The sequence below is a fragment of the Aphelocoma coerulescens genome, chromosome 1, assembly GCF_041296385.1.
Source record: "Aphelocoma coerulescens isolate FSJ_1873_10779 chromosome 1, UR_Acoe_1.0, whole genome shotgun sequence".
Classification (NCBI taxonomy): Eukaryota; Metazoa; Chordata; class Aves; order Passeriformes; family Corvidae; genus Aphelocoma; species Aphelocoma coerulescens.
This window is the reverse complement of record NC_091013.1, coordinates 120,405,805-120,475,870: the sequence shown is the minus strand read 5'-3', so window position 1 is coordinate 120,475,870 and position 70,066 is coordinate 120,405,805. Positions and strand designations below refer to the sequence as shown.

General features: G+C 46.7%; 1 protein-coding gene and 3 long non-coding RNA genes across 8 annotated transcripts; 3 read left to right on the top strand and 1 right to left on the bottom strand.

Moving 5' to 3' along the window:
• Positions 1–5,533: 5,533 nt before the first annotated feature.
• Positions 5,534–9,776, top strand: LOC138120125 (zinc finger CCHC domain-containing protein 10-like). The gene is made up of 2 exons (XM_069032583.1): positions 5,534–5,968; positions 7,496–9,776. Exons 1-2 carry the CDS (start codon positions 5,877–5,879, stop codon positions 7,719–7,721), a joined length of 318 nt encoding a protein of 105 aa, XP_068888684.1. The 5' UTR covers positions 5,534–5,876; the 3' UTR covers positions 7,722–9,776.
• Positions 9,777–34,121: 24,345 nt separating this feature from the next.
• LOC138117220 (uncharacterized) lies at positions 34,122–53,107 on the top strand. Of its 3 annotated transcripts, XR_011154576.1 has the most exons (6): positions 34,122–35,560; positions 35,969–36,129; positions 44,575–44,637; positions 46,282–46,401; positions 47,865–47,973; positions 50,778–53,107. It is a non-coding gene; the product is annotated as an uncharacterized lncRNA (long non-coding RNA). The 3 variants fall into 3 exon arrangements; XR_011154580.1 differs by lacking the exons at positions 34,122–35,560; positions 35,969–36,129 and adding an exon at positions 37,343–37,986; XR_011154579.1 differs by lacking the exons at positions 34,122–35,560; positions 35,969–36,129 and adding an exon at positions 39,151–39,472.
• Positions 53,108–54,833: 1,726 nt separating this feature from the next.
• LOC138117213 (uncharacterized) lies at positions 54,834–60,568 on the top strand. Of its 2 annotated transcripts, none has more exons than XR_011154571.1 (3): positions 54,834–55,141; positions 57,545–57,667; positions 59,647–60,568. It is a non-coding gene; the product is annotated as an uncharacterized lncRNA (long non-coding RNA). The 2 variants fall into 2 exon arrangements; XR_011154569.1 differs by having other exon boundaries at positions 57,545–57,671.
• A 2,999-nt stretch (positions 60,569–63,567) lies between these two features.
• Positions 63,568–69,782, bottom strand: LOC138117206 (uncharacterized). Of its 2 annotated transcripts, none has more exons than XR_011154566.1 (3): positions 69,647–69,782; positions 64,867–68,791; positions 63,568–64,272 (listed from the first exon to the last, which is right to left on the bottom strand). It is a non-coding gene; the product is annotated as an uncharacterized lncRNA (long non-coding RNA). The 2 variants fall into 2 exon arrangements; XR_011154568.1 differs by lacking the exon at positions 69,647–69,782 and adding an exon at positions 68,907–68,985.
• Positions 69,783–70,066: the final 284 nt, after the last annotated feature.

Sequence of the window (70,066 nt, the reverse complement as noted above, 5' to 3'; positions counted from 1 at the left end):
GAGGTGAGATTGCTGTGTGAGTGGCAGGGAACAGGGAGCTCAGAATTGCAGGCACTGATGGAATAATTGTCTTAGGTCTATTTGGTTTGTGTTTGTGAAAACTGGGATTTGGGCTGGAGAGGTGCTCTTGGGAACAATGGATAGAGTACATTTGCTCTATGGATGTGTAAGGAAGGACAGGGAAGGGGAGTATTTATAAATTGTTATCAGTATTTCATGCAAATTTGGGGTGGAGCGTTGATGTAGGTGGGTGGGTTTGGCTTGGGCCTGTCAGGACTAACCACAAAGAATCCAACCAAGCCCCTGACCCCTCAAGGCATCTGTGAAACACTTCCACAGAAACCCAAGTCAGAAATCCAGTGATAATGGAGGTAAAATTATAGATAATTGCCTATGATCGGTGGGGAATTTCCTTTGGAATTATCAACCAAGGCAGAGCATATCTTTCAGCTCTTTTCCTGGTGTGCAGTTTCCTCTCTGGTTTAAATGAGTTTGTGTGCTCCTGTTAACAAGCAGTGTGTTTTCACCCTGAAATTTGGGGTGATAGTCTTTCTCTAGTGTTTTTCCCACAACTGACTCATCCTTTCCATGAATAGTCCATGTTGTTCTACACAGCTGCTTTGGCCCTGGGTCAGAGAGAGAGAAGGGAAATGACTTTTTAGGGCGTTGAAATTTCTCCCGGCAGGAGTGGGACGGTCTTGCCCCTCCCCAAAGCCCTGCAGGCGCATGGGAGTAGCTCAGTGCCGGCGCAGCTCTCTGAGCAATAACAACGCTTGGGAGGTTCGAGTGTTGATAACAACTCTCTTGTCTCTTGGTAGCAGTCCTAGGTGGAGGAGAGGAAAACAGGAACTTGTGTTATTCATGGAAAACCTTCTGCTGTTTCTTGTGCAGACTTTTAGATCTTTGTATGATTTACTATCCAGTGTCTGTAGGTAGAGAATGACTTATTTGAGGTAAAAATTGAGATAATCAGTAATGGATAGGTATGGAAAATGTTTGAAGTAAACTTGAGGTGACCTGTAGTGGAGAGCATGAAGATTTTGAAGTAAACTATAGCAATCAGTTGTGCACAGGTAGGGAAACTTCTGGGGGTAAAATACAAGGTCATCTCTAGGTGAGGGAATGAACACTTTTTGAGGTAAACTGAGTGAATCAGTTGTGGAAGTATTAGTAAATTCTGGGGCTGAAACTTGATGTAACCTCCATGGTAGAAAATAAATAAATGTTTTGAGGTAAAAAGGAAGTCATCAATGTTGGAGAGGCAGGGAGATTTTGAGAGTAAATTTGAGTCTGTAGTGCAGAGAATGAACATACTGAAGTTAAAGGGAGGTAGTAACTTGTAGACAGGGAAAAAATTTGGGGGTAAAGTCTGAGGTAATGTCTAGGAGAGACAACATTTTTGAGCTAAACTGAGGCAGTCACTAGGTGACAGGTTGGAAAAGTTTTGGGGGTAGAAATTAAAATGACCTGTTGGGCAGAGAATGGACATACGGAGGTGAAAATCAGGTAATAAGTAGTGGACAAGTAGCAATAATTTTGGAGGTGAAATCTGGGGGGATGTGTGGCAGGGAGAGCGTACATCGTGAGGTAAAGTGAGACAGTACTGGAAAGATAGTGAAATATTTCATAGTAAAACTTGATGAAATCTCCAGGGCAGAAAGAGAATATTTATAGGTCAAAAAGAGTAAATAGTTAGCGGGCAGGTAGGGAAAATACTGGGGGTAAAATCGGAGGTTATCTCTAGGGGAGAGAATGAACATACTGAGGTAAAAATCAGGCAATGAAGAGTGAATGTTAGGGAAATTTTGGGGGGTAAAACTGGAGATAATCTCCAGAGGTAGTGAATGAATACTTTCTTGTAAAAAAGAAGAAATCAGAAGTGGACAGACAGGGACAGCTCGGAAGGAAAATCTGAAGCAATCCCCAGGGAAGAGAATGAACATCATGAGGTAAACTGAGGCAGTCATTTGCAGAGACACAGTGAAAATTCTGGGGATAGACACTGAGACATTCTTGAGGATATAGAAAATTACTTTTTGGGGTAAAAATGAGGTGATGGGTAGGGCAAAGCTTGTGGGAAAAACTTGAAATAATCTGTAGGGCAGAGCATGAGCATTTTGATGGGAAAATGAGATATTTATTCTTTACTTCCTTTGGGCTAACTTAATCTCCACCCTTCCATGAGCAATTCCTTGGCTTCTCCTGGAGAAAACCCCATGGCAGAGGCAGTCTGCAAAGGAGCCCAGAGCTGTGCTTGGAGCAGAGAGTGCTGAGAGCTGCGGGTGCCTCTGCTGCCCCAGGCTGGCAATATCCCCATGGAACAGACTGGGCAAATAGGATTAGAGGGAGCACAGTCCCTTCAGGGAAGGGGTTTTCTCCTGTGCACATCAGGCACGGGGCAGGAAGGGAACTTTGGAAATCGGCTGCTTTCCCCCAGAAAGCATCACTCGCATCAAGAGCAAAGGTTGGTTTGGGTGTGAGCACTTGAAATAACTTGGAAAGAGAAGCAATCACCTTTTGCTGCTTCTTTCTTTCTTTCTTTCAGATGCTGGGATTGCCTCTGTGGACATGTGCTGAGCTCTCCCCGCAGGGAACTGTCAGCCCTGAATGCCTGTGCAATAACTGCAGCTGCCCAGGTAGGCACAGGAAACTATTCCACACATTAAATTGCCATGACCTGAGGCACTCCTGGAGAGAGTGTAGAGAGTTACAGCACTGATCCTGCTCCTTGCTTTCCCAGTAGTGCATGAACATGATTTCATCCTGATCCTGATCATTCCAAGGACAATAACCACTGAGGTGCCACTGACGATGCCACTTTTCTGACGGGCCTGGCCCAGAACTGTAGCCCGGCAGCATTCTGGGGGGGCAGTTCAGTTCCCCCTCCATTCCTAGACTCTGGGCCGTTCTAGGAGACATCTGATCCCTTTCCTAGGCTGCCACCACAGCCTAAGCTCCCACCCCCACTGGGCCGTGACGGCATCGGCGCACCCAAAGCCACCCGACGGCTCCGGCCCTGCCCATCAGGCCCGGCCAGGGGAGCTGAAATAAAGCCTGGAAATCTCAAGGGTAAACTGGCAGCACAACCACAACCCTCCCTCACTTGAGAGTAAAGAGGTGTCCCTGTATTTACACACATCCAGGAACAATACTCCTCTAGAGGAATCTTGGATTTACTTTTTTATCAGTTGAACTGGCACAGCTGCCACCTGATGCCATTAAATTCTCCATCCCCACAATCCCTGGTTACCCTTGGCTGTGGGGTTTTGCTGTCCCACAGTTAGGAGGGAGCTCTGGCCAGCCTGATTGCCCAAGAGCATTTGAAATCCTAATCCTCACTTCTTTGACTAATGAATCTCTTAAAAGCCACTCTGCATTGTGCAGAAAAGCGCCTTGGTCCCACTGGGAGCTGCACATCTATAACAGCTGTTCTCGGTTATTCCAAGTGAGTAAAATAATTATTAAGGAAAAGAGGAAACAGTTAAACCAAACAACTTTTGCCTGATGTTTTCATCAGGAATGAGTTGGGAGCTAAGCAGCAAGGCCCTCAGACAGGCACAGTGTCTGATATAAACTATATCTGTGCACACATAAAAAATGTTATATATAAATAGATATCTATGTGCCCTAATATATGACATATTTACATTACGGAGTTATGTAAGTCATAAATATCTGCCCTATCTATAACCACAATTTTTTTATCACAAACTACCTCTAATTTACCCCCCCACACCTGATTCTAGGAATGTAACATTTTTAGGGATCCTAAAATCAAACAGATGCAGGAAAATAAACCATGATTTTATCCCCTTAATTCCAAGATGTTTTCCTGGATGTGTACTGCTGGGTCTGTTTTTCTGTAAGATCTTGTGGCTTATCCCTGAAGTGCACTTGGCATTGTCAGGATCATGAAATCCATTTGGAATTTTACTGTCTCTGCAGTATCCAGTGAGGTGAGTTTTTCCAAAATTATTTCTCTCGGACCGAGCACATCTCCTCAAGTTCCTTCTCACTTTTTGCATCGTTGAAATGCAAAATGGGAAAAGATAAATGTGCAGCTCAACTGAAACCAGTAAAAAGCATCATTTCCCTTCTTTCTTGTTTTGTTCTTAGAGCCTGTTGGAGTGCTGGCCTGGATTTGGGAGGAGCCAAGTAGCCTGGAGCAGTGAGGTTTTTCCTGTCAGAAATCCATGCTGGGGATGTTTTCCCTGGCTGTCCCAAGGGGAAGGAACAGCTCTGGAGTTTTTGCAGCCACAGGCTGGGGATGCATCCCCTGAAAACCAGTTCAGGATCGTTCATCTGACTCTGTCCCTGACCTGTGGCTTCCAGGGAGCCTTCTGGTCTTCTGGATATTCCCAGGAGAGGATATTCCACCACCTGACTTTTAAGCCAGGAATTGCAAACCCAGTAAGTCAGTCACATTCTATGGGAGCTGCCCCAATGGTGGGATGGCAGAGGGCACAGCCCACGCTGCTGTTTGGGACATTCCCAGCTGGAACGGGAGCCAGCTGGGCATTTTGGAGCGCTGAGGCCACAAGGGCAGCCTTGAGTGGCATTCCCAGGCAATGCTGAGGCATCCCATGCCTGTGGCACGTGGCAACACATGCCTGATGTGGAGCAGAGAGAGGAAGGGAGAAATTCTGAGTTGATGGGAGGAATGGAATTGGGCTTTCCAGAATGGAATTGGTATAGGTGCTGATGGTATCATGGAATCATGGGGTGGCTTGGAAGGGACACAAAGACCCTCTGGGCTCTGTTTTCCCATCCCATGGCAAAGAACACATCCAAAACTGCCTCCTCACCCTCATGGAATGGCAATGGGTGTTGGGAGCTCTGGCAGGAGCACCTGGAGACCAGGTAAGAATAGCAATGGGATTGTTTTGGCTGCTGCTGGATGTGGTTTTCTCTTTTCAGGATGTTCCTCTGATCGATGTTTTCACAGTAGCTTGCTAGGCCTCATTTGAGGATAATTCCAAGAATTTGGAAGTAGTTGGAAAAGAGTGAGGACAAAAGGTGAACCTGATCCATTTCTAGTAATTCTGAACTTCTCTTGCAGCACCATTCTGGGGGAAAGCTGGTTAAAGGATAAAGATGCAGAGGAACAAGTGTTGTCAACCCCCCTGCCTCCCTGACAGAGCAAAGCTTTCTGCAATCCCAGTAAATCTCTTGGAGAAACTGTGGGATCACAAGGTTTCCTAGGAAAGGAAAACTAAGGACAGAGATGAGGAAAGAGGCTTCCAATTAATAATGATTTGATGGAGGTAGGAATGATTCTTGTATGTTTGATGCACCCCTTTTTATTCCTGGGATAATTTTAAATGATTTCTTTAAAAACTCATTTTGATTTGGGAATTCAAATTAGAGAGGAAGCGATGCAAAATAAATGCAGGGAGAGATCACAGAATCATCCTGGAATGGCAGAATAGTTTGGGTGGGAAGGGACCTTAAGGATCACCTCATTCCATCCACAGGGTGCTCCAAGCCCCAGCCAGCCTGGCCTCAAACACTTCCAGGGATGGGGCAGCCACGATTTCCCTGGGTTTCCGAGCACAAGAGGAAATTTCCAGCAGGAAGTGAGGGGTTTCCTTTGCTCTGCCTGGCCCTAGCAGGGCTTTGGGAGGCAGAGGGTGTGGGAACAGGAGCTTTGTCCACTGCCTTGGGGGAGTCTCTGATGTCCCAAAACCCAGCCGAGCAAGTGGTTGTGGTTTAACATCCCGTTCAAAGGAGATGCCAGGCCAGGAACGGGAATGGACTGCAGAGCAGGGATGGTGCCCAGCAGAGGGGTGACCGTCCAGGGGGTCCCAGCAGTCCATCCCTGCTGGCCAGGTTTGGGATGAGCAGGTTGGTGACTGTCCCTGTGCTTGCTCTGCAGGATGAGGAAGCCAGGCCTGCTGAGGAGGAAGATGAGGAGGTGTGGGAGGATGGAGACAGCGGCCACCAAAGGCTGCGGAAGGCACAGATCCAGGTAGGAGACGTTGCCTCCCGAGGAGAGGGACTTGTCTGTCCCATTGGAATTTGGGGCATGAGGCCAGTGGAACAAAGGGTTTGATTCCATTTTCTTACTTGGGTTTTCACGTGCCTTAAGAGAGCTTTGTGAAAATGTCATTATCCCTAATTGAATCTCTGAAAAACAGGGATTGAAGCTTTCAGAAGGGGCCCAACCCTGCCTGCACGTATCCAAGTGCAGCTCCAGCTCTTGCTTCCCTCTGGCAGAGGCAGCTTTAGGTGCAATATCCTGATGTTTCTGGGAGTGGGTTTTGGAATAAACCTACACACGGGCTGTGCATGGGTTGCTGCTATGGATTCTGTGAAAGGTGATCAGGAAAAGCAAGTTCAGAGTTACTCAGCGGATCCTCTGATTCCTGCCCATCTCATGGAGCTGGTCAGGGTGAAACTACTACTCCCATGCTTTTTATTTTCTCCTCTTAGTGCTGGTTTTTCCCCAGGTAAGTCAGTGTTGGAGCAGCCTTGTGGGTTTATCTGTAATGAGCAGTGGTTGTGTCTGCACACAGAGATAGCAGATCACAGCTGTAGTGTGCAAACGTTGGTGCTTTGTGCCTTAGTGCACACCCACATTTGTCAGCTGGCAGGGCTGATACGATGAGAAAACCTCGTACTCTTCAATAACCTGAGCACAGGCACTTCCTGAGTTGTTACATTTAACCAAAGCTCTGATAAAAAATACTACATTAATTTTTCTAATGGAGACCAGATTCCGCATGATCATAATTTACGTTTTGGGATACTCTTTGATTGACTCTGGTGGGAAGGGAGGTGAATCAGTATCGTGTACTTTAGGGAAAGATCTAGGGGAGAATTGAATTGTACTTCCTTGGAATTCACATCACCCCCCCTTACTCGGAGATGTTGATCTTGAGAACAACAAGCAGAGAACAGCCCAGGAAGGGCCGAACGTGAAAAAACCTCTTTGCTGTGTTCATCATTCTGTCTTAATCTTGGATTGTTTCCACCCTTCTCCTCCACCTGGAAGTCACAAGCATCCTGCAGTGGCAGGTACTCTGGGTTCTTCTGCCAGGAGTAGTCCAAGAACAGCTTTTGCTGGGAACAGCTCTGACCTTGCTGAAATCACTTCTGAAACCTCCCCTGACTCTTGCAGTGCCAGAATTTCATGGTGGCAGAGGTGAGGCAGGGACTGAGCCTGGTTCATTGTCCCCAGAGCTCGGGTAGTTTAGGACAGTCAGGCCAGTAAAGCCCCTGCTCAGGGCTGGGAACGAGATCCTGGCCAGCTTTCCCCTCTCTGCAGTCCTGCTGGGCTATGTCATGCCCTGGGGCCACTCTGCCATTGCTCAAATGGCCAAAATCCACTCATCCAGGAGGGGAAAAGGGAGGGAGGGCACAGGAATTCAGCTTAGGTGGTGAGGCCTGGAAAGTTTCAAGGCAACTAATTGATCTTTGGATTATTCCAGCAGAGCAGAGAACACGGTGCCATGGGCTCTGGCAGGGCTGTGCTCAGCTCTTTGTTCTCTCCCAGGTCCAAAAGTGTGACCAGTTCCAGCAGCAGCAGCGACAGCTCAGCCAGCGACTCCTCCTCTGGCAGCCAGGACTCCTCTACCTCCTCCGAGGACAGTGACAGTGAGGACAGCTCCTCCCCCTCCTCCAGCAGCTCTTCCTCCGACTTCGACTCGCATCCGAGCTCCTCCAGCAGCAGCAGCAGCGACAGCAGCTCTGAGGATGAGCCCCCAAAGAAGAAGAAATAGCTGGGGAGCTGCAGGACTGGTGTGGAGTGGGGGAGAAGCCCCTCCCAGGGGCTGGAGCACACGGCTGCCAAACATTCAATGGTCAACATTTCTACTGCTCACACTTTCCAAGTGTTTTGCCTAGTTGTTCCTAGGACATGGAAGGTATTAAATGGCTTCCTGAGACTTACTGAGAGAGTATTTTTGTGCTGTATCCTTTTATGGAAGATTTTACTTTTTTAGTTCCAAGAAAAATTCTAAAAAAATCTATCATCAGATTCGTTTCTATGAGCTGAAGTCCAGTAACCTGGATGTTTGCATGCTGGAAAGCAAAAGCTTTTTATTGCCGGTTATGCTGCGCATCGTGTGCTGTTCCTCTGTTAATGACACCTTCACCTCCATTGAGAAAATCCTCTCCAACTGGTAAAAGCAGAAGTTTTTCAGCGCTGCTGTGGAGCTGTGGCATTGTTGAAGCTGAATGCACAACGTGTCCCACACAGAGCCTCCCATCTCATTAGCTGGTGGCAAATGGATTCTGTGCTGCTGAGCTTGTGTTCCAATGGCTTTTCCTGATGCTTCCAGGTCCAGTCCTAAGTGCACCATGCAGTTGAGCTGTGTTGGTTTGTTCCTGATCAACGGAGTGCTTGTCCTGCCCGCAGGCTCTGGGCTTTTCACTGCCCTGTGGCCTTGGCTCGTGTATTGCAAGTGTCTGCTGAGACACAGAGTGTTGGTGTTGGGAAGCAGCAGCTCAGTGACTTGGGGCTGCTGCTGCTTTAGGAGTTTCATCTTTGTGCCTTTTTTTTTGTCAGTTCGGTGTGCCCCAGTGAGCCAAGGGCTGCCGTGGGTGTTCTGCAGAGCTCCAGCACAATATTGCCACGCAGCAAAAGCAGAGAAATAATAACAGCCACAACTGGGCACTGCTCTCACTGGATGCTCAGTAAAAAAGAGACTCCTTGAAATAAAGGGCTCAAAGCAAAGTGTTTCCCTTTGGCTGTGTGAAATGCAGGATTTCCGAGTGGCAGTCTGCAGAAATTCAGTCATTCTTTCTTTGTGGGAACTGCCCTGGAGAAGGAAGTGAGTGCAAAAGCCCCACAAGCCCTACAAACGCAGATGCAGACAGGCTCCAGCGCAGGGATTGCTGGATGCAGAGTGGGAATTCTTTGTTCTTCTGGTGCATTGAAGCAGTTGCCATTAGGATTTTATTTGGTGATGCAGTCTCCTGAATTTCTTCTTGTCGGAGTGCCCTTTGTGGGGAGGAGGCATCACTTGTGGAAGAATTCTCAAGTATCTTAGTTTAGGTAAAATACAGCAAGTAAAGTATTTTTTTTATAATTTTTATGGAAAAAGTAGTGCGTAGACTTCCTTTGGAATAAACTTAAACTTACTTAAATGTTTGGAAATCCCTATGTTCTGTGTGTGTGTGTGTCTGTGAGCACTCCTGTGTTTTACAGAACACACTGCAGAGTGTAAATAAAACTACCAGAAAGGTGTTTAAGTCTTGTGGACTGAATGTAGCATTTAATGGGAAAGTGAATAAATTATTAACCAGCAGTTGCTAAGTGGATGCTTCCTGCAAATATCCGAAATCTTTGTGGTGGTGTGTGCAGGTTGCAGCTGGCGTTGCCCTGGCATTGCCTCCCAGCGGGGCAGGATTGCGCCCCAGGAAGTTCTCCAGGCGGAAGTCCCTGGGTCTCCGGATTATTTTTTTTAAAAAGTTTAGTTTGTCTTGGCTTTTTCTTTTTTTTTCCTGCCCTTTCTGGTTCCTTTGTCTCTCCATGTTCTTATTTTACAGAGGATCCCCTCCCCAGCCCGGCCAGAGCCGCAGCCGCCTTCACGTGCTGCTGCCTCAGGCGCTGCTCCCGTGCTGGCTCAGGAATGTGATCAAAGCCCGGCTCAGCAGGAATTGTTGCGGGCCTGCTCTGTTTAATCGCTGCCGCTGCGAGCAAAGCTGCCCCTGCTCCTTGAGGGGAGCGCTCGCTGCAGCCCGGGAGGAAAAGAGCCGAGGAGAAGCTGCGCCCTTTGCAGGAGAAGCGCTGGGAGCAGAGGGGAGAGCGGGCAAAGGGAGCGAGAGCAGCGGGGCGGGCGGGGCGGCGTCAGCGGTGATCCCTCCGCGGTTGGGGCCGCATCACAAATAGTCCCTCGGGCGGATCACTCCGCGGTTGGGGCCGCATCACAAATAGTCCCTCGGGCGGATCACTCCGCGGTTGGGGGACGCATCACCGGTGCTTCCTCCGCGGGCAGGACCGCATCACAAGTAGTCCCTCCGGCGGATCCCTCCGCGGTGCGCATGCGCACTGATCAGCGGGGAAGCCCTTTGTCGTGTGGTCATTAAGGGAGCCATGGAAACAGTGCTGAGCATGCGCGGTGTTGTGGGAAGGGAAGCGCACGAGCAGCGCTGTACCTGGTTACGTCATGTGGTGTTGAAGGGCGGGGCGGAGCCGGGCAGCGCTGCGCATGCGCACTGGCTTTACCCTCCCGCTCCTGCTGCTCCGTGGGTACCGTCCGGCGGTGCCCGGGAGCGGCTTGGAAGCGCCAGGTTCGGTTCCCGGCTGCGGCAGCGGCGGGCGAGGGTTGTGGTGATAATGGAGGAGGGCGGCTGTTGCTGTGGCTGCAGCGAGGTGGAAAGTGAGCGGAGAACGGCGACGCGGCGTGTGCCGGGAAAAGACCCGACGGGGGGCGGCCCCGGAGCAGAGCCGGGCGGGAGCGGGCGGCGGGGGCTGCGCGGGGTGAAGGCGGTCCCGGCGCGGGCACGGAGCCGGGGAGGAGCTGCGGGGCTGGGGCCGGGACTTGCGGGCGGCACGGCGGGACCTCCCTGCAGAGCCTTTCCTGGGAAACAAAAGCGGGAGTTTGTCCCAGCTCGGCCCCGTGGCAAAGGGGCAGCGCAACCGAGGGGAGCAGCGCCTGAGCAGTGCGGCAGTTTAGGGGCGCAGGGAAGAGGCGGCTGGTGCTGGAGCGAGAACTTGCAGGTTTCTTACACTTAAATGAACGTGGAAAGCAGGGAGAGAGGTGGTATAAAAGCACTGGGTGCTCGGGCAGGTGAGACAGGACTCAGGGGAGGGAGTCGCTTTCCTGAGCTCCTGAAGTTCCACTTGCCTCTCTCACGAGCACTCGTGAGAAGTTTCCCATTTGGAGTTGGGCTCCAAAAGGAAGGAACTTGAAACTGCTTCTTCTGATAAATCCGTAAGTATGGGAGGCCCTACCAAGCCCACGGGTGTAAGCAGCCAATAACTCCCACGAGTATTTTAACCACTAAAAATAGCAACTTTTATTTCTTCTGCACACAGAGGACTTGGCTGTCCTGTGCAGGGTTCACTGATGCTGTGAATTGCAATCCAGGGCATCTTCAGGCTCCTGGTGCTTGGGACTGTGGTGTTTGGTGTGCAGAAAACATCCCAGGCTGTCCAGCTTGGGTGTGGCTGTGCATTTGCACAGTTCCTCAGAGTGGGAAAAGGCCAAGAGAGCGATGGGAAGGTCTTTCTTCCAGGCCCGGGCATCCTCAAGACACCTCAAGGATGGTTTTTAAATGTTTGTTGTCTTTTGTTTCCTAGCCCAGGAGCCGGAGAACGGGTGGAGACAGTGGCAAGCAGGAGTCCCATGTTTACATCTGCCCTTGGATTCCAGTTTCTCCCAGTGGGTCTGTGCTGCCCGAAGTACAAAGGAAGGAGGTGTTGGAGTACCTGTTTGTTCACCTGTTGAGCTTGGAAGAGATGCCGAGTGTGAAATTCCAGGAGTGCCGGCTCCTTGCGAGCTGTTGGTTGCTCAGGAGATGGGGTCGGGGAAAGGGGGGAAGAGTCCGAGCACAGCACAGTGGTAGGAGCTGGGTTTGCATCTCAATCTAAGGCATCTCAAAGCCTGATAAGCTGGAAAGAAGACTTTGCTGTGTTAATGCATAATTATATTTTTGTGCAATTTTTTGAAATTAGGGCTGGGATCAACCTGGGGAGGAGGTTGTCTGGCACAGTTCCCTGTGCCCTGCTTTGCCATGAGGAATGGATGCCTGACCTCTTTGCAGAGAGCTGCTGCTGATGTAGATTTCTCTGTTTCTATAGTGAATTTATCCCAGTACTTGGCTGCTATAAAGAAGTCTCCTCTTGCTGCAATTTCCCCCTATTACATTTAAGATCAGCTCCAGCTGAGTTAGAATTTAATCCCGACCTTTTCCCCCTTTTTTTTTTTCCAAGAGGCCTCAGCTATCTCACTATTTCTTTCCTCTCTCACCCTCCAGGTCCTGTTTTTCAGACTTTTCCTTATAAAACCCTTGATAACCCATTCCCCACTTAAGGCTTTGTTGTAGCCTTGTTTTGCTACCTTCTGGGTGCTGTGGATGAAGGTCTGGCTTTGAGGAGCACGCCCTGCTCCCTTTGCTCAAGGGATTGCAGTTATTCCAATCTCCTGCTGCTGAGGGCTTCCTTAGGCTCTTGCTGAAATGAAAAATGTCCAGGAAGCTTTTCCTTTTTTGAGATTAGACTGGTTGAGATATGATCATGATGGTTAAAAACCCACAGTGCAAATGAAGGTTTCCCCCTTCTTCCCCCCTGCTCCCCACTTGCTCCATGCTCGGTCCTCTCCCTGCACAGTTCATTCCTTTGTAATCACAACTGCTAAGGAAACCTTTCTAATCTTGTCAATTGGCAATGCAACTGCTTTTAACTTCTGTTTTAAAATAGGTTTTGAAGTCAGGCTCTGCCCTTGCTATTGATTTGAATTCTTGACTGAGCAAGTTATTGGTGCTTAAGAAGCCCTTTGTTGCTTTAAAGCCTTTCTCCAAGGGTCAGAGAATAACACTGACAGGGAGTGAAGGAGCGCTGCCCAGTAGTTTCTTAGAAACGGAATGTGTTAAACCAGGTTTCTTTAAAAGCAGTTTTGAGTAAGTGAAATTCAGGTACTTGAATTACTTTGGGAAATGGTCCATTTAGGATAGATCTACACTGACAGAAGCTGTTTATCTGAGGTCAGTCCATGCTTTGATCAGTGCAGGGCCTTCCCCTCAAGAAACGCATGAGCCAAGCCCAGCAAGGTAGAGGAAAAGACAGACACAAGTTCAGCTTAGAGAGCTGCACGGGTGAAATCCCATGAATATGCCTGGAGCATGGCCCTCCCCAGCAGCTTTTCTTACAGTTAAATTCTTAAAAAAGCTAGAAGCTGATGCTCAGTACTTTGGGATCTGGCTCAAAACTGCGGAGAGGATAAACTCCCTTACTGGAACTCGGGCAGTGGAGTGCCCACAAGCCAGCAGCCCGGTTGCTTCTTGTTCAGCTTCATTTCAACGTTGTTTTTTTGTTGTTTTGGTTGGTTGGCTGGTTTTAAAGTATTCTTAGAGATGCTACAAGTGGAAGAAGAGAACAGAAATAGAGTGGAGCACCACTGGCATATTACCTGATATTTTACTGTTCCTCTTTTTCTTTTAAAAATATATGTAGATAACATGAACTTTTAAACTCTGTGATTTGGGAGAAACACTCTTTTTTCTCCCTCTCTTTGGAAGAGATATGCAAGTCCTGAGCCGTTGGGCCAATGCTTGCTGCATTTTGTTTACGTTTTTACAATCAAACAAGGGGCTGATAAGATTGACAAGGAAGATACAACTCAGGAGCTCACTAGGCAGCAGCCTCCAGACTCTTTGGGTGATGCAGTAGGGTATGAAGACTGTTCTCCAGTGCGAGATTAATCCATAATAACATGCTCACTGACATAAAAGTCACTTCTTATAAGCCACTTCTTATTCCCTGAAGTGCAGGAGCTGAGGTGTTTGACAAAGCCTTGGCAGAATGATGAAGTAGATCCCTGTCAGATTTCTCCTTCTTGTGCTAGTGAGAGCAATCCATCTTCTTTAAGGGTTTTGTTCCTTTGGGATTGTGTGTAGTTTAGAGGGAGAACAGTACCCAGAAGCATTAATTATTTAATCTGCACTGCTTTTTTCCTCGACATGTGAGGCCTGAGTATTGTGCTGGGAAGCGGGGCCAATAAAATTTCTGGGAGTCAGACTTGGAGCTCGAAAGTTTTAGAATTAACGCTGGAGACTCAGCTCCCTCTATGGTCAGAAGAGGGGGAGACACCTTCCTTCAGGATGTCTCTCCAGGGAATGCTTTTGCAAAGTTTTCTCTCGTAACGGCTCAAGTCCTGCCTCTTCCTGAAATTGCGGTGTAGATCCCACTGGAGGCAGTAAATCTCTCAAATGTATGAGCTTGGGCCTACACACCTGCTAAGGTGTGACTAGAGGTGTGAGAACTTTTGCAAATGAATTTGGAATCATGAGAATCACAGAACCACTGAGGTTGGAAAAGCCCTCTAAGGTCATCGAGTCCAATGTGTGCCCAATCCCTACCTTGTCACCCAGCCCAGAGCACTGAGTGCCATGTCCAGGTGTTCCTCGGACACCTCCAGGAACGGGGGGACTCCAAACCTCCCTGGGCAGCCCCTGCCAAGGCCTGACCACCCTTTCCAGGAAGAAAGTCCTCTTGATGCCCAACCCTGGTGCGGCTTGAGGCCATTTCCTCTTGTCCTGTTACTGGTTGCCTGGGAGAAGCAGCCAGTCCTCACCTGGCTACACCCTCCTGTCAGGGAGTTGTAGAGAGCAAGGTCTTCTCTGGGCCTGCTCTTCTTAGGACTGGTATGGAATCACTATTTTGCATTAAAGGACAATAAGCAGATGTTTTGAAAAAATACTTTGAAATGTTTTTGCATTGTCCTGGAAATCTGCCAAGAATTGGAGTTGCTTACCAGGTTAGGTGTTCTTGCCTGCAACTTCCCAGGGGCTGCTGGAGGTGGGATGAGGCTATTGCAGAGGAATTACAAGTACGTGGTTTCTCACTCAGGAGACTCTGGGTTTACTATAGCTATGGAACTGGTTTTCCAGACTAGAGGAACCCCTTAAAGGACTGCAGAGGGAGGCGGAGATGGGATTTGGGGTTTGCATCCCCACCTTCTGAGCACACATGGGGTTAAAGGCCTCTTGGCAGAGCTGTAAGGTGTAATGTGGGCAGCAGCTCCTCCTCTCTTTGGGGGCCTAAATTGAAACGCTCAGGAGCCAAATCACCTCTGAGCTGCTCTCTTGTGAGCAGGAGAGGAAGGGACACCTCCAAAGGCCACATAGCTCACTCATAGTCTGAAAAATCCTACTGCTGAATCTGGAACCCCCCCAGGGACGCCTGGGACCCCCCGGGCCCCTCTGTGATCCTCGACAATGCACCCCTCCATCATCAGACCATGCAGTGTCCCCCAGTGTTTTGCCAGTGGGAGCACTGGAAGAGATACTGGGAACGCTGGGAGGGAACTGGGAGGAAACTTCCCACCACTCTCCAACGTGCAGCAGCCCCAAGTGCGACCAGTGAGGAGGAGGAAGTGCTCCCAGTGCCTCGCCCCCCCCCCCCCCCCAGAAAAAGGGGGGCGGGGGGAGTTACAAGAAGAAAAAGGATTTTAATTGAGGGGAAAACACTCCATTTCTTTAATTGTGCTTGAACTTAGGAGGATCCCACTTCATCTACTGTTTGGAGGGTCTCAATTGACACAACTTTTTCATGATTTTGTATCTCAGTTGGCTGGGAATCACTGTTTTGCATTATTTTCCTGTCTAATTGGAAGAAGAAAGCCTTTATGGTGCTGTTTGATGGATTTGAATTGAGGGAAACCGCCCCATTTTCATAATCTTAAGGTTAAAACTGAGGGCAAAACACCACCGTCCCTGGTTTTAAAGGGAAGCCCTTTATGTGCCATTATGAGAGTTCCATCGAGGGGGACCCTCATTTGAAGGGACCTTCATAGAGGAAAAACGTGTCCAAAAGCCCCCAAAATGGTGTTTCTTGAGGGAAAGTGAAGAGGACGCTGCATTTTCCCTCATTTTAGGAGGCTAATTTGAGCAAAAGTCCCCCTTGATTCACTTTTTCTTTGGGTTTATATTTAGGGGAGACCCTCCTTATGCATCAATTACGGGTCTAAATTGAGAGGGAAGCTCCGTTTTCCCCTTGTTTCAAGGCTTTGAAATGGTGACTAAAGGGAGTTTTCCCTTAATTCATTAAGAAATTGAAAAAGAAGCCCGGCATGGACCGGCGGGTCTGGACACATCCCCATTGAGGGGGGGCAGAGCCGCTGCTCGGGGGATCCTTTATCCCCCTCGTACAGCTGCGAGCTGCCGAGGAAAAAGTCCTCGTTCCTAGGCTTAAAGCCCTGCAGGTTTACCTCTCATTCTCTTGCTCTGATTTGTTTGACAATAAATTCAATTTATTCCCCCCAGTCGTGTCTCTTATTCCAGTGACCGGTGAGTGATCTCTCTGTGCCCTTCTCCCGATCCTCGGGCCTTTCCTGATGTGTTCTGTTCCCTGCCCAGGGTGAGGAGGAGAGGGACAGAGCGGTTTTGCTGGCACCAGGCACCTGGCCAGGCCCAGCCCACCCCAATAATCCCTGCGATCATTCACGCCACCATTACCCAGGCGCGCGGCGGGTCCGGCTCCGCGGGCAGGCGGCTCCAGTAGTTCAAAGTGGGCAAATTGGGACGGAGTGAGAGGAAGCAGGTGCTGCCGGTGGGTGAAATGTCTCTGCTGCGAGCTGCCTGGGAAAGGAGGAGGGAGAACCTAGTGCAAAGGAAAGGGGAGAGAAAGAGGGACAAGGCTGGAGCTGTGGAAGGAAGCGGAGATGGCCAAGGGGCAGCTGAGCATTTTGCTTTCCCACTCTGTGGGGGGAAAGAAAGCGCTGTCAAATCCATCCAGGAAAAGAGAGGAGAAATAGCAGGTGGTGGAAATCGCCGGCAATTTGGATGCAATTTGTCTGTCTGAAGTGCAGACGCCGACAGACACGGAGCACCGCCGGACGCCTGCTGGCGCTGCGCTGTGTCCTGCTCTGGCTGCAGCCCGCCTGGCGAGACCCCCAGCAGCAGCGGCCCGGGGGCGGCGGGTCGGGCAGCAGCCAATCGGAAGCGCCGCAGCGTGCGGCAGCCAATAGGAGCCCTGGCTACTCCGGCAGCCAATGGAAAGCGCCGTTCCCTGAGGGACCAGGCCCAGCTCGAAGCCCCTCACAGCGGCTTCGTTTTTTGGGACGTTTGTGGAAAGTTCGGAGTTCATTTTTTTTTTCTTTAGCGCACCTTTTCCAGGACAGGAGGGATTCCGGCGCCGCTTCGTGCCGGTAGGGAGCGGGAGAACGCGGCGGCGGGCGGCGGGTGGCGAGGGCCGTCGGCGAGACGGGGCTTGGGCCGCCTGCGGTGTGCGATCTCCCGAGAGCAGCGGGGAGCGGCGGCGGGCGGGGCGCTGTGGGAGCCGGCGCATGTCCCCGAATGAGCCGCCCGGCACAACGCCCGGCGAGGTGCCAATGAAATAAAATAGAACACGGTAAAGTGAAAAGCATCTTCTGCCAAATAATATATCAACAGACCATCTATCTAAGTGGCACAAGAACATAGTTTCATTGTGCTCTGGATGAATGTCATCTTTGTTATTGCAGAACTAAGTTAAGAATATTAAGTCTAATGATGCAATTTTATTTTTAGTCTATTTGATTTTATAAGTTACTAATCTGAGTCATGTATGCTTATAGTTTTCTCTCTTATTAACAAAGACAATTCAATATCCAGTTCATGATTATAGTATAGTTTTGAACCACTCAATAGTAATTTTTCTTTTGGAATATGTGTGATAATTTCAAGGTGAGACATCTACATAATGCATTGGACACGTATTTGTATATTTGCAGTTAAAGTAACATGCTTTAAATTTGTGTGCATGTATATAAAGTACATATACTTAAGGAAGAGATCATAAAGAGATAAGGTACCTTTCAATCAATTTGAATTGTAGGCGGGGTAATTTTTGTTTCTTCTTGTAGGTGATTAGTTTTAAATCTTTTAAAGCAGTATGTTTGTCTGACAGGCCACTCATGCTATTTTATTGATGTCTAGAAGGGACATCTTTTGCTGGCTTCTGACTCCATAGACAAAATAAAACCTCGAGATCATCTCAAACAAGGATAGATGAGGAAAAGAAAGAAAAACTCTAGCATCAGTGATAGTAAATTAGATATTGAGGCTACGTGGCCTAGGCAACTTACTCATTAAGTTTATAATGAATTTATAAGCTTATGATGACTGGGTTGCTCTAGATTTTCAGCTGTCACAATTTGCAGCATTGCTGTTAGGTTCACTAAAACTGAGCCGTAACTCTTTATTTGAATGTAAAATTCTGAATTTCAAAATGACCTCGGAAACCTAGTGTTGGAAACAGGTTTTAAATTATCCTCCAATTCCATAAAGGTTTTTATTTTACAGAACTAACCAAGAGTTACACGAATACAGTTTATAAAGCGTGTGTTTGCAGATGGGTCACAGTCCTTTCAGCTCTGGACTTCATGATGCCAGGAGAAGTCGGAAACTACACAGTATTTGTGAATGCAAGACTTTGCATTTAGATAGGTTTGAGCTGAACGATCTGAAAAAGCTCCCATAAGCACAGAACTCCTTACTGTCTGTGTGTTTGAGAAGGCTGAAGAGCTCTGTTTATTGCCACAAAGGGCCTGGAATAAATTATGTTTAGTAAATTGGCCCCAGGTTTTCTTGTTTCAGACAGTAGCTTCAGAGCAATCTGTTTTATAGGCTCCACTAAATCTGACCAATTGCAGGGAGGTGACACCTCATTTCAGAGACGTGGCATCCCACATGTGCCAGTCAGGTCCAGCCCCTCTCTCTGTCAGGATGGCCGGGCACCAGCAGTTCAGCTTTCTGTCTTTTGGCATTTAACCTACGGCCTGTTCCCAATTTATGGGCCCCGCAGGGAGGTCCTAGCAGGATGGAGCCAGGCTGCTCAGCCCCTCCTCAGCCTTGTGCCTCCCACCCCTACATGGGGCAAATAAAAGCTTCTTTATTCCATTGGAAATGCCCCTGTTTCAGCGAGGTGTATGCCTGGCTTCCTTCCCTGGTCGGTCTTGCAGGTGATAATGAACACAGTGCGGTGCTATTTCCTAGCTGAAGCCAAGGTGGGAAACCAGCTTTAGCCTCAGCATTTTTCATTTCAGACTCTTTTTCCTCAGTTATTTTGGATCTGTTCATGGTGAGGAGGTTTTACAATGTGTTGGTCCTTAGCTGAAGTATCGAAGAACTGAACAAACCAGTAATTTTTCCTTCTCTGACCAAATTCTTCTTACTTTTGAGGGGAGGAAGGAATGGGGGAGTCAAATTTGCGTTTAGGTTTTATGTTTTATTTCTGCCCGTGGAACTGTTTGCTACTGAGCTGCGTGACCGTGGGTCTTTTCAGCACAGGACACTGATTGACATTGCATGTGTTACAGAGAGGAAGGGCATTTCCTGATGATTAATGGCAAGTTAGTTGGCCTGAAGTTCATTAACCTGAGCTAGACTGTTGGAAGGACTCTGTGTGGAATTGTATTAGAGGATCATCATAAACTAAAAATATATGTGACAATCTGGCCAGATTGCAATGAATCTAAAGACAGGACAGGGTTGGCTCGAGCTCACAGAGCAGCTGCCTCGAGTGTAAACTAACTGCCTTGTGAAAGCAAATGGTTTTTCACAGACTTTATTCAAATAAAAGGGGAAAAGGAAAAAAAAAACCAACCAAAACAAAGGAAGGTTCCCATTAGCAAAAAAAGCCTACATGAAAAAGTGAGGTTGTGAGCTATGGCCGAAGGCCCGAGTTTGGTGCTGATTCTCAATCAATTCAGCAAATGACAGTGCATTGACACAACTGGTTTTTTAGTCAAATTTAGTCCTGATTCTTCACAGTAATTTGCCTCAAGAAAATGAGCCCCATATCCTTTGGTGAGTTCCCTGTTGGCTGAGGCCCATGGCTTCAGGCCATGACTTCTCAACATACTTGCAGTGAGACTGGCTCCCTCTTAATTGCTTCTTTTTGAAGTATGGTTTGTCACTATCATCCTGCTGAAGATGAACAGGGCTGGTGTCTCATTTTCACATATTCTTCCCCCTCCTCCCCTCTCCTTCTTTTCCCCTTTTTCACCTCTAAATAAATTTCTTAAAGGCGATTTAACCCTGGGATGGTCTAATCCACTTCAGTCCTTCGTGGTCCACCCTCAAATAGATGTGTTGGCACAGAAGAAATTAAGGGTGTTCTCTTAGGATCTGATACTGTAATAAAGGGAAGAGAAAGATGAAACAGGCATTTCATGTTTGTCTGTTTTCTCTCCATGTCATTTCATGAACGTGTACTCACGCTTGGCCAAGAGTAGTGCATTCAGACACTGAATATGAGTGTTGAAGAGGGGACTGAGAAGAAAGAAGCTTAGTGTTCTGCAATAGGAATTATGCTTTGGGGATTTTACGGATTGTTTCCCTCTTTTTCACCATCATGCTTTTCTTGCACACTTCCTTGTCTTTTGCTACTGAGCGAAAGTCTGGAGGCTCAGAAAGCCCATCTGAGCAAGATTTCCTGTGTCAGAGAGAACTGAAGGGATTCTGTTTCCATCCTTTCATGCCAGGAAGGATGAACTGCCTGTATCAGGACGTGCTGAATTGGTTCTGGGTGCTGCTGTAGCTCACAGAATTGCAAGACCTAGTGCTGCAGGAGTTCAAATAACAGACCAGTGGAAAGGCTCAGGGGCCACAAGCTGTGCTGCATCTCTCATGGACTTGTGAGGAACCTATCCTTTGGTGTCTGTGCAAGTGCTGGCTGATGTGGGCACTAGGATTGCTCTTTTAATCAGGCAGCTCCAGTTCCTTTCAGAAAAGAATTTTCATGGCACATCATGAGCCATTAATCTCTCGACTAACCATAACATTTCCTTACTCCTTGGTTTTCCAGCATTACTCAAACACTGACATTTGTCATTTCACCAGCCATCTCCCTTGACCTCTAGCATCAGGCACTTGCAGGGGGAAGGATCTGGTCTCACAAATATTTTCATACTCTGATCTCTGTGATTTATTAACCGTGAAGTTTTGCCTTCAGAACTCAAGATGCCGTTTCAAATAATTTCACGTGCAAAAGTCGAGTTATTGGGCAAAAGGGATCCTTGATAGCTGGGTACAAAGGACAGCAGGACTGCTGTTGCTGTTTTCTTTTCAACTCCTGTGCTGGCTGTGTGACCTTGAGGAAATAGGTTCATTGCAGCTTTATGGTTCCGTTTTTGCATAGGGAAAATAAGGGCAGTGATAATTGCTTTCGTTTGTAAAAAACTTTAAGATTTATGGACTACGAATGATTCTTACTAAGTGAAAAGTGTTGCAAAGCTGGCTTAGTTACACACTGTGCTAACAAAATCCCATATCAGCCTATTGACTCCAGCCTGAAACACTCATTAAAGTTTATAGGACATTTTGGTGGATGAGTTGAGGCAGTTATTCTGCTGGAAATATCATACTGAAAACACTTTTAAATCCATCATCCGCTTTGACTTTTTTCTCTATTAAAACGAAACACAACTGCTTGCTCTGTCCAGTTTTCTTAGTTTATTTATGAAAAGTTTTTGATGGATATGGATATGTACTCACTGTTAACTCAGCTTGTACCCCCATGGCATCTGAGACATTACAGTTCATTCTAGTCATAGCATAAACACACAATAGCTGTTGTACTGAGACAAAAAGAGCTATAAAACATATAAGATATCCAATGGACTAGTATTAACTATCAAGTTGCATGGTCACTTTTGAATGTCATATGTTCTTTTTATGGATACTGCATTAATTTAATTTGTGCTTAAACTTTAGCTAGGCTAGACACTGGTGTCTGAAAAGTTTACATATTTTTCCAATGTCAAAATGTGTAAATTTAGTATTAAGGAAACAAAACATATTTACTTGTACTAGAGGAAAAATACTTTTGTAGCAAAGAAATTAACTGAGGTGCTCCTTAAAGATAGGTCTGGCTTGCTTACAGAATTGTTACTTATGCAGTAAAGCAGATCTGCAGATGTTTTCTTTTTTTCTTCCAGATAAAACTTGGATTGTTTGAAAAGTGGGGAGATACTTCACCATAGTACAAAAGAAGATACAGAAGAGGAGAGCAGAATGAGAGCTTTGCAAGTGCCACGTGCCTGCAGCCCGCTGTCTTTAGTGATGCTGTTCCTTCCAGTCACTGGAATGTCAAAACAAAATATCCCAAGACTGAAGCTTTCCTATAAAGGTAAACTTTTCAGTAGTTTTTCTGATTCTGCCACTTCCGTTTTGATGTGATACTGCCAGCAGTTCTTTTGTATTACTAACCAGGAAATACACAATAGAAGCCTTAAAGATGGATGAATTCTGCCTCGGGGCAGTATTAAAATCTGGGCTTTTTGTTGTGTCGGGGCACATGTTTCTGAAGTATAACTGTCTTTTAAAAGTATTATTTCTGTTTGCTCCAAGAGGATGTTAACAGACTCTACATAAATTAGAGGGGAGTGGTACTTGAAACACTCTGAGGTGCATTGGAGACATTCCTATGTGGCTGGTAGGGATGATGTGAGACATGGAGGACGTTCACACCTTCCTACAGCATCAGAGGAAGTTGAGAGAGCTGACTCAAGTGTTTCAAGGGGACTGACATTTATTTTTGTAATAATTCTTTTTCTATCACTAAGTGGGTATGTTAAACTCTTCATAGGTGGTTTTCTTTCTCCTTGCCTCTTTGGATCACAAAAGCGTGTTTCTCTGCAGAATTTCTTAGTCTTGTGTGTAGTTCTTGTTAAGAATGGTACCGAGGGATTTCAACACAGACATATTTATGTATTAATGGACAAGTTTTTAAAGAAGGTAGATTTCTTTTTGCTTTGAATGTACAGCACACCTGCACAGGCACAGAGGTGTGTCACTGATACTTTCTTCTTTAGTGAAAACAAGTGCTCTCCCATTAGTTATGTTTCAGCTGTGTCAGCACCTTGCCCTTATGGGAGCTATTTCTGCTCTGTTTTTCAAACTTATGTCTTCCTATGCATTGCAGAGTTACACTCAGGATGGTGTGATGGGACAGGCTGTAAAGCCTTCATTGGGGCTTATGATATGTTTATCATGAGTTTAACACCCAGAGAAATTTATTGAGTAAGCAGAATGACTTGCTATTTATTTACAAGCTTCTCTTTTGCTAGATTTGCGTGCCACTGCGCATGCTATTCCACTGTGTATATAAATGTGTTTGGATGTGTTTGTGTGAGAGAGACAGAGGAAGCAAGATCAAGGGATCTTGACAACATTTTTATTACTTTGGGAAACAGTTGCACTCACTGAAGCCAATGAATAGAGAAACTGAAAGACCTGACGTGAGTTACGAAAGTTAGCAGTAAAACCCTCCTAACATACAGCCGGCCTTCTCACAGCCAGGCCTTTTGAGATAATTCCCAAAAGCAGCATGTACCACATGGCGACGGCATTTATTGTGGATTTGACACTCACGATTAGTGAATTCCTCTCAACTTCAAAAGCAGATAGCCTTTGGCAAAATCCTGATGGATGCCTTTGGCAGGTAAAGAGGGGGAGAAAGAAAAATTATTGAGGTCAACACAGGGAAAAAAAAATGGCTGAAATCTTAGTTTAAAATAGTGGCAGAGACCTGCTGGGAACAGTTGGGGAAATGCCTGAGCTCGTTTAAAAAGACAATGAGCAGATGATTGATATTTAGGCCCTGATCCAAACTTTTATTAGCAACTTTATAAACCTTTCAGTTTGGCTTGAGGGATACCATTTCCTGTCCAAACTTATTCACCTATATCCCCGTAGGGGGGGAAAATCAACAACAGATGCAGATGCAAAATAGCACATAAATCTTAATTTTGAGAGCTGTGATGGAACTGAAAAGTCAGAAGAAAGAGAATTACCAGAATTTATTGTGCTTTGTCTTACTTTCTTGGGGGGTTGGAAGGTGTATATTTTTCCACATGGAACAAGAAACAATTTAATGCTGTTTTTTCACACTTATGTACTGTAAATGATTCCAGTATGGCTTATCATAATCAAACTATATATTTGTGTGTTGACAACAGGATATCACATATACTGAGTATTTAATATAGTTGTGAGAATTAAGTCTACCTTCCTCCCCCCAAATCTTTCAGACAAAACAATTCCAAGGTTTCTGAGAATAAGATGTAGGAGAAATGAACTGTTTTGCCAGTTGTCATAAAATTGTTAGTCATGTCACTGACAAGTCCTGGCATCTCTGTTCTTTGGAATTAATACTTGAACTATCATGAAGAGGAGAATACAGGGCTCTTCTCCTTCTTTATGGAAAACAGATGAGAACTGGCCACGTCAGGCAGTTCCAAAAACCTGGTCACACGTGTCTTTGAAGGGAAGGTTTCGTCTCCTTTCATGTGCAATGAGTTTATGGCATAGCTCCATCTTCCCAGAAGAGCTGAGCATTTGCTGGGGCAGGAGAGCTGGAAGTAAGCAGGACTTTGCAGTTACTGAGTTTTCCAGTTGCATCAATCAGTGGTGGATGGAGGAAGAGGGAGAGGGTAGGGTGGTTAAAGATGTGTCTATAACTGCAGGAGTGCTTCAATAAACCACAGCATGTCAAAGCTCCTTTGTGTTCAAACAGCAATTAAAATTTTAGACCTTCTCTGAATGGCAGCTATAGGTTTCCTTCTTCTCAAGGTCGTCATCTTAACGAATGGGAATCTGTGCAGGAAATGTTAAGATATTCCAGTGAATGATGTCGGGATCAATGTAAAGTCGTACAATGGATTTCCTTTATTGTTTGTCCCAGTCTAAAGATGTGTTCTAAAAAAATTGTGCATGTATAAAACTAAAACTACACACAAATCAATTAAAATACGTTGTAGTACAGAATCAAAGTCATATATTCTCCACCTGTGTTAATCAAATCCACTATGATCTTTAATCATGTATCTCATCTTTTCACATTTTCCCATATCCATTAGTTGAAAAATTCTCTTATTCACTCAGACTTAAGTTAGATACTTGTTCATGTCATTACTATCCCAGAAATTGTCACTCCTCTTGTGATGTTTTTAGGGTGCTCTCAGTGCATATACCTTACTTAATCTGTGTATCTTAGATACTTCTACAAGATTGAGGTGCTTTTATTACTGTAGTTTTAATATTAGGAGAAGGTAACAAACTGTCTTCTAATAGAAGATTAGGATCTTTAGAAAACCAGGGGATGATTTTGAGTAATATTCCATATTTTAACCCTCTTTGCCTAGTACTCTTTCAGTCTTAAGACCGACAGTGTATATTTATCACTCATTTTCATGTAGATGGAGATAACCTGTGACCTTCATCCAAACTGCAGAACTCCACAACCACAGCTTCCCTAAGCAGCACATCCTTGTTGTCTGCTGCCTCATTTGACATCCTCATTCCAACCTCTAGAGCAGATGCAGAAGGTTTTCATACATCAGTCTAATTCATTCATGTCATTTTCAGGACAGCATCAGTTCTGTTACTAAAGGATGGAAGGCTCTGTGTCCTAATTCTCGTATGTTTAATTCATACAGTGTAGACAGTCTTGTTTCTGTTTTATCTTCTGAGTAATAATTTTTCCTAATTCATTGGGAGGTCCTTCCATAAATATCGTGTGTGTCTTTTTAGATTTTACTTCATAGGGAGAAGTAAAGAATAGCCAGACCCAGAAGGTTGATTGCCTTCTGAGAAAAAGAAGAAAAAAAATCAAATTTTTCTCAATTTGTGGCTATCCTAAAATTTTCCTGCAGAAAGAGAGAAATTGCAAATTTAACCCTATTGATTTGATTTACTTGGCTGCTTTTCATGGACATTTCAGTAAGTGTAGTCTGTGTTCTCAGTGAATGCATTTATATTACCAAAGCGTGCACCCTAGTTTCTTGGCTGGGGGGCATGCACCAGGCCAGATTTGGGCATTGTCACCAGTGATATCCACAAACATGTATCATTCCCGTGTGGGAATGTGGCCATTCCCCAGAGCAAACCATGCTTACTGTGACAGCCGTGACTTGGTCAGAGGACCAGGAATCCTGCACTGTGACACAGTACAGAGGAATAAGCACGACTGAAGGCAAGGTTTGGCTTTTAAAGCAGGATTTACTTAGCACTGTTCAAAACGACTATGGTAGTAATTTAAATCTAATAAACAAAAGCATTATTCTCAGCTGGTTTGTTTTTCTCCATATAGAATGAATTAAGGTGCAGTCTCACTCTCACTGAAGTCATGGCAAGAGTTTTTCCACTGAAGTAAATTGAAGCGAGATCAAATTCACACTCCTCACTTTTTTCATCTTACCTAAGTAAACTAAAGACAGGCAGTTCTTTCTCCTCTGCTGAAGGATGACCGTGCTAAACCATCAGCTCCACATGGCAATTAGCCATGTTTAAGGATTGTTTAGTTTCCCGCAGTGTTTTGCACACCGGATTTTCTTCCCCCTAAGAGTGATCCATTCTTAAAACATGGTGAAAAAGCAAACAGAGAACATTTTGGTGCCATGAATTCTTTTGAAAATTTGACTGGGTGAGTACATTTCCTTAATGTTCAAAAATTATCCTTTGAACATGCTATTTAACAGTGTCAAGCATTCTGTTCTCTATATTGCTTTTGCTTTAAACCTGTTTCATTTTATAACTGATGAGATGCTTAACTGTTGCATCACAGCAGTTAGTTTGTTCAGTTTCAGTACAGCTGGCTTATTTCCATGTCATGCATCATTTAATTATACATCTAAAACGTAGTTAAAACTGTACAGCTCCATGAGCCTCACTTAAGCTGTCTGTGACACTGCAGTAATCCCAGTACCCTGACGGGGTGTTGCACAGCTATGACTGGTTGGAATGTGGTAAACTGGTGATGTGTAAGAGAGCCTAGAAATGAGCTTGCATTTTGCAGCTGTGCTTGCTCTACTAGAAGAGGAAGTAAAACCAGAAAAAAACTGCTCTTGTGGCAATATCAGCGTCTGTAAATCTGAATGCTTAATGAAAATCAAGGAAAATGTGCTGAGTGAGGAAGTGGTGCTTTTCCCTTGTTTGTCGTTTAATTAATTTTTGGTGGTCTGTTATTTGTCAGAAAAATCTATCTCAGATTCCTCTATGGAAAAACATGAAGTGTTTATGTGAGAGTGAAGATCCTAGTATTGGATGATTGTCTAGATATGCAAAAGACTTTGCCTGTTTTGTCTCAAAAATGCTTTCTGGAGGCAGTGATCATTGAGACTTAAAATGTACCCTAGCTTGAAGATGGATGGGTGCTGCTGTCCATGTGTATATGCCGTCGACCGAGTATAAACTTGAAGGCATTTATTACATCTTAGTAATGGGAAAAGCAGCAAATTTCTTGCAGACATTTTTTTTCCTTTTTTAAGCTAGTGAACTTGAAGGTCAGATTCAACTCTATGTTGCATTTTCTGTCATATAATTATCATATATATCATGTCCTGAAGAGCAGCCTCCAGTCAGTGACATCAACAGCTTACATAGCAGTTGAACTAAGAATAACCTTGGAGAACTGACCCATGTCAAGCTCTTATGAGTGTAAACTCTTGATGTCACTGACTGGAGGCTGTTTTTTCATGATCACAGAAGGGCCTCAATTGGATAAAAGAAGAATTGTATTCAAAAAATACAAAACTATTCTGCTGAATGTTCACTTTACTGTATCTCAGAAGATGAGAGGAAACAAAACTGAAAGAGTAATACTTAACAAAGGATTTTTGCTCTCTTATAAAAAGAAGGACGGGACAACATCAAAAACAGCTTCCCTAGAAGAATGCAGGGAAGAGACATGATAAGTGGCATCAGCTTGGAAGAGGGATCAAAACTCTTTCTTTGATTACTTTTACTAATGACATCTGTTTAAGCAAATCCAATTCAGAGCAGTTTCAGAAATCCCAAACTTGTTCTCTTTCTGAGGACTATTTGGAGGGCACGATCTGCCTGACGTCAGTGTCTGTCTAGCAGTGGACATCTGTGGTCACTATGCAGGTGCTCGATTCACATCCTGTTTCTTTTTCCTCCCTCCCCATTTCTGCAGTTCCATTTCTAGGTGAGTTCCCCAAAGAAGAGCTGAGGAATATAGGGGATGACTCTTCCGTACTCACAGTCCTTTGGAGATAAATACACAGAGATAGCAGAAAGAGTCAGAATTTCCTTTATTTAACCAGCGCAACATCAAACAAGTCAGAGAGATTGGTTAACTCTGTTTAAGGCAGACAATTTTGAAGATGGTGGGAGTGACAGATGTACATCTTTGCTACAAATTTGAAAAAGGAGACATTCTACTTTCTGAACAAAATCCTGGCTATCCCAGAATTTTGCACTGTGTTGAACCATAGAGTTTTAAGAGCTGAGAGGTTGCTGAAGACACCAAAATTTTGTAATTAACTTACTGGGCCTCTTAAAGGAGGGTGTTAGATCTTCCTGTGCATCATTCAAGCAGCCTGGATTTCTTTCAGAAAGATTTCTCACTAAATCTGTAACAAAACATTAGCCTATATGACATACTGCCCCAAAAGTAATCAATATAAATATTATTAATAAAAAATGTCCCCCTCCAAGATTAAATAAAAGCTTGCACCCGTATACCAAGAGCATCCATGGATCATGTCACCCATATTTATATTTGACAAGGGTTTGTGTGGGAGGGCGCTTGTGCCTGCTTTGTACAGGGAAGCTCTGGGGTTCCCAGGTTCACGACTGATGGGTCTGCACTTTGTGTCTCTTGAGGCTTTGGGTGCCCAGGGCCATGATGAGTTCCCGGGCTGGGGATGGCGGGTGGGGCTGGCCTGTGATGCGCTCTGGGGCCTGTGACAGCACAGGGGCCGTGTCACAATGGGGGCAGCTATTAAAGGCCCCATGGGTTGCCGCTGCCCCAGTAGAGCCTGGGCAAGCGGTGAGTGCACACAGGCGGTGGGGAGGCAGGGCTGGGGGAAGGCTGGGGCAGAAGCGCCGGCACCCGGGGCGTGTGTTCTGTCCCTGCATCCAGGGCCCAGCCCCTGGTGGGAGTGCCTTGCTCAGGCTCGGTGCTTGCTGGGGCAGCGGTGCAGGCCTTGCCTCCTGCCAGCTGCCGGGGGCCCTCTCCTTCCTGCTGCCACGTCCCTGTGGCTCCTGCCCCCCACTGGCTGCCTCCATGCTGGCCCTACTGAACCCCTTCTGTGTGTCCTCTTGCAGACCATGGCTTTATTGTCATTGCTCTTCGTGCTCGTGCAAAGCCTGATCCAGTACCCCCAGCCAGCTGGGGATGGGCTGGATGAGGCCACGCACCGGCGAATGCAGGAGCGTGAGGAGCTGCTTGACCGCGAGATGGCTCGGCTGCTGCAGGAGCTGGAGCAAGGGCCCCTGGAGCAGCAGGACGAGGGCTGGGGAGCCCTGCTCTTTGGTGCCCTGCAGCAGTGGCCATTCTGGGCTCTTGCTGGACTCCTGCTCCTCTTGGGCCTGTGGTTTAGCTGCAGGAGGAGTCCTGAAGCCAGCGAAACCAACAGCAGCGGCAAGGACCAGAGCTCCTGCAAGATCTTGGGAGAGGAGAAGGAAAAAGAAAAGGAAGAAGACAGTTTGGATTCCAAGGGAGATGGAGAAACCATAGATGTGACTGTGGAGGCAGATGACAGCGGCAGCGGAAATGAAGGAGAAGGCAGTCCTGTGGCTGCAAACGAAGGAGACGATGATGATGCCAATGAACGAGATGAAGATGTGAAGTTGAAGAAAGACAGTGATGTTAAAAGTGATGATGGCCATGATGCAAAGAAAGATGAAGGCTGGAGTGATGGGAATATGCCAGGAGACAATACTGCCGAAGGAAATGAAGAAGAACCTGGCAATGTTACTGGAGGTGTGGAAGACCTAGATGAAGTAAATGAAGGAGAAAACAAGGATGTGAAGGTGGAGCCAGACAAGGATGCTGGAAAGGAAGACGGAGATGGAAATGAAGAAAAAACCGATGATGCGTATATGAAGGCAGGCAACAGTGATGATGTAAATAAAGGAGTATACGAGGTAGATGGAAAGGAAGAAAAAGCAGATGTGAAGGTGCAGGGAAGCAGTGATGCCAGTGAACAACAAAGCAGTGATTGGATTGGGCAGGAAGACAACAGTGATGGTGGGAAGGCAATAGACCACAGTGGGTTTGCTGCAACTGAAGAAAAAACCACTCACCTTGGAAATGAAGAGACCAGTGCTGCAAACAGAGATGAGAAGCAGGGTGATGCAAATGCGAATGGAGAGAAGAATGAAGATGCAAAAGAAGGAGAACAAGGTAATGTGGCTACCAGTGAAAAAGAAGGCAGTGCTGGCAAGGGCAAAGGCAGCCGTGGTGGAATTGAAGAGGAAGAAGACACCTGTGACACTGGGAATAAGCGAGGGATCCTTTTAGTGGATCGCATACAGTGTCCCGTCGAGGACGTGGAGAAAGGTCGCTCAGTGGCAGCTGAGCTGATGGAGAGCTTCACGCGTGTCTTTATTGACAGCGTGAGCAATAGTTTCTACCCGGTGCCTCAAGAAGCCATCGGGGTGGGCAGTGCCTTTGAGGGTTGGAGTCCCCGTGAGCAGGATGGGGTGTACTGCGTGCTGGTCCCACTGAATCCCCCACCGGGACACGCCTTCCACCTGGAGCTGAACAGTGGAGGGCAGATGGCAGCAAGGACCTTCTGCGTCCGTGTGGAGCTGGTGTGCACGTGCGAGAGGGAGCAGCTGGGCGAGAAGCTGTTGTGCTTCCTGCACCACTCGCAGGAGGAGCTGCGGCGGAAGCAGAAGCCCAGCCTCCTAGAGACACTCTGCACCGGCTCCTACCTGGACGTGGAGAAAACCTCCCACTGGTTCTACCAGCTGGTGAGATGCTCGTGGCTGCATTTGCCTCAGTCGTACTCATGGCACTTGGTGTTTCAGCCCTGCAGCCGGTCCTGCCAATTCCGGCTGAGCAAAGGCAAGAAGAGCCTGGTGGTGAAGATGTTGTTTGGGGTGCGCCACGGGGACTCCGACATCTTTGTGGTCAGCCAGCCCACAGAGGCCCAGACAGGCGGCTCCAGCATCTTTGTGAGCAGCCAGCCCGCCGACTCCATCGCAAGCACAGCGTGGCCTGAGACGTACGCTGTGGCAGAGGCAAAATTCTTCCAGCACGTCGCCAGGCAGGTGCCGTGTGAGAGCTTGCACCTGAAATGCCTGCAGCTCTTCACCTGCATCCTGAGGGGCACAGGTTTTTCCAGCTCGACCTGGAAGACTGTGGTCATGCACGTGCTGACCACCGTACCGCTGTCCCAGTGGCGCAGGAGGGAATTTGCACGGCGGCTGTGGGACATCATGGCATACCTGCGCCGCTGCCTGCAGTTGAAACGCCTGGAGCACTTTGTCCTAGGCAACCAGAGGCTTCCTGCAGAGATCAGCTTGCCGCCGGCAATGCGAGCGGTCGAGCCGCTCAACCTCTTTGAGCACCTGGCCCAAGATCCGGCCGCCCACGCAGAGGCGATGCGAGCTTACGGTCAGCTGCGATTTCGCCTCTGGATGCTGCTCTCCGGCCACTGAGAGGAATTCCCTGCACAGAGCTGTGCTGGGGGGGGCTCACACCCGATGGCAGCCACGTGAGCACTGCATAATTCTTCCTTTTTTCACTGGCAATCCTGAAGCTGCTTTCCTGCTCCCGTGGATGGAAGATGCTGCGGCACACGGATTCACTGTGCAGACACACATCTCTGGATTGCCCTGCCCTTCACCTTCCAGTTTACCACGGTGCTGTTGTGATGTTCCTACGTCTACGAGGCAGAAACTGGCTCCACCTGCACATCCTTACAGAAGACTACGAACTGAGAGAGGTTGCTTGGCACACCTCAAAGACATGAAACTGGCCTGTTAGGGACTTGATGTAGTTGTTCAGTGACCTGTAGCTCACTTTACCATAGGAGAATAGGTAGTCCAAATTTTTATAATAGGAATTCTTTATTAGCATTGCTTCCAGAGGTCCTTTATTATTATCAGTGTACAACTATTTTGCAAAGTTGGTCTTAGTTTAGGAAATTGAGCTACCCTACTATAGTAGATTGTCTCCTTTTCAGTAATATCTGGATAGCTATGTTTGGAAAATTAATAAAAGGAGAGAAGTGTCTCAAATTGCCTGAAACGTGACATTCTTTATATTTAAGCCTCTGTATCTTAGAGAACGTCGTTCCTATATACCTGCCTGAAATAATGCCATTTTGCAAACAGAGATGTTGGATATGTTGCGTGTGCTCTCTCTTGAGCAAACCCATAGAGATGCTTGAAGGTTGATGTGAAAATGCCCTGAAATGCCTGAAATTCTACAGCAGAGTACTCCTGAATTTTTTAGGAATCTTTGGAAAAGTGTTCTTTTCACAGTCACTTTTATAACTGTAATACCCTCCTGGGGAACAATTCCGTCCTGAAAGATGAACAGAGAAGTCCCTAACTGCAAAACATGTGGTTTAGTACACAGCTCTTTTTTGGGCTTCTCATAACCAAGGTTTTAACACAAAACTGTGAACACAGAAAGTCATGTTTTCTCTATTCCCAGTTGTCTGTATCCTTTTGGAGAGGCCCTGCTGTTCTATGAATATTACGTTTTTCACCAGGCCTAATAGTATTGTATATCAATGAGAGCCACTTCACATGCACAGCTTTGTCCATGGTGACATGCAGCTAAACAAAATGTAATTTACTTCTTGCACTACATTGTAGAGATTGGTAGTAGTCCGGAAGTATTTATTCTCTTTGCCTTCATACCAATACATCTGGGGTCAACTGGTCAACTTTAAACTCAGCATACCTTAGGAATTGGATAAATTGCTGCAGTCATGCGAGAAATACTTTTCTTTATCCCAGAAATTTGCTTGAGTTTCTACAATGCCCATGTAAACCTTCACGTGTATTCTCCAACATGAGAAAGGACTTGCTCCTCCCTAAAGGCAAGTGATGCAACCTTTGTTCTTTCCTGTATATGAAAGTTATACAGCCTTTAGTTTCAGAGTCCTTCAAAGTTGTCTGTAACTGTTTTGAAAGTGGCTGAGATGTTCCCTTTCTGCTAATTTAGGCATGGCTTGTCACTAAAAAAAATCTGTACCTAATCACAAAGGGCATTCTGATTCTGAACCAAGTGGTTCTACATTGCTGCATTGTGACAGCATGCTGGAGTTGAGGAATGGCAACATGGTCACCACACATGTGACTTGATGCTAACAAGTGTAAATATGTTTTATAAATGCAAATACATATGATCAGAACAGAATGAGATTTTTACTTTTGAAGTCTCTTTGCTGTGGCTCTGCTGCTGGAGATTTTATAAGTAAGCAATGATCATGCTGTTTTGAGCCAAGTCCACCGAGATACTGTGTGAAATGAATAAAACCCAGTCACTATTCCAGCTTCTATCAGTCAGCAGTGAAATATTAACCCAGAAGGGGAGTTAGCTGGATACTTAGTTAATCACCGGGCTGGAAAAAAGTATTTAATTTTGAGGAAAACAGCAAATAGAGACCATAAACTGAGTGCTGAACACGTACTCATGAAAGACCATCCCTGTAACTTTGTTACTGTACCTTGTGAGAATGCTGGTTCTGTGTTAGCCAGGCTACAGAGATGCAGTGATTCAAATCAACAGCTTGCTCTAAGCTTGAGAATCATTGGGAAATGTGCTTTTCACAGTAAATTTTTCCAGTGCAATATCCTTGGTGATAGTAAATATGTCTCGCTGTGAAGGGAAATTTCAATGCGTAAGATTAAAATGCGTTGTTTTATAGACTGAGAACAATTATTAATCTAGCTGAAATTTAATCAACCCTCTGTTAATATTTGCTGGTAAAGTTTTATTAGGTCATATTACAGTTATAATCTTATCAGTGGCCATGCTCAGAGTCTTATTTCCAAGCTGTTTTCAATAGTAGGTACCAAACGTGATTCTTCACCACTTTGCAGCTTGTGTTGTCATTTGCACCAGTAAGAAAGGAGTGTGCAGTGTTGTCATTTCAATCTGGAATATTCTACAGATGTTTTCCTTACGATGCAGTGAAATAAATGATTGTACAAGGCATCAGGCAGGGTTCATTCCCACTTGGGCATTTCAGTCATGAGGCAGCATTTTCCCTCACTGTTGTAGCTGTTCTAGGTGGGTTTTTTTTTACTGAGAAATTCTAGAACTGTTAAACAACAGATGACAAATGTCCATTTGGGATGGTCTCTTCAGAGATCATTCCTTTCAAATAAGGAAACTGGAAGTAGACAGCAGTCTCAGTCATCGTCCTTCATGTATGTGGAGAAGAATCAAATCCACATATTTTTGCAATTGACACTCTTGCAGAGGCCCATGCTTTGCATGGCTTTAAGTGCTGAAAGTGCTTTAGAGCATTTGCACAAGCATGTAATTTATCCTTAGATCAAATTCCTGTGACTGCAGAGGAGAAGGAATTTTTCCTCATATTCTGTATGCTAGTTACTTGTGTTCTGCAGGTGAGGACTGAGGTTTTTATAGTACCATGTTAACCATAAGCTGCTTCCAAAGTGGTCTTGCTGGCAATTAATAAACATCTTTTAAAGTGTTACTGGTTTAGAAAACAAATCCTGACATCTTTGCCTTCACGAAAGGTATGTGGGAAAGGACAGTGCTGGTGTATAGTAATGTAATGCTCAGCATCAGATAAAATTTTTCAGTGTGAAGCAAGATTTTTTCCCAAAGTACTGCCAAATAAATCTCACCTAGGGGAATAGGAGCTGCAATGCATGACAATTTGTTTTCAGATTGTACCATAACAACATCCTGCACTGAGCCAGACAAAAGTACACAAACTTAAGTAGAAGTGACTGAGCCAAAAAATAATTGTCATAATTATATACCAGGTAGTCAGATTAATAATGATAAAATATTTTTCTCCCATGGTTCTGTTCATTAGCCAGGACTAGAACTTAATCTTTTCTTGCCTGTCACTTGGTTTGTGTAAGACCTTGGAGAAAAATGTTTGGGTGGGGTTTTTTTCCCTTTATTTAATTCAGGACTTTTTTCTCCAAAACACTGGCCCGAATTTTCATCATGATCAGGATATGCCAATAACTTGTGCGGTAAGTCTGGGTTTTCTAGCAGGAATGCTACATTGTCCATCCAGTGCCAGGAAGGTGGAAATACCCTTAATTTTATCTTCCCATTAAATACAGGATTTGCCTTTCTGTCTGAAGATTTCCAAATAGTTTAGCTTGGAGAGTTGGCTTGTGGAAGAACTGATTCACATGTTTATTTTCTTTTCCCCAAAGTAATGACTACCCAACAAGACTTAAATATTCTTGTGCTCTTTTCTATATGTTGTTTGTGTCCTCGTCCAGAATTACGTCCACAGAGTATTCATTAGGCAAAATGCTACAGAATTTTTATTTTACAGCTTTTTTAGCTTTTTTGCAACAGTATAGGTTCTTTCATTAGTTTCATAGAGCTTTTTTTTTTTTTTCTTAATTACCTACAGTCCTACATGCAGTTCTGGGGCACCCAGTTCAAGAAAGACATGGACCTTGGAAGGAAGAGCCCTGAAAATGATCAGAGGGCTGTAACACCTTCCGTATGAAGACAGGCTGAGAGGTTTGGGGTTGTTCAGCCTGGAGAAAAGAAAGCTCTGAGGAGACCTTATTGCAACTTTTCAATATATAAAAGGGGCTTGTGAAAAAGATGTAAAAAAGGAAAAAAGGACTTTTTAACCAAAGCCTTTAGGGACAGGACAAGGGGCAATAGTTTTGAACTAAAAGAGAGTGGATAGAAACTGGATAGAAGAAAGACATTTTTTATGATGAGAATGGTGAGAAACTGGTACAGGTTGCCCGGAGAAGTTGCAGATGCCCCATCCCTGGAAGCGTTCAAGGCTGTGTTAGGTGGGACTTTGAGCGAGCTGGTCCAGTGAAAGATGTTCCTCCTCATAGTGAGGGAGTTGAACTGGATGATCTTCAAATGTTCCTACCCACTGTTTCCTGCTCCTAATTATTCTTGGCTGGCATTGACCTTCTTCGCTGCTTTATATCTGGAGCACCAAATACGGTGAGGTATTGATCCTTGATCATGTGTATCCATGAGTATGGTGATATAAACAGAATTCGTTTTCTTGGGATGAAGGAAAGATATAGCACACATCTTGCAAAGATATGTCTTTCTTGGTTTCTAATTTCTGTTGAATTTCTCATTCCTTTATGCCTTACAGATAATTTGTTAAGAAAATTTTATGTAGAAAAATATTTTGTGCAAGTAAATATTGCCCAATTTGGAAGTAAGAAAAACCCCAGAGAACCCGAAGTTAACAGGAATTGTATTATGACTCTGGAAAGACATGCTCCAAGACTGCACTCATTTCCCTGGTACACTCCATGCTGGTTGCATGTATTTATAAAAGACACTGATGAGTCATATATAAACATTTTGATTATAAAGATTTTCTTCGTTTTCCCACAGACTTGCTGCTTTCAAACAGCTGCATCCCATTCCTGGGCTCAACAGAGGGGCTTGATTTTCGAACCTTGCTGCCGGATGAGGAGAGGGGCCGGCTACTAGTCGGGGCAAAGGACCACATCTTCCTGCTCAACTTGGTTGATGTAAACAAAAATGTAAAAAAGGTCAGTGCCTTTTCCACGGAGTTTATCTCCTAAGTTAAATTTTGTTAAATTCTTTTTGTTTGGTTGGTTTTGTGTTTTTCTTTCTTTCTTTCTTCTCTGGGTAACTGCAGATTCGTTGTGCAATGAAATTTACCAAGATTTGATCATCTCACCTGCCGTAGTTATACAGATTATCTTTAATCAATTGAGTTTCTTGTGCTGATTGATGTCCTTTGTGACTGATGACCTGCAAGAGATCAGCTGTGTGGAAGAGCCCTGCAGTGCATGAAAATAGCATCAAAATATCAGCAGACAGGAAAAATGCAGCTCAGAGTGTTCACTTCTCAATTCCTCTGGTCATGGTTACCCTCCTCATTTCAAAGCATTTGGAAGGAAATAACTGAAGACAGCTCTTTCATTGCTTCCTGGCATCCCTGGGATTACTTTACTCTAATACTGAACAGAGCAGAGGCAATTTGGATGGTTTAAATCATAGTAAAATAAAAGTGGCAATTTTAACATTTTGGTTAATATCTAGAATGACTAGTTTTAGGAAAAGCTTCCACTGGGATCTCCTGTAGTCCCTTGCCTGTGCCCGGTGACAGTGTGTTAACTTGAGATAATAAGATGACAATTTAGCCTTCGATATTTCTAGCAGACATGGTGAACTGGAGCTTTTGTAAGCACAGTTGACTGCTATGAGTGGAAACCAGATGCTTGCAACAGGAACACATGAAAGCTGGTTTCCTGCTTGTCCCAGATAGGAAGAAAATCTGAATTCTCAGCTGTGTTTGGTATTTTCTTTAGGCACCAGAGGGTGGTTTTAAATTACTACGTACTGCTGCCAGCTCTGAAGAGGTAACTGACCCTGAATTAATGTGATTGCAGGCAGGAGCTGAACAGGTGGAAGAAGAGACTATTTTGCCCTCACGTTTGAGAGCAACGCTTGCTGTCATTGTATAGAAGAGATACAGTACCAGTCTGAATATCTTGTTCCTTATCTGGACTTCAGCAATGCTGCACATGGCAGTTTCTGTAAAACTCAGATTCTGGGTATTTCAGGAAATTTCTTCCTGGCATGCTTTATCAAGCACTTACCTTGCTTCTGTCATCTCAGTAATTGATTCAAAATCCACTACCCCTCCCAGGATATTGCATTAATAACAGCACTACTCACAGCTGCAAATTTTCAGACCACAAATTGATTTTTGGTGTAGGCTTTCTGTAGAAGACAGATTTTGTTTGTGTGAAAAGCAGACTTCTGTTTCTGTGGGCTTCTGCTTGCCTCCTGAGAGATGCTGAGTGCTGTCACCTCCCATTATGTTCAGTGGGGCTTTCTGAGCCCAGACCTTTCTGGAGGTGGCAGCACTCTGTGTGAGCCACCCCTCAGTCCAAGCTGGTGACATTTTCCCTTTGGCCAAACCAGCGCTGTTCATTACGGACCTTGTGCTTTCCAAGAAGAGCAGAACACAGATGGAGCCAGGAGCACTAATGTGCAGTCAGACAGTGCCATTTGGTATAGATGTGGTAGAGAAAAGACTCACTTTGTATTGGAAAGAAAATTTGGATTTCCTAAGATGAATAGAGAATGCATGCTTACGTATCTGTGGTAACCAGAAAGGAGGGAATAAAATTCCTAACCACTTGCGTATCTGGACTAAATATGTGTGCAGGTTCAAATACTTCTTTTAGTAGTAAAATAATAGTTTAACTATTCAGATAATATTTAACTTTTCACAAAAAAGCACTGAGGCAAAATATATTTAAATGGGTAGAACTGACTGAGAAGCCTTGCAGAACGTCCTGGTGTGCTGATTTCCCAGGTCTCCATGGGCATTCAACAACTTTATAAATGTATCTTCTTGCTTAAATGCCCAGGTAACACAAGGCAATGTCACATGAGTGTTTCTCTTTAATTCCACTGTGCTTGGCTGGTTGAATCTTGCAGTGGAGGGAAGGGATGAGATGAAGGAAGTTGCGTGAGGAGCTGTGTATAAAATCTCAGCCCCTGAGGAGGAAGCTAAAGGATACTCTACAGTAGCAGTGAAGTGTCAGAAAGTAGCACTTGCCGGTGCTGTGTTTAGACTGAGCGTGGTCTGGGTTGGCACTGGGCCAGGCGGCTCACTTCCAGGCCTTCCCAGTGTGGGGAAACCACACATGTTGGGACTACAAGGGTCTGAAGTGTGTCCTTTGTACTCCTCTGGAGTACGAGTCATCTGGAAAAAATGATCTGCTTACATACAGCTACTAAAACGAGTAGAAATTGATTAGAATATTAAGTTTCTGCCGATAAATGATGTGTTCATTTGTGGACTTTGTGGAAGGAGTGTTAAAAGCACGCTGATGGGGCGAGAGAGGCATAACAGCTTTGAGACTGCAGTGCAAGATTGTGCATAGTTTGGGGTTTCCGTTCTTTAAAACAAAGCTGAACATGAACTTCTTACTTTGATAAAGCTCTCAATTTCAGATATTTGTTTTGTTAGGAGCTACTGATACCTCCAAAAGCTAAGTCAGGATCCCCAACAATTTATTCTCATGTGTAGATATAATTACTTGGCAAGATTATATTTTAGAGTCTAATGCTCTCTATTAAGACATTTCTGGCAAAGAAGGATCCAAAGCATTGTATCCTGCTCCCTTCTCTAATGTATACATATATATAATTTAATAACTTCCTTTTTAAAACCTATTAATTTACCTAAATTAGTTAATTTGACTTCCATATATTAAGTTATAGCTTTATTTCCTGGTGTATTTTTCCTGATGAAATAAATCAGTAGTTCTGCTGGAGTCAGAATTTCTTAAATCATTGTAGTTTTTATGAAATGTATTGTGTAATAGGTTGAAAATTTCCTTAGCTGGCAGCTTGAAAAAAAATCTGTCTGGTTTCCAGTGCTTGTAAACCTCATTATAAAACAACAGCAAGTACCACAGTGTAATGAGCAAGTCCTCCAGAATGACAGATGAATGCAGAAAGCGAAAGTGATTATAGTCAATAAATATATAAAATATAGCAATGGATAATCTTCTTTCTGTAACAGGGATGTATTTTCTCTGAAGTTTTCCTGTACAGAAGCCATTAGCTCCTGTTGCAGGAATGGCATTATGAAGTGTCCCTGACAAATTCTGCAAGCTATTTGCAAACTGGAAAAATTGTGATTTCTTCCTGTGAGTAAAATAAAGATGGTCAGCAAAGGAAAGTAGTTCTACTGAAGGCCTCTGTGCCATTACCACCAGAAGTGCAGTGTAAAACGGAGAGATGTTTAATAGCATGAGAGGCTGGAAAGCTGGCAAAGAAATTCTATAGGAGCACCAACCTCTGGGATCCTGCTGGAAACATGACGTCAGTACATCGAAGTTTCTTGTGAGTTTGCAAAAGCCTTTTCTATTTTACTCCTTGCGCTAAATAAATACGAAATACAAAATGTTGTCAGCTGGGTAAACAGTGGGTAAATAGCTGCAAAGCAATAGTGCCCCTTTCTGTGGCTGTGCTAACAGTGCCCGCGGGGTTACACGTCAGCGCGATCATCACGGTGTGATCTGCAGCGCGACCCGCCCAGCTCCGCAGGAATAGGAATGCTGTCAAGGCCTGACAAGCTTTTGAAAAGCTGCCAACCTGCAGGAGCTGTCGGTGCTAGAAGACACAGCCCCATGTGGGCCAAATAGATAAACATGTCAGATCCCCAGCAGCAGCTTTGGAACAAGTTGTTTTCATCTGTCCCAGCGTGCACTGGCTCAGGGTCCCAAATCATCATCTGTTGTAAGCGGCCCTTTGGGATACTTCATGCAACTTCTTTAGGAATGTTGTTGCTGTGGAACAGATCCTTGTTACGCCGATGTTTCAGATTTGATTTTTGTTCAAATCTACAATCTATTATTTATATTTATTTATTAGCAGTTTATACCCATTTCCTCTGGCTGTTGATAATTCTGGTCTTCAGAGCCCTTTGATTATTCCTGCATAATTTAACTTCTTTTGTTTTAGTGATGCTTCCCAACCTTGTGTCATCTGCAGGGGTTGTTGGAGAGTTCTGGGTTTTTACCAAAGCTACTGAAGGGTGCATGAAATAGGATGAGCTCTGACACTGTTTCTTGGGGAACTGCACGAGTAACTTTGTACCTCAAGTTCTTTACTTATCAGACCATTTTTTTTTCTTGTACTAATGCCTGTTTTTGGCAGCTGAGCTAATCAGTTTCCGTGTGACAATGTAGTGAATACTTAAATGGAGCCCTGATGAAGAGCAGCTCTACCACCTTAATGTAATTCAGCTAGGTTATTTAAGAAAAGTACAATATTAGAGTGGGATAGTGGCTGTTTACCAAGTTCTGTTGTCTTCTCTGCCACACTCCGTTTTCATTGGAAACTTGTATTATTTCTTCCCTAACTAAAAACTTGTTCTGAAACCTTAAAAACAGATGAAAAAAGACCCAGTGGGCTTCTAAATTGTTTAGATAGCTTGTGATCTTCCTCTTTTGTATTGTGACAATAGATAGCATTTTCCACTCATTTTGTAAAGTTCTGCACCATCCTAGATTTAGTAGCCTAATTAGAAGTGATTCTTGAAAAAGCTGTACTTTCACACATTTTTTTGTAATCAGATTTCACTGTTTTATCTTTGAGCACCCCTTCTCCTGAAGATTTATAATCTTAAGTGTTAGGCTAGGAACAAAATCTGATAGAGAAAGATGCATACATGAAAATGAGTAAAATACCAGTATTATTAATTCATGACAGATGGCAGCTGAAATTTGGCTCTTAGTGGTGGATCCAGATATTATTTTTATATATACATACATACATATATATATATATATATATATATATATATATATATATAGCATTCACATACCAATTTATTTATATATAAATAATGTATTAAAAAAAATTACTTCCTTTTTCATTCCTTTCTTATAGTAAAATGCATATTTGGAGGAAGGGAAAATGTTACTTTTAGAAATTCACTGCTCCTGATCTGGAAAAGACCTCTGTGGTTTTAAATGTTTTGTTTTAATCAGAAATCAATTTCCAGCTACCCTTTAAAGTGATACCTTATCTGTCCTACACTTATGTACTGCTTAATTTTGTACTCCTGGGAGGTCTTCTTTCTCTCTGATAGAAAAGAGTTTATTAACTTCCATTTATTAGGAGAATTTAATTTCTTTCCCATTCCTAAATTTAAGAAAATATTTGAAGAATGATTTAAAAGTAATGGTGAGGTTGTTTTTTTTCTTTTAATTGGGCAATAGAAGAGAAAATCTAGAAATCATGACAGTAGTTGACCTTTGGAATTTTGATATGGTTATTTTAAAAGGAAAATAAACCGAAGATTAAGAAAAGAAAAGAATCCTGTTTAAGTATACAGTTCACATATTCCAACTAGTTGCATTCTTGCCTTAAATTCAGTAACTCCACTTAGCTATTCTAAGATTTCTCCAGACATTTCAGATACATACAACTATAAAGTATATTAAATATATAATTTGTACTGATTGTAACACAACATTATTGTAACTTTACAAGTCAATGTTGTTGTCACCTTTAATATATAAGGCCTGGCTATCTGGGGGTTTTTTTCCATTCCTTGAGGTTTTTACTTATTGAGAAATTTGGGAATAAAAGAGAATTTGTTAATAAGATGTTACCATTGTGAATAAAGCATATAAATAGAAAAAAAAAAAAAAAAAAGAACTTCAAAGCTTCAAACCATTTACAAGCTAAATGATTTTAAATCTGAAAGAAACTACAGGAGCCTCCAGTCTTACTTTTTTGGCATATTGCGAAACTAAGTAACACATTGGAATAAAATATAATGGTACAATTTAATTTCACCCCCTACAGAAAAGTCAGTACACATGTATAATGTTGCTTGTGCCAGTGTTTGAGGGAACCAGGCTTGTGGCACTGTTACACAGCATGTCCTGTAATAAAAAATGAAGTTCATGCTTTTTTGCTCAGCACATCAGCTCATTATTTTATGCAATTTTTATGATGCAACTCATCAAATGATGCAATTTTCTTGATCTATTACGATTTAGAACTGACAGTTTCTGGGAATCTCTCATTTCTCATATGGTAAGCTAATAAATATCACTTTTACTCCCCCATATATAATTGCAAATTGATTTTCAAGTTAAATCACTTAGCTTCACTTTTCATTGTCTAATGTGGCCTTATATAATGCTAAATACTGAGGCTGTTGAGTAACTAGAGAGTAAAACAATTGATTTTTTAAATAATAATTGTCTGTGGTCAATTATCATAGAAGGGGGGATGTGTGTATTTCAGCCTTGTAGGACAAACACTGATTCCCATGAACGAATCTGTAGAAGATTTGAGGGTAACTCAAGTCCATTAACACTTCTGAAGCCTTGAAGCAGATGTCTCTGTTTTTAACTCCTCCAGTTCTTCTGTGTAGTTGGCAAGGACAGGTGGGCATTTTCAAAAGCCTACAAAGGGACATCTTGTCTACCTCATTGGATAACTAAACTTTGGCCAAAAATCTCCCAAACCCCTTGAAGACCTCGAGGCTTTCCTGTAAGTGATTCAGGGATCTTGGGCATAAAGTTTATGTACAAGAAAACTGAGGATCAGATCTCAGACAAATCTCCGTGGCCAAATGTATTTGGAGATCCATGATCTTACGTTCCTCTATCTGTTCCTTTTCATCAGCTTTTCTTCACGGGTCGCTTTTCATCAGCTTTTCTTCTTAAACTTCTCTGTGTTGCAGTGGAGACCAGACTGGACCTACCTTCAGCCCTTCATGATGTTTCCAGTACTTTCCTCTGTGCTTCCTGGCACTGTGCTCTGTGCCATCCACACATCCCTGGGATGGCTGATTGCATTTCCATACCTGGGTGCTTTGACCAGATCTTTCCGAGAAAATGCTCTGGGAAAGCAAATTTGTGCTCCAGTGCTGCAATGCTGTTACACTGTCTTATCTCTGACTCCATGTAAATATTGTTGCAGAGGGTTAAGGTTTAAGTAACTTAAACTACATTGTCTCTGCTAAGAGGTTTTTTATCAGGAAGGTAACGGAGTTCACTTGAGAGGAAATTAATTTCCTTGCAGAAATCCAATACATCCATTTTCACTGGGAAGGAAAGAGAAAGAAGTAAAATCCAGACTGTTTCCAGATTGAGAGAAACAGTGACTGTAGGTTTTGGAAAGTGATAAAGGTACTTGAGGGAGGCCACTTGCTTTTTGCTTTCCTTACCTGTGTGGGACTGAGCCTGGGTATGTCAAGCCACTTCCAGTAAGGTGCCAACAGCTGGGTGAAGGGGAATATGACAGCAGTCAACTCCTCTTGCATGCCACTGAGTTGTGCGTCCTTCCTTGATGTTGTTTTTATTTCTAGTGCATATTATAATAATTCTTCATTCCTATACATTTGCTATTTAAGATTTTGTAAAGCATGACTGGAGACTACTATAAAGCATTTGTGACTACTAATGACCTGCTGACTGGTGCCTGGGACTTCAGGCAATTTACTAATCAATATTTGCTTAAAAAGTAGTGTGATTTGTGGTGTTTTTATTACTAGTCATGAGAAATAACAATTGCTTTTTCTTGTCAAAATTAGAAGTACAAAATATCCATATTTAACACAGTGATTCGAGAAGAATCTGTATTTAGCTTCTATTTTAAATTTAATAGAATCAGATGTACTCAATCATATCCAGTTTTGACTGCTTAATTGAAATCAGTGAGGCAGAACCTGCACTGTTGTTCACTGACATTTCTTCACCAACACAATTTGGATTACAGTAACTGATAGTATGTTGTCATCTGGATTTATCTACATCAAAACCTATTTTGTAGAATTCTGCAGGGCAGATTAAAAAAGAAAGAGAAACAGTATCAATATATACTGGCAATTATCTAAGGTCCACAGTTCTTCTCTAAACTTCTGTGTCATTTTCTCAGTAAACTCAGTTAATGTTGATGTTTTTAAACCATGCACTGTTGATTCCTGCCAAATGTACTTTTTGTTCTACAAATTTCCCTCCAGCTGTCCTTAGTTTTTTGAACCTAATTATTTTCATTTGAAAATTGGCAGAAAGAGCTAAGTGTTTTTTTTATAACAGTTCTGCCAAGTCCACTGGACCAAATTCTTACAAATGTAATTTGCCTGGCTTTGCAATCAGTTTAGTTTCCAGATGATTTGGCTCATCATAACTTTGAGAGAAACACATAATGGTGACAAGGTGCCCCGGCCAGATTAACTGAATGCTTTTTAAAAGTACATGTAGCCAATGAAGAAATAAACAAGAATCAGGGGGGTTGATTTAAAGCCTCTTAACTTTTTGTAATGGGATCTTGTACTTGAAGTCATGTTCATTTCAATTTACATGCAAGGTCCTTCAACATGCATAAATCTGTTTTAACTGTTTATTCCTGGAATAATCTACAGTCACAGGACAGTGTATAATCTTCATCATCTTTGTCTTGTTTTAACTCTATTACAGATTTACTGGCCTGCAGCAAAAGAAAAGGTAGAATTATGCAAATTAGCTGGGAAAGATGCCCATGTAAGTATGATGTATGTTTTTTATTATGGCTGAGGATTATGCATATCTATGTATTTTTTATTAAATGCAAAAAATGCTTTAGTAAGCTCTTGTTACACTTCTTCTGAACTAATGTCCTAAGTGTTTTTTCTTAATTGAAAAGCAAAGTTACATTTCTGTTGGTTTTTAAATATTAATACTTAAAAAAATTCAATCTTGCAGGCATCAATCATGATATGTTGTTCTTTTGTGTAATAAATGCAGCTGAGAGATGAATGGCGTTTCCTCAAAAATGTATACCAGGCAGTATTTCCCTGGAATCCTCTTTTCTCACATTAAAATGCTTCTTTTTTTCTTGGGTGTATCCTGAATTTAACTTCATTATAATTCATTAAAGAAACAGTAGTAGAGCAGTGTACAAATCAACTTAATTTGCAGACAGCTGCAGTTGGGGTTTAAAAAAAAATCTCAGACTCAATGGCTTTTGCCAGAAACCACAAATCTTCTTTAGGAAGTATATTTAAGGTACATACGTGTACACAATACAACTTTTATATGTTTTGTGCAGCACAGATTACGTCATGTGTCTAGAGCCCACTCTAAATGTAAACATTTCCTGGCTGTAAAATAAAATTTCTTCCTTTTCTCTCCAAAAAAAATCTCCAGCATGTCGGTTACCAAGGTATCTTCCAGCTCAAAATGCTCTCAGCTCTCTGCCTGAAGAGTTTAGCTTTTTATTCTAACTTGTTACTACCCTTACCTTTACAGCAGTCAGAACCTAAACAATGCTGAGCATTGGAAATATTCTGATACTGGTGCATGTGGAAGATTTGTGCTGGTCTATTTCTACACTAAGAGAAAAAGGAGAAGGTCCTGAGAGGGAAATAGTTGTTTCGGACTCTCACTTAGATGCAGGGTGATGGCTTGAACATATGAACAAATCCTGTGTGTTCCCTCTGAAGTATGTTATGTGTTTTTGTGTTCATTTCGTTCTGGGCAAGGCTAAATCAAGGCTTTTCCCCCAGCCCCATGTATCATCCTTGCAAGCATGCCTGTGCTACTTACCAACAACAACAACATGGAGCAAGCCCAGCTAGAGCCAGGATGTCCCACTGGACTCAGAAATGACCAAATAAAAGTCACCAGTAAGATGTGGTTGGTGCAGAGACAAAGCATGCCCTTGGAAGTGTGTTGAAGCCTTTCAGCCCACCGCAGTCGCTTTAATCATGTGATCTTTGGTATTAAAGCATGTGCAGTACCCTGAGCTGGGAGCAAAGGCAGGAAGACTGGTAGCCAGACAAACCCAGTGGCTCTGCGACCTCTGCCCAATTGTTGACGGGTGGTGTTTGCTACAACACTGGCTGAACAGATTCCCTCCAAACCGTGGTGTGAGCAGACAGTTTCTCGTGGCTGTAAGCATACAGCAGAATTAGGTTTGCAAGTCTGATTGATGAACTGCCTGGTAGATAGCCACTGTCAAGTTATAGTCCTAACAGGTTTGAACTACTTGTAAACAGTTTCTGCTACAGTAGTTCTGAGTTTAAATACACCAATGCTATGGCTGTAACTTATATAAGCTTATATGGCTGTAACTTATATTCTATGTATAATGTGAAAGAGAAGAATAAACATGAAAAGTAACCTTTATCTTTCTTTTCCCAACAGACAGAGTGTGCCAATTTTATCCGAGTTCTTCAGCCGTACAACTGGACCCATGTTTATGTCTGTGGCACAGGAGCGTTTCACCCTCTCTGTGGATACATTGAGCTTGGAACTCACAAAGAGGTAATTTAACTTTCTCACTAGTCTGACATGTCAAGGAATAGCCCTCATCTTGTGTAGCATTCATCATAGATTGGAAAATACTATGTGAGTGTGTAAAAAATGACCTGACAGCAGCTTGCATAAATAACAGGGTAAGTGGTGGATTCTGTGGGTCAGACGGGAACTCTTGTTCTCACATTTGCTATGTGCATATCGCTTTTGAACAAAGCACTTTTCCTCAGGCTTAATACACAAAGTTCTTCAGAATGACACTTCCATGTGATTAACTAAGTGAAGAGAACATCTGACCCAGATGTCTTCCTTTCTAGTAAGTCATTTCTGCACATACTTTCCTTGCGCACACACATTCAGAGTTCAAGATGAAACTTGTGGTTCTGTCTTTAATGTACATATACCGCAGAGGGTTTCCTGTGCCTTGTGCGTGAGAGTAATAAACACTTTGAAAAGGTTCTCTAAGCCTGAGTCCAGAGACAGCATCTCAGGACTTTGCAGTGTGTTGCAGTCTGGTCACCAAGCAGGTCTTGGATGTCCTCCATCACTAGTGGCATATTCCTGAGCTGAAGTTAGCAGCTGACTGGTCTTCATTTACTGGTGACAAAGAAATCACTATCCTAAGTGGTAAATGTTTGAGACCTAACCCCCACAACAGAAGAATTTTAGTGTTGTGTCAAGCAGCCACTTAGTACACAAGTCTCTTTTTAACTCCTATATGTATCACACCTTGGCTGTATTTATCCCACTGATACTGTTCTCAGACAGTGTTGAGATGTGTGTGACCTGTCCCTCTGCTTGCCTGTGGTGCAGGCTTCCTATGCTGCTATAGAAATAGCTTTCTCTTTTCTTCAGGGCTTGGTGAAATTCTATAGGAATATAGGAAATGAGGTTTAAAGTTAATAAATGCAATAACCTGAAACAGAATAATAGAATTATAGAATGGTTTGGGTTGAAAGGGCCCTTAAAAATTATCTCGTTTCAACCTCCCTACCATGGACAGGGATGCCTTCCACTAGACCAGGTTACTCAAAGCCCCATCTAGCCTGGCCTTGAACACTTCCAGGGATGGGGCATCCACAGCTTCTTTGGGCAATCTGTGCCGGGGCCTCACCACCTTCAAAGGAAACAATTTTCTTCCTGCTATCTTATCTAAACCTACCATATTTCATTAAAAGCCAGTCCCCCTTGTTCTATCACTGACACATGGAATCGAGGGAAGGTCCTCATGGAAAAAAAAGTGATTAAGCTTGCCCAGACTGAGACCCATAATTATGTACCCCCCAATCTGTGTGTTGGATGACCAACCCAGAGGGGCTGCCTATGCAACAGAAAACTGAAGCTATGAGAGATCTACTTGGTGGTGTTCTTTCCCTAATAAACCATTAATGCTCCTGGTATTGTCTGGTATATCCTGTATAATTTGGCTTACAATGAAATAATTTGTTGGCTTCTTTGCTTTGCTACTTTAGATATTCCGGTTGAAGCAACTGAAATTTTAGATCCCTTGTATCATGCTGGTTTCTTAGCTGAATGATCAAATACACAGCTGAATGGAACAGAACAGCTCTCAGCAAGAGTGTAAGTAAGGCTCTGGTTTACCTCTGGCTCATTAGCAAGATTCCTTATTCACTCTACCATTGCCCTACTTCATTTCAACTACTTCATTTGTGAAGGTTATTTTCACCAGACCTTATGAAATTATGGATTTGGTCTGACTGTTCAGTCCGGCAGCCAGTCTAGACAAGGGGTCTGTCTCAGTTAGACAGGACCAATTACCTTAGAAAGGAAATGGAAGAAGAATCCTGGCATCGTGTTTCCTAATCCCCTCACTGTCTCCCAGTCCTGCCTCTCCCACATTCCTCCTGGTTGCTCAGCTGCAGTGGTAGGTTGGGCAGTGTTCAGCACTGCTCCTGCCTCTTCTGACAGAGAAGCTCTTCTACAGCCTCCTACTGAGTTATCAGCCTTGAATGGCATCAGGCATATTTTCCCTTTCCTTCTTGGAGCCCCAAACACCCTTCAGCCACCATCCTTCCACCACCTCTCCATATAAATGTGACAAGGCTGGAGGGTGCTGAGGATAGGCCCAGTGATGTGAATTTGACAGGCAGTTGAAAATGTCTCCTTGTAGGAACTGAAGCCAGGAGTCCTACAGGATAAGTCAAAGCACTTTTAGTGCAGATCCATTCTCTTAGTATTTTTTCATTCTTCCGTCCCTCCCCTTTTTAATTTGGTTTTTTTTTTTCAATTTAAATCTCTGGGTTATAAGAACAGATAATGAATGTCTGGTAATTAGCAACCTCTCCAGGAAGCTGTGGGATGCTTGGGAGAGCCAGGCCCTGAGATAGCCTCACAGAGGCTGTGAAACCAGGCAGTGCTCTGCTGACCTTTGAAAGCTGCTCGTGGATCTGCACAGTGCTCTCCTGGCCAATGCCAGAGCTGTGAAAACAGAGAGAAAAACAGTGTGGATCAGGTGACTCAAAACCACAGCAGACACTGCTTTTGAAGCAGCACAAATCCCCAACAGAATCACACAATTAAAGGGGATTAAAGTCCTTGTCTTGTTATTGCTCGAGTCGCTGCCAAAACTTCTCTTGGCTGGTGAAGAAGAGGCTTGGCCCGGTTGGTGCTGTTAGCCACAGCTCTCCAAGGGATGCTCTTTTCTTTGAAAGCTTTGCCCGAAGTGAAAGCAGGAGGTTAATTCTGTGTGAATGCTTGGTAGTGTCCATTAGTTTGTCGGGGTGAAGCCTGAAATACTTGATGTTGATCTGTAACTCCCTTGGTCCCCTGAGTATTGCTGGACTTGCAGACAGCCTCTTCGCATGTGATAAGGCAAGGGTTCCCTGAGCAGCTCAGGGTTGCACATCCTAGAACTAAGGACAATTGGACACCAGCGTAGCATTGTAAGAAAAAAAAAAAAATCAGTTTAGTTCTGTCCTTGCTCTGCTCACTGTAGGAGCCTGAGAATTTGGTTTGCTGGATATTCCACAGGTTTGGGAAGGTAACGAGTTTTTTGCTGGTTGAATTCTGCTTTGTATGAGCTAGGACGGCTGGAGGAAATTGAATTTATGTTCACGGATTGGAATTGATTTTTCTTTTCTCTTAAGGAGCTTAATTATTCAATATCCTGGGCTTTTGTCTTCTGAGCCTAGAGAGTTTAGGAGGCACCTCAATAACATAGAAAGGTTTGGTCATTTATAATCTGATGTCCATTAAGGATGAATTGAATTAATGTGTTGTGAAGTCTAATCCTATGTGGCCATCTTTGGACATACTTGCTTGTCATTTGTACTCTCCAGGCGTCTTGCAAGTCAGAGGTATGGAAACAAATAATTAAAATCACTTCACCTATTTTTAATCGTTTAAACCATGGAGGTGTTTTGATTTTTTTTTTAAACTAGCTTCTAAAGTTTTTTCTCTACAATAGACATTAAATCCACATTGAATGGGTTTTTGAGTACTAGAGGGATTTTAAGTATCACAGTAGATAGGAAAGCATGGTGAATGAAAATATGTTAAAAGCCATTCTCTAGGCAATCTCCCTTCTCTTAATGGCAGGACAATTCTGAAGATCAAGTCTCTATACCTGCAGAGAGTTCACTTTACTCCTCTGAGCTATCAATTTGCCTTCAGCAGGACTCACAGTGGATTTCAGCTTAAGTGTGCTTTCAGGAAACCACTGAAAGGGGCAAGTAAAAGAGCCCTTGTTGGCAGTTCTGAACTATAAGAAAGCTTCAAATGGATGCTTACAGGAATCGACTTGTTGATTACCCACTGAAAACATAGGGAATAATTTTTAAATAATTTATTTTCTTTATCTTCCTCTATGCCCTTGTTCTGTGGCCCAGGAATTAATCACACGGTATTTGGAAACGACAAGGAAAAATCTATTCTGATATCTCTTGTATCGTTAGCCTTGTTAAAAATAATAAGAGAGAGCATATGCTCTTTCATTTTAAAAGAGTCTGAACTGTGTCTGCTGTGAACATTATTCAGCAGTCCCTGGAGAAATTTCTGAGTCAGCCAGAATCCCTTCAGGGTCTCCTGTTGCAACACAGTCTATCAGCACTTTCCCAAATAGAAGCCAATGCCTTTTAAGTACAATCCAGCTTTTCACTGGAGTAGAAATGAACAATGCATCTCCTTTTTTTTGAAAATAATTGTATTTTTTTAAGATTTGTGTTTCCCTATAGAGTGACCAGGATACAGTAAAACACTGAATGAAAATATACAGATGTAAAACAGACACAGACTGTAAACATCAATGCTGCGATGACAGCTGCACGATCTAACACATCTTTACTTTGTACATTAGCAGAACAGGCTGTCTAAGTGAGTTTTTCTCTGTAGCCACACCAGGATAATGAATTTGTGTTTATTCTCAGGAAATGGTATTCCGTTTGGATACCCAGAACCTGGAGTCTGGCAGGTTGAAATGCCGTTCGATCCCCAGCAGCCGTTTGCTTCAGTGCTGGCAGGTAAGGAGCCACCAGAGCCGGGTGCTTCCCTCGGACCTGCGATGGCTCAGGATGCGAGCCCGGGGGCTCAGCAGATGTCACCGCTGGAGCTCCTCTGGCGCTGGTCGTGTTTCCAGTGCTGGTCTGTGCTCTCAGAGCTGGGGAAGCCTTCAGGCTGCAGACAGCACAGAGCTGGAAGGGCAGCCGTGCAAACAGAAGCATTAGAATGCCTGTAAAGCCTCTGTCAGCTGGGCAGGAAGGCAGTTTCATCCTCACCCAGTCATTGCTCCTTTAAGAGGACAACAAAAAAACCTGCAGGGACAGGGAGTGATTGAAGCCCTTTTGGGCCTCTTTCTGCAATTATCAATATGTTCTGCCCTTTGAAGTCTGCTGACATGCACTATTTCCATAACTACGTTTCTGAGGTTTCTATTTACTCGAGTAGCCACTTCTGAAGCTGGGAGCCGAGGAACAGGACAGTGCGCTCTGCCTGCTGCGTGCATCGCAGCACTGTGTGGTGTGACATTTGGGGCCGAGGAATGTCAGCTTGAGTGATTTAAAACCACTCTAAGAGCTACTTTTGTCATGGTTTGGTTCATAGCTTTGGACAATTCTCATTTAACTTGTCTGTCAAGCATATGAATACAAGATGAGAGTGAAGCACCATGACGTTTTCATTTACAGCCAGAGAGCAGTGATGACAATGCTTTGAAGTATCGGTCACTCTGTGTTATAAAAGGAATATGACTAATGTTCAGTCTTTATTCTCAGATAATAAGATAGATGATTTGTGATTCTGACCCTACAGATGGGGCAGGACTTCCTTTATTAAAAACAATAGATTAAAGCCTGTGCTTATTCTTCTCAGAGACCCCTAGTACTCTTTAATGACTGTGAAGTCTATTTTTAAAATGGGAATCCAGAAACTTTAACTTTTTTTTTTTTTTAATGCAAGCAGTAGAACTCTGTGATTTATTGCAGCATTTCCTAATTTCAGTAGCATTCTAGTGCTTTGACTGTTCTATTAAATCTTGTGAAATGAAGAAGCTGCTCTCCTTTAGCTACCTAAGACATGAACTTTGCTACGTAACAATTTTTTGCTCTAGATAAAATTAAGGGTCAGGGTATTCTAGTATCCCTTTTTTGATTGTGCCTGGTGTCAAGTGCTTCACAATAATGTACAAGGAGCACTGTAAAGAGTTACAGGCCTGACCAGAGAATGTGTTTCTGCTCTATCTTTGGATGCTAACCTTATTCCCAAATGAACGAGGAGAGCAGTACAGTTCATGCATAAGATGCTGCCCTGGAGCTCAGGTGAGATCATTTCCCATCTCTGCCACTGATGAGCAGAGTAACCTTGGTGTGTCACTTCTCTCTGTCTACCGCCAAATGGCAGTAAAGATTACTTGTATCCTTCAGAGAACACTTTTTATTCAGTTATACATTTATGAGCTAAGTAATATCTAACTGTATTTTCACTCATATATGTAAGTTAATGCAGCTGAGTAATTTTCATTCTTTGTAGAAATAGGTCATCTGAGTACTACATGACATATCACTTCAAGTAAATCCCACAGATAAATTGGAAAAACTAGTCCTTTTGACTGAAGAATCACCTGCTGATCATCCATCCTCTATTACAAATTACCACTCACCAAAACTGTTCAGGACGTAGCAGGAACTTGGAATGAGAGATACCAAACACTGAGAGAAGTGCTGAAAGTGCCTTGTCAGCAGAGCCTAAGCAAGGATGGAGAATTTCTGTTGGCCCTTCAGATGCATCGATCACCGAGTGCCTGTCAGTTGGCAAACACCAATTACCCTGCCCATTCCTCATTATGACAAATACCTTTCAGAACGCACTATTGCCCAATAATCTGTCTTGTTGTACAGTGATAGTTTGTAATTAAACTTCTTGTTCCCTGGAGGGCCCTAGTTTTGGCTTCCTAAGAGAGAAAGTGCAATGTGATAGATGTATCGCTTTTTTTCACTTCAGACGAATGGAACAAATGTCCAGATTTGCCTGAATGACTGCCAAAATGCAATCTTTAAAAATTCAAAACAAAACAAAAAAACTAGCAGTTTGTTTATTTGAAGGAATTCTGCCAGTATTTGGAAGCAACATAGATGCAAGAACAAATGGTTATTTAATTATTTTAAAGCACTAGTATTGTATTTATTGGCCTATTGTTTGTCCTAAATTCAGCTGTTTCCATGATGTTTAGTCTTCTTAATACAAAACGTAAATTCACAGTTAATATCCTGAGGATTTTTAAAACCCTGGGCTAGGGACGGGCACAGGGACAACGTAAGGGGGGGCTGGGCTACCGCTGGGCCCGCAGGGGCTGGAGGGGGCGGCGGGAACACCGGGGCTACCGGCGGAGCCGCCCCGCTGGGACAAGCGGTGGAGCCGCGGGCGGTGCCTGAGGGCCGGGACAGGCGGGACCTCGGGCTCAGGAGCGGCGCTGCAGCTGCGAGCGGCGCCACAGGAGCCTGGGCTTGGGGGGGGCAGGCGGCAATGGAGGGGGCGATGCTTCCAGGGGTCCCAGCCCTTCTCTTTCTTGTTTCCCCTTTGCTCCTTTCCTTGGGTCTCTGACAGCTTTAAAATTCTTATCCCTTAGACCCTATGTTTCCCACCCAGCATGAAGCGTACTTGCTTTCTTCTGCGTTAACGAGTTCTTTGGAATTTATAAATACTCGTATTAGCGGTGATGGCGCCCGCCCGCGGAGTGATCCGCCAGGAGGGACTATTTGTGATGCGGTCCTGCCCGCGGAGGGATCACCGGTGATGCGGCCCCACGCGGAGTGATCCGCCAGGAGGGACTATTTGTGATGCGATCCTGCCCGCGGAGGGATCAGCGCTGGTGCCGCTCCAACCGCGCGGCCGTGAAAAACGAGCTTCACTCTTCGTAGAATTTGAAGGAAAGTTGAAGAAAAGGGACAGTTTAATGAAAGTTTAATAAAATCAGGAGACAGCAGCAAAAACGCCGCTACGGCCGGGTGCTTCGCAGAGAGACAAAGGCGCACCTTTACAGCCAAAAGAGCCTCTTTAACACCGAGCTCCCTCTGCCGGCTCCCAATCCCAGCCCGCGCTCCCGGGCAGGGTTTCTTTCGGACCAGGGCTGCGTTTCCATCCTCCGCTCTGGGAGTCACCAGGTGCGTTAGGAACGAGCCGATCCCGCTCTCTGAGACACAAGGGCTCGCTCCAGGAGACTGTTCCTGTTCCTCTGTTCCAGCCGCTCTGCTCTCCCCAAAGCACCATTTCCTCGGAGCTCCTCTGAAACTGCATTTCAATGGACCGAGGGCTCCAGAAGCTGCAGAGTCGTGCAATGGGGTTTTTGTGGGAAGCGACCTTAAGCTCTTGCAGTTCCACCTCTGTCATGAGAATTTCAGGGCTCTAAGACTCACAGAACGATTTGGGCTTGGAAGGACCTTAAAGCTCATCCAGTGCCACCGCTGCCACGGGCAGGGACACTTCCCACTGTCCCAGGCTGCTCCAGCCCCAATGTCCAGCCTGGCCCTGAGCACTGCCAGGGATCCAGGGGCAGCCACAGCTGCTCTGGGCGAACTCTGCCGGGGTCTCCCCCACCTCCCAGCCAGGAATTCCCAATTCCCAATCTCCCATCCATCGCTGCCCTCTGGCACTGGGAAGCCATTCCCTGTGTCCTGTCCCTCCGTCCCTTGGAAATCCTTTCTCTATCTTTTCCTGCGGCCCCTTCAGGCACTGGGCGGCCCCCGCTGGGTCACCCCGAAGCTGCTCCTCTGCCGGCCTGTCCCGGGGTGTCCGGTGTGTCCCTGTGTGTCCCGGTGCGTCCCGGTCTGTCCCGGGGTGTCCCGGTGTTTCCCGGTCTGTCCCGCTGTTCCCCGTGTCGCTCCGCGCGCGCTGCGCCACGTGACTCTCCCACCGCCCCGCGGGGAGGGGGGGCCTGACCCGCGCCACGCCCCCTGCGCGCGCGCTCCGCCGGGGTCACGTGGGTCCCCGCGCGTCACGTGATCGGGGCGGCGGCGGCGGCGCGGGAGCCGCCGGGAAGCGCCAGGCGGGACCGGGCCGGGATCGGGCCCAGCGCAGCCGCAGCCCTGCCCGAGCCCTGCGAGCCGCCAGCCCGCCATGGACCGCCGGGACCTTTCCGGATCGGCCGCCCGCTTGGCAGCCGCCCCCCCCTCCCTCCGCCGGGCCCGCCCCGCGCCCCCCCCGGCGCTCCGTGACTCGCCGGCGGCTCCGCGGCTCCTCCGTCGTTCGCCGGTGGCGGCAGCCAAGAGATGGTGCGGGCCTAGCGGAGCGACCAGCGCAGGTGAGCGCGGCCGGGCCTGGCCTCCCGCCGGCACCGGGGCAGCGCCGGGGCCGCGCCGTCCCCGCCCCGGGCACTCCCGGCACATCCCGGCACCCCCTGGGCGGCACCGGCGGGCCCGAGGGCGGCATCGGCCGCTCCAGGCGCAGCTCCCGCCGGGACCCGCGGCTTTCCCCGCGCTCGCGCCCCGCGGTGGGGGACACCCCGGGAGGGCGGGGGTCCCTCCCCGGGCAGCGCAACCCGGGGCATTCCCTGGAACGGGGACTCGGGGCGGGCTCGGGGCCGGCGGGGCCGCTGCGCTGCCCTCCCCGCTGATGGGTTGAATGGTGTTCCGCTCATTGGCTTTGTCAGGGCTTTGTTCCTTCCCCTTTGCTCTCCTGGTTTGCGGCCGGAGCCGCTCCGGGATGGAGCGGGCCAGCACCGGCACGGGCTGCGGGGCTCTGGGGGCGGCCGGCGGCTCTGGGCGGCTCCGCGGGGCTGCCGTGCTCGGGGAATTGGCTTCCGCCGGCTGCTGCCGAAGGTCAGCGAGGGAAGAGTCGCGGGTCCGGACACAATCCCGTCCGGACTGAGTGGGTGGCTCTTACGTAAAGCCTCATCCTTGGGGGGGGTTGTGTTGGACTTTGTAAAAGAGCAGTCGCTTAACGTTCCTGGGCTCTGGGCTGACTTTTTTCCTTTTTTGCCATTTTTCAATGAACAAACCAAAGCGAGAAAGTGTTGAGAGGTGTAAGCCGGGTATCGGTGCATTCAGTGCTGTGCCTGTGATTCTCTTCTGGAGATGAGCAAGTGGTTCACTGGATTCTGGGGGAGAACTGAGTGCTTCTGCCCAAAGCTCGCTCACAGCCTGGGCAGATGCTGTACAGTGGAAAGGGAAAAGGGGCAGGTGTGGGACCCACTGTCCCCCCGGCTCATCTCTTGCCTTATGACGGCCTTGTTTGGTCATTTTCTCAGGAGTGCCGGTGCTTTGAAGCATTCCCACGTTCCCAGTGCTGGCAGCCAGGCACCCACCTGCCCCTGTGGGACTGCCCAGGCCCTTCCTCAGTGCCACTCTTTGGAATGAGCTGGTTCTGCTGGGGCCTGTGTGTTTATTTGTCACCTGGGCTCCCTCCCAGCTACTGAACTCCTCTCAGGTGTATTCCTAGTTGCTGACATTCCTTTAAAACTACCGAATTCTTCTCTCAGGTCCCTGGCAAACGGGGCTTTGCAGCCTGGGGGAGTTATTGCAAAACGGGGTCTAGTGAAGTGCTCTGCAGGAGTGGTTGTGCACCTGAGTGGTCATTTAATTGTCTCCTCTAATGAGGGAAACGTGATTAAATGATGCCTTTTCCTGGCCTTAAAATCAAGAGTCATACACGGTTCGAAGGGGAAAAGGGATTTTACCTTGGTATTTATTTTAAGGATCCTTAGGTGCACACGTCCAGGTCATATGCATCGAGATGCACCCCGCCGAGTCTCTGTGTCCCCCCCTCTCCCCCAACATTAGGTGTAACATTATAGGTGTTACTAATTAGCATATCTATCAAAGATTCCCCAATGAGAGGCTCAAGTGAGCCCCCCTCCCCAAGGAACCTTCCCCTGGATGGTTCTATCTTGGTTTACAGAATGTGTTCTGGAGAGGACCGTGGGGTCTGGGGCACACTGATCCCTAGCTACGAAGCTTCTAAAATGTTGAGTCTCTCAGCTTGACAAACAAGTCCAAGAATGTAGGCAAAAAGCACTAGGAATACAGAATTTGTAAAAAGGTACAACAGGGGTATAAAAGAAAAGGCAAAAATCCTCATGGCATCACTAGCAATCTTGTGCCCGTTGCTGGGCAGTTTCAGCTCGTGTCTGTGCTATGTCATGGGTGTCTGTGTTCTGTAGTTTGTGTCCATCCTCTCCCGTGTCACAGGTCTTTGTTACATCTCGGTGCTTTATGGGCCTCGCTCTGGGCCGTAGCGGCAGCGGGGGTCTCTGCTCGCGTGCTTTCCCAGATCGGGCTCATTCCGGCATCTTTACAGTTTTGCTTTTGGAGACCAGGAGAAGTACACAAGATGTTCTCCTCCATCTTCCTTCTCACTTTTGGTAGTATCTTTTCTTTCATGGGCCATGGACTTCTCTATGAAGTGTATTAGACCCTCCTCACTGTGGTAGTTCCATAGGTTCCATTGCCTCAGAGCATATCGGGTCTAGAATTTATCTTCTGGAGAGTTATCTCAAGTCCTCGTGTCATCTTTGCTTCTATTTGGTGTGCTTACACTTGGAGCTGCCCTGCCCTGGCACGTAGAGTCGTGGCTGGGTCGAACAGTTGTAAAACTTTGTGGTTCATCTCTTGGCTGTGGGGTTTTGTGTAGAAAACTTATGGGCCTGGTGTATGGGGATAACTCCGAGCTGTCAGCTACTTGTAGACTGTCTCATGTTGTCTTGCAGGTCCCCGAGGCCGATTCTGATCCCTGCAGTCACCGATGCTACCGCTTTTCCCAGAATCTACCCTTCCACGTCAGGGAGCAGCAGTTGGAAGATGTGTTGAAGCGTCTTCATCGGTGGAGTGTTGTGAGTAAGGGCTGCAGTCAGTGTGTAAGCTGAAGAAGGGTGTCTGTCTGTGAGAGTGTGTGTCTGTCTGTGTCTGCGTGTGTCAGTCTGTGAGAGCGTGTGTGACTGGTTCTAACCTTGTGTGTGGGATTTTTGCCTTCCAGTTTTTTCAACTGATTTTTAACTTTATAATAAGAAAACAGCCAGCTGTGAGGTTTTTTTTCCCCCATCTGGGTTTTGTTTTTCCTTGGTCCCGTCCTGTCTGCGAGGTGATGTTCATCGCCAAGGTTTGGGTGCAGCCAAACAAACAGCCTCCCTAACAGGGTGGAGAGTACCCAGTGGAGGTTAGGAATACAGGGAAAAGGTGCACCAGCCCTCATACCACCCCTGACAGCACCATTTTCCCCCCACCAGCAGCACAGTGCAGCAACCCTGGAACCCTCACTGCAGCAGAGCTCAGTAACCCTGGTGCTGGGATAACCCTGGAACCCTCAGAGGAGGACAAGCCCCACACCAAAAAGTTAGGGATGACAGCTGCAGGCTGGAGAGTGACAGGTACGGGTTGAGGGCTGGGGCGTGTAGAGCAGGAGTGAGGGGTTCCAGGCAGCAATAGCAGTGAGGGGTATAAAGTAGAGGGGGTTAAAGGTTAGGGGATAAAGGGACAAAAGTCAGGGCATAGGTTGGGGGGTCAGGGAATCAAAGGTGAAAGTCCAGGGGTCGAAGGTCAAGGTGGTCAATGTCAAAGCACAGAGGTCACATGTAGAAAGTTGGGGCAAAGGTCACAGGGCTCAGGGGGGTCAAAGGTCCTGGGGTCAGGTGTCATGGGTCAAAAGGCAAGGGTCAAAGGGCTCAGGTTTGGGGGGGGTCAAAGGGCAGGGCTCAAGGTGTAAAGGTGGATGGTCAGGGGTCAGGGATCAAAGGTCAGGTTGTCAAGGAATGGGTCGAGGGGTCAAAGGTCAGGGGGGTAAAAGGTCAAGGCTCAGGCTCAGGATTAGAGGTTTCAGCATGATTTTCCATGGTGGTTCCAAGTGTGGGGACACGGGGTGTGGAGTCAGTGGCGCCGGGGGCGGGCAGGAGCCCCATGGGCAGTGGCCGGCAGCGGCGGGGACGTCTCCGTCCAGGTCGCGCCCCTCCACTCCCAGCAGAAGCCCCCCTGCGCTGTGCGGTGCCCGGCCGCACTCCTTGCCCTCCCTGCCGCTGCCTTCCCGCACTCCCACCGCACCCCCTGCTCCCCTCCAGCCCAGGGAAATGCAGGAAAACACAAAATCATCGAGGTGGAACAGTCACCGGAGCTGCCCGAGCCATCCCCCCGCCTGAAGGCGGCAGCTGCCCAGAGCCGGGAGCACCCAGCAGGATGCAGCTCCTCTTTCCCAGGAGCTGGAGGCAGGGTTTCCCAGGCAGGGGGAGCAGGGAGAATTTCAGCTCCCAGCAGCTCTCTGTGAGTGCTGGATGGACTCTGGGCTGAGCCAGGTGGGAGGTGTGGGTGGTGTTCATGTCCTCAGGAGCTGCTCGAATCCACCTTAAACTCCTGGAGTGGTCTGTGCTGGGAAGAACCTTACAGACCATCCTGTTCAGCCCCTTGCCATGGTCAGGGACACCTTCCTGGGGTGTCTGTGCCAGAGTGGTGGAATGGGCAGGACTTTTTCCCTGAGCCCAATCCCGGGCAATACTGGGGTTCCCATGGGAAGAAGCCTGTGAGCTGCATTTCCGGAGCTGGGAGCCTCCATGCCTGGGAGTGTTTCCAGTACCGCTCTTTGGTTTTTTCCATAACTGGGCATGATGTTTCTCCCCAGAGCAAGGTGGTTTTCCCTGGATTGTTGGGGTTACACACTGGCTGTTTGACAGCTCTGTTGTCTCTTTGTCCTGAATGGAAGAGCGAGGAACGGGAGATGCTCCCAACTGTCACAGGGATGTGGGAACAGCCCAGTTCCAGTGAGGAATGTGATGCCCAGCTTGTGGCGTGTGCCCTGAGATGGTCTTTCCTGTTGTTTTGTCCTTAGAGCCTGTTGGAGTGCTGGCCTGGATTTGGGAGGAGCCAAGTAGCCTGGAGCAGTGAGGTTTTTCCTGTCAGAAATCCATGCTGGGGATGTTTTCCCTGGCTGTCCCAAGGGGAAGGAACAGCTCTGGAGTTTTTGCAGCCACAGGCTGGGGATGCATCCCCTGAAAACCAGTTCAGGATCGTTCATCTGACTCTGTCCCTGACCTGTGGCTTCCAGGGAGCCTTCTGGTCTTCTGGATATTCCCAGGAGAGGATATTCCACCACCTGACTTTTAAGCCAGGAATTGCAAACCCAGTAAGTCAGTCACATTCTATGGGAGCTGCCCCAATGGTGGGATGGCAGATGGCACACCCCACGCTGCTGTTTGGGACATTCCCAGCTGGAACGGGAGCCAGCTGGGCATTTTGGAGCGCTGAGGCCACAAGGGCAGCCTTGAGTGGCATTCCCAGGCAATGCTGAGGCATCCCATGCCTGTGGCACGTGGCAACACATGCCTGATGTGGAGCAGAGAGAGGAAGGGAGAAATTCTGAGTTGATGGGAGGAATGGAATTGGGCTTTCCAGAATGGAATTGGTATAGGTGCTGATGGAATCATGGGGTGGCTTGGAAGGGACACAAAGACCCTCTGGGCTCTGTTTTCCCATCCCATGGCAAAGAACACGTCCAAAACTGCCTCCTCACCCTCATGGAATGGCAATGGGTGTTGGGAGCTCTGGCAGGAGCACCTGGAGACCAGGTAAGAATAGCAATGGGATTGTTTTGGCTGCTGCTGGATGTGGTTTTCTCTTTGCAGGATGTTCCTCTGACCGATGTTTTCACAGTAGCTTGCTAGGCCTCATTTGAGGATAATTCCAAGAATTTGGAAGTAGTTGGAAAAGAGTGAGGAAAAAAGGTGAACCTGATCCGTTTCTAGTAATTCTGAACTTCTCTTGCAGCACCATTCTGGGGGAAAGCTGGTTAAAGGATAAAGATGCAGAGGAACAAGTGTTGTCAACCCCCCTGCCTCCCTGACAGAGCAAAGCTTTCTGCAATCCCAGTAAATCTCTTGGAGAAACTATGGGATCACAAGGTTTCCTAGGAAAGGAAAACTAAGGACAGAGATGAGGAAAGAGGCTTCCAATTAATAATGATTTGATGGAGGTAGGAATGATTCTTGTATGTTTGATGCACCCCTTTTTATTCCTGGGATAATTTTAAATGATTTCTTTAAAAACTCATTTTGATTTGGGAATTCAAATTAGAGAGGAAGCGATGCAAAATAAATGCAGGGAGAGATCACAGAATCATCCTGGAATGGCAGAATAGTTTGGGTGGGAAGGGACCTTAAGGATCACCTCATTCCATCCACAGGGTGCTCCAAGCCCCGGCCAGCCTGGCCTCGAACACTTCCAGGGATGGGGCAGCCACGATTTCCCTGGGTTTATGGGCACAAGAGGAAATTTCCAGCAGGAAGTGAGGGATTTCCTTTGCTCTGCCTGGCCCTAGCAGGGCTTTGGGAGGCAGAGGGTGTGGGAACAGGAGCTTTGTCCACTGCCTTGGGGGAGTCTCTGCTGTCCCAAAACCCAGCCGAGCAAGTGGTTGTGGTTTAACATCCCGTTCAAAGGAGATGCCAGGCCAGGAACGGGAATGGACTGCAGAGCAGGGATGGTGCCCAGCAGAGGGGTGACCGTCCAGGGGGTCCCAGCAGTCCATCCCTGCTGGCCAGGTTTGGGATGAGCAGGTTGGTGACTGTCCCTGTGCTTGCTCTGCAGGATGAGGAAGCCAGGCCTGCTGAGGAGGAAGATGAGGAGGTGTGGGAGGATGGAGACAGCGGCCACCAAAGGCTGCGGAAGGCACAGATCCAGGTAGGAGACGTTGCCTTCCGAGGAGAGGGACTTGTCTGTCCCGTTGGAATTTGGGGCGTGAGGCCAGTGGAACAAAGGGTTTGATTCCATTTTCTTACTCGGGTTTTCACGTGCCTTAAGAGAGCTTTGTGAAAATGTCATTATCCCTGATTGAATCTCTGGAAAACAGGGATTGAAGCTTTCAGAAGGGGCCCAACCCTGCCTGCACGTATCCAAGTGCAGCCCCCACTCCCTTTGTGTACAGCTGGGATGAGACCTCAGCTGCTGCTACTTGCCCACTCACAAGTTGTGTAGCTCAGAGCCTCAGCCATGAAGGGCCAGGCTGTGTTTAAAACAGCCCAAGGTACCAGAGAGCTGAAGTAATTTCCTAGCAGGTAACTTGACTTGGAAGCTGCATTCTAAAATTTGTCCACATTTAATTTATGTCCCACGTGGAGACACCTAAAGAAGCAGAGGTGGGGTGTTCCTAAGAAAAGAACATCTAAATTCTTTGGTGGTAGAGGGCTTAAAATTAAAGTCTGAGTGGAGGTGCCTTTAGGACACTTCCATTCCAGTATCTGAATGGAATTTACATGAAGTATCCAAATCCTGACAAGCTTGTATGAACTCCAAAGCCTCTGCAAGTGTTTTACAGCCAGGGAAGGAGATAAGAGTCTGGAGTCTCTTCCCAAAACCTGGCTGCTGGTTTGTTTGGCCAGGCATAGGAATAATTGTGTATTCCCTGGGGCTGTCCTTATGGGGAGAGGTTTACTTATGTGCCCTGGGTTTATTCAGTGCCTCTTCAAAGTGATGGAAACTGATTTCATTGAAATGCCAGGGGTGCCAAATGTTTTCCCCAGCCCGAGCTCGGAGCCAGCCCAGTGGGAAGTGGTTTAATGGCCATTTTCCCACTCCCTCGGGGCAGCAGCACTGGAGCACTCGCACCCAACCGTGCCCGAGGTGCCGAGTACTGGCAGGAGGCAAAGCCGGGGACGGGGCAGTAGGAGCTTGCAGTGCTCCTGGAATCGCAGAGCTGGAGCTGTGGGTTAGAACTCCCAGGAGCTGCTGCCTCACTCAAACCTCGTTTCAAGCTCCGCATCCCTCCTGCTCCCTTGGAATGATTGTTGCTTCTGTTGTTGCTCTTTCCCGATACATGATGATTATTATTGTAAATTCCCACTCCATTTCTTCCATAGCCCTTTGCTTCCCAGAGGTGGTGCTTTAGGCAAGCCCCTCCAGCCTGGGAAGGTGCTTTTGGCTCCGCACTCATTCCCAGTCCCCATGAGCAGCTGGACCTGTGCTGCCCCAGCAGGTGCCTTTCCTTCCTTCCTTCCCTGCTGCACTTTGGCTTTTCAAGGGCTCTCTGGGGGGCTGAGGGAGAAGTTCTTTGTCATTCCAGGGCAGCATAAGCCCTGATCCCACTAAAAGCAGGAGGAATCATTTCATCCTTGTTTTTGGATACACCTTTAGTGTTTTCTCTCTTTTGCTGACACTGTGTGGTGAAGCAGCAGCTCCCTGGAATAATTTTTATTTGTAAAACAGTGAATTCCCTGCTGGAATCCCAGTCACAGCCCCCCAGATCAATGTGCAGTTTAAGGCCTTACACCCTGACCAGGACAAGTTCCTGTCCTTAGACATGGAAAACAGGGGAGAACTCAGACTGGATTGGAGCCAGCATCCAGAATGGGGAAAGTGAGGCAGCGTGCTTGGAGAAGGCTGGGGCTGGTACAGGGGGTGTTCCCCGTTGGATGACACCCGTGTGGAGCCGATCCTTCTCTTCCTTTGTCCAAAGTCCGATGGCAAAGGAGTGAAGAACCCACAAGTGGGGCCTGGAAGGAAAACAGTTCTGTTAAAATTAGGCAAAGAATGCACTAAGTAAAAATGGACATCCTTTTTATGTGTGAAAGAAAGTAGGGGAAAAATGTTGAAAAAGAGTTCTTTTATTTGGTGCCACCTCTCATTTTTTTATGGATAAAACCCTCTAGTAAGCAATCAGAACAGGAGTGGGAAAGCCAGGAGCCTTTGACTTCCACAGTGAACTTAATTTCCATGCTTAATTTTAACAATTTCCTCTCTCTCTCAGGGCAGGAAAACCCACTTAACTTGTCCCATCTTTGCCAAAAGCTTTGGTGTTTGAGCAGCCAAACCCAAGGAGCTCTGGCCCCACCAGCCTGTACTGGAGGGCCCCTGGTCCTGCCCGTGGTGTGGGATGAATCCCCAGTTGTCCCCAGAGGGGGCTGCCCTGGTCCCTGCAGTGCCCAGCACCTGAGACAGAGAGAGCCCTGTCCAAAGGGGCCTTTGGCACCTTGTCAGGAATGTGGCAGCAGCCCCAGGAGCAGGCTGGAGGTGAGAACTGGGGCTGTGTTTGAGCCTGAGCAGGTCAGCTCAGTGTTTACCTGTGGGGGGAGCTTGGCCCCACACTCTGAGTTGAAGCGGGATCAGGGTGACAGATGCTGCATTTTGGGCACCCTGAGAGTTTCTCTCCCCCCTGGAGCTTTCCTGCAGGGATGGGGCAGGGCAGGGAGCAGAATTAACCCTGCACCTTCCGTGGCCACTGCTGGCCTTTGTCTCTCTGTTGTGCCATCAGCCTGTGGGAATTTGCTGCTGCCGCTGCCACCCCACCTGGGGGCTGCGTGCTCCTGGCAGCCCTTCCCAGCCCCACACCCGAGCTCCAGCGGTGCCTCCGGGCTGTGTTGGGAGCGTTTGCTGGGAATGGGCCTCATCCCTGGAGTATCCTTTCCTTCCAGAGTGGATGGACAGAGCTGCTGGGCTTGTCAGCTTCAGAGTTTGATTGCAAAAGTCACTGCAGGGAAGAATGACAAGGAGGTTTGTCAGAGTGGTGCTGTCAGACCCCACCTGCCACTCTGTGCTTTGGGTTGGAGGTTGTTGTGTATTGGCCCTGCAGGCAAGGAATGTCCCCTTCCCACCTCAGCCCAGCAGCTCCCAAGGGCTCTTCCTGGAGTACTTATTCTTTGCTTCCCTTTGGGCTAACTTAATCTCCACCCTTCCATGAGCAATTCCTTGGCTTCTCCTGGAGAAAACCCCACGGCAGAGGCAGTCTGCAAAGGAGCCCAGAGCTGTGCTTGGAGCAGAGAGTGCTGAGAGCTGCAGGTGCCTCTGCTGCCCCAGGCTGGCAATATCCCCATGGAACAGACTGGGCAAATGGGATTAGAGGGAGCACAAGTCCCTTCAGGGAAGGGGTTTTCTCCTGTGCACATCAGGCACAGGGCAGGAAGGGAACTTTGGAAATCAGCTGATTTCCCCCAGAAAGCATCACTCACATCAGCATGGATGACATGACCTGTGCCCACCGCTCACCATGCACCCAGCCAGAATCAAGAGCAAAGGTTGGTTTGGGTGTGAGCACTTGAAATAACTTGGAAAGAGAAGCAATCACCTTTTGCTGCTTCTTTCTTTCTTTCAGATGCTGGGATTGCCTCTGGGCACGTGTGCTGAGCTCTCCCTGCAGGGAACCGTCAGGCCTTAACAGCTGTGAGGTTGTGTTCTTCTCAGTGGGGAACTGGAAATAATTATTAATTAATTAATTGCAGAAATGTCTTCTGAACCTTTCCCCTTTCCTGGTAGATCTTCTCTCTCTGCCTCTGAATTTACAGCTGTTCCCTGGTGTCATTGGCCCTGCCTGAATTCCTTGCAGCTCCTCACTGGGAAAACCTGGGGTGACTGAGAGGGGACACAAGAATTGTTTGTGTAGGAAAATAGGAGGGGATGTCGAGGGGAGCGAGGTGGCATTTTTGAGGGAAAAGCTGAGGTGATGTTTAGGAGAGAGAATGCACATTTTTGGGGCAGAAAAGAGTTAATATTGTAGAGGAAGGAAAATTTGGGGGGTAAAACTTGATGTAACCTGTAGGGGACAGAATGAATATTTTGGCATAGGCATAGAGGAGTAGACAAATAAGGAAAATTTTGGAGGCAAAGCGTGACAAAATCTCAAGAGCAGAGAATGATCACTTGGAGGGAAAAATGAGGTGATGAGTACTGAGCATGTGGGGAAAATCTGAGCTAATCTCTAGGGGAGAGCATGAACACACTGAGGTAACATGAGGGAATCAGTTGTGGGCAAGTAGGGAAACTTGTGTAAAAAGAACATTAAATAAGCTGTAGAAAGAACATGTTGAGGTAAAAATGAGGTCATCAGTAGTAGACAGATGGAAAACTTTGGTGGTAAATCTTGATAGAAGCTATGTGGTAGAAAGTAAATAAATATTGAAGGAAGAAGAGGGAATCAGTAGTGGACAGGTAGGGGAATTTTGGGGGGGTAAAACTTGAAATAATCTAGAGGTTGAGAATGAATATTTTGAGGTAAAAATGAGGTAATAAGTTGTGGACAGTTAAGGAAAATTTTGGGGGTCAAACTTGAGGTAATCTCTAGGGAGAGTATGACACACTGACATAAACTGAGGCAGTCACTGGGGCTAGGCAAGGAAATTTGGGGTGTAAAACATGGGAAGATCTGTAGGGCAGAGAATGAACATATTGAGGAAGCAATGAGGTGACCAGTAGTCAAGAGGAGGTAGAATTTGGGGGGCAAACCCTGAGGTAATTATGGAGGAACAGTAAGTGTTTTTGAGAAAAAATCGGACCTAATTTGTAGGGGACAGAATGAACATTTTGGGGATAAGACAGACAGAACTTGCGTGGTTTTGGTTTTACAATCTGGTCAGTATACAGGGGACAAAATAGACATTTTGGTCATAAAATCCTAGTTAATCTGTAGAAGAAAGAACTCCTATTTTGAGGTAAAAAGGAGGTGATCAGAATTGGGCAGGTAGGGAAAATTGAGGGGGTAAAATGTGAGGTCATCTCTAGGAGAGAGCAGGAGCATCCTGAGGTAAACTGAGGGAATTGCTGTGGACAGGTGGGTAAATCTGGGGGGTAAAACTTGAGGGAATCTCCATGGTAGAAAAGGAGTATTTTGAAGTAAAAATGAAGTACTCCGTGGTGGAGAGGTACAGAAAATGTCGGGGGTAGAATCTGAGGTGATCTGTAGCAGAGAGAATGCACTTGATGGGGTAAACTGAGGTTTTATGGCCAGGTAGGGAAGTTCTGAGGGGTAAAAATTGAAAGTGTCTGTAGGGTAAAGAATGAGAATATTGAGGTGGAAATGAGGAAAGAGGTAGTGGACAGGTGGGGAAAGTTTTGGGGGCAAATCTTGTGGTAATCTCCAGAGCAGAGAAAGAATGCTTCCTTGTAAAAAATGAGGAACTCAGAAGGAGACAGATGGGGACATTTTGGGGGTAAAGTCTCAGATCATCTCAAGGTGAGGGAAGGACTATTTGGAGGTGAACTCAGGACTCACTGTGTCCTCCTTCCTTGGCAGCAGCTGGCAGGGAAGGGAGAAGAGGCCTCGGGCTGGAGAGGGGCAGGAGAAAGGCACTGTGGGCAAAGGGACCTCCCTGGCATCCCCAGGGCACCTGTGGGGAACAGAGTGGACACTTTGGGAGCAAAGGGAGGTGAGTGGATTGTCCCTTTGGGGGATGCTGGGATTTAAATCATTCTATCCATTTGCCTGCTGACATTTCCCAGCCCAGGGGCTTTGGCTGCCAGGGCAGCACAAAGATTGTTCCCTGTGTGGTGCCCAGATTTGGGGTTAGGCTTTGCTAGTTCACATGAATTCTACCCAAAGCCCTGAATTGCCACTGGAATAGCCTCCTAGTGCCTCCTGGAGCATGGATATTCCCATGCAGAGCTGCCTATTTAACAGCAGGTGTCAGGAAGCAGCAGAGCTTCCAGGGAAGCTCAGCAGGGTCAGGGCAAGGACAGCTTCATGTTCCATAGAATTTGCTGTTTGTAACCCTCATCCCCCAGCCCCCCCCACCATGTCCCTGGGGCACCTGACAGAGTTCCCTGGAATTCAGCTGCCTGCACCCCCCGAGCTCGGGCTCCAGGTGATATTTGGAAGCAGGAGAAGGCGCTGGCCGGACACGCTCCCAGCCCGTGCTGAGGCAGCCCCTGTGCCCCCGGGAGGACTTCTCTCCCTGCAGGAGCTATTTCATTGCAGAGCCTCTGGAAGTTCTTTTCCCTCAGGAAAGGGATGCACATCCCTGCCTTCAGGGCACCTGCAGTGTGAGCCACCTGTGAAAGCTTTCCATCAGTTGTGCAGTTCCAGCTGGTTCCCCAAAAACTGCCAACTCAATCCAAAGAGATTTCTCTGCCTCTCACCTTTCATTTGAAGGCATCTCTGAGGGCATTGCTTGGCATTTCATTGCTGTGGGGGAAGCTTGCCTTGGCTTTAACGCTGCTGAGGGATGATGTCCTCAGGCTGGAAGGGAAGGCATTTTGGGTGGCTGGGACATAGCTGGCAGGTGTGTGGGAGGTCGGCAGCGGGAATTGCTGTCTGAGCCCCTCTGCAAACAGCCCGTGCCGACATTCCCCGGTGCCAGCTGTTCCTTGGGGTATTTTTGGGGCGTCAGTGGGGTCTGTCGGGGCCGAAGCATCTCCGGGTGCCTGTTCAGAGCAGCCCCTGGCCGAGGGGCCGCCCTTTATCCATGTCCATCCCAGCGCTGCCCAGGCAGCCCAGTGCCCGTTCCCGGGATGTGTGTTTGGCATGCTGTGTGCCACAGGCAGGACACTGCAGGCACAGCTCCTCTCTGCAAATCCAAAGCACAAGAGCTGCTGGTTCCCTTCCTGGGGCTGCTGGCCTTCTCCCTCCCCCCCGTTCCCTGCCAGCTGGGACACACAGAAGGAGCACCAAGGAACACTCCTGGCAATGAGCAGGAGTCACTGAGAGCTCTGTGCAGCTCTGGGCCACAAAAGCTGCCTCAGCCGCCACTGTGATTTTGGCCTGTGAACACTCACCTGCGGGAAATGCCCCTCTGCAGGCAGGAGCAGCTCTGACACTCTCCAGAACTTTGGCCATGGAGCAAGTGAACCCTCAGGACTTGCCTTGCTTCTTTCTCCCTGGAAAGGGACATGGAATGAGCACCTTGACAGCTGTTGGGGAAATCCTGGAAAGGGCAGGAAATCAGGGCTATGGGAAGAGTTTTGTGCTGTCCCCCAAGCGATCACCTGTGGTGTTCCATGATCAGGTGCTGGCCATGGAGCTCTGCCCTGTGGCCATGGCAGGGGCTGGGGTGTAAAGCAGCATTAGCATAAAAGAAGGAGCTGTATTTGCAAAGGAATTACCTTGCTGGCACTTGGCATTGCCATGCCAGGCAGGACATTGGCAGGAGCTGAGATTGGCTTGGTTGGAGCAGGGTGCTGAGAATGGCCAGGTGTGGGTTCAAGGCCCAGATGAGGCATTCACATAAGGGTTCGACTTGGTGCTCCTTGTGTATCCATTCCCACTCAGGAGATGCTGTGCTCTGGAAATAAAGAAGAAACAGTTTCCACTGGACTTTCAAAGCCAGAGGTTTTTGCACTGGAGAGTGCAAGGCGCAGAGAAAGTGGGGGGGGGGGGGGAAGGAGAGCATCAGGTACCGGCTGAGCGGCCCGAGCCCCGGCCCCAGAGCGGGCGCAGTCAGAGCAGGAGCGGCAGCAGCGGACTCGGCGCCAGCGCCCGGCCCGGGGGAGCGGCTCCTCCCGGCCGCGGCGCTGCAGCCGCGCTCGCTGGGCGGGGGCGCGGCGGGCGGGAGGCCCCCGGGGGAGCGGGCCCCGGGGCGGGGGGGAGGCGGGCGCTGCTCTGCGCAGGGGGTGCGGCGGCCTCGGCAGCGCCGGGGCTGGGGGAGCTGCGCGTCCCCGCGGGGGCTGCGGGCGGGCCCGGGCCGGGAGCGCCACCGCTCCGGTTCCGCCCCACGGGGCGGGCGGCGCTGCGGGAGCGGCGGCCTCTGGGGGTGCCGGGGCCAGCACGGGCGGTCCCCGTGCCCCGCCCGCTTCCAGGCGCGATCCAGCGCCTGCTCCGGGGAAGCGCCGCCCGCCCGGCACGGCCCCGGCTCCCCGCGGCCGCGGCGGGACCGTAGCCGGAGCTCCGGCGGGACCGCAGCCCCGCGCTGGCCGCAGCCGGAGCGGCAGCGCCGGGCTCGGCCCCAGCGCCAATCCCGGAGCGGCTTTTAACCAGCCGCGGCGATCCCGATCCCTAATGCCATCCCCAATCCCACCTCAGTTCTCCGAGCCCGGGAGCCACACCCCGCCCGCCGAGGGACAAGCGGCTCGGCCCGGGACCCCCAGCAGACACCGACAGGACTCGGACCCGAATCCCCGGACCCCGTTCCCGGTCCCACCTCAGCGCCTCGGGCTCGGCGCAGCGCCGGGAGCAGCCCCCGGGGCCGGGCTCCGCACAGCGCTCCGAACGACGGTCCCGCCGCAGCCCGGGACGAGCAGAATGAGCATCCAGCGCCCAAAGCGGAGCGGGCGCGGATCCGCCGGCATTTACAGGCGCGGGCGGGGCGGGGCGGGGCCGGCACAGGTGTGAAGGGCGGGGTCCGCACAGGTGCGCGGGGCCCCAGAGCGGCTGCGCGGGGCGGGGCCGAGAGGATTTAAGCCTCGGGAATCGGCCCCGCCGCCATTTGCGCGCTCGGTGCTCGGTGGGAGAGGTTGCGGCCGGACCGGGTTCTGTATCTCTATATATCTCTGTGTCTCTGTATTTCTTTTTCTTTATATTTGTGTTTGCTTCTCTTCTTCTAACCCTCTCTGTTCTTCCC

Coding starts and splice junctions, on each gene's coding strand:
- LOC138120125 (XM_069032583.1), top strand. CDS start 5,877: ATGAGGAAGCCAGGCCTGCTGAGGAGGAAGATGAGGAGGTGTGGGAGG. Junction 5,969..7,495: donor TGCGGAAGGCACAGATCCAG/GTAGGAGACGTT, acceptor GTTCTCTCCCAG/GTCCAAAAGTGTGACCAGTT.